General features: G+C 51.9%; 2 protein-coding genes across 2 annotated transcripts; one reads left to right on the top strand and one right to left on the bottom strand.

Moving 5' to 3' along the window:
• Positions 1-34,525: 34,525 nt before the first annotated feature.
• On the top strand, positions 34,526-35,458 carry LOC310918268 (olfactory receptor 14J1-like; the record flags this gene model as incomplete). The annotated part of the gene is made up of 1 exon (XM_083877123.1): positions 34,526-35,458. The coding sequence occupies one exon, from the start codon at positions 34,526-34,528 to the stop codon at positions 35,456-35,458; it is 933 nt and encodes a 310-aa protein (XP_083733249.1).
• A 14,395-nt stretch (positions 35,459-49,853) lies between these two features.
• On the bottom strand, positions 49,854-50,786 carry LOC310918460 (olfactory receptor 14J1-like; the record flags this gene model as incomplete). The annotated part of the gene is made up of 1 exon (XM_083877321.1): positions 49,854-50,786. One exon carries the CDS (start codon positions 50,784-50,786, stop codon positions 49,854-49,856), a length of 933 nt encoding a protein of 310 aa, XP_083733447.1.
• Positions 50,787-70,649: the final 19,863 nt, after the last annotated feature.

Genomic DNA, 70,649 nt, shown 5'->3' with positions numbered 1-70,649 from the left:
ATGCTGCACAAAGGAAAAAGAAACAACAATGAACCATTACTGTCCCAATATTTTTTAAATGAAAAGGGGATTGAGACAGAGTAGGTCTAAGGACCAACACTGGGGCAGCAGTGGCAGAGTTTGCTGCAAGAGCTGCTAAGTGCCCCAGCCCTGGAAAGATTTCAGGTCTGAGCATCCTGATCTCTTTCAAGATGCCCCTGCTCACTGCAGGGCACTTGGACCAGATGAGCTTTCCAGGTCCCTGCCAGCCCAGCCCAGTCTAGGACTCCTGGCTGTTTCCATTTGAACAGCACTAAGAGTGGAGGTGATGAGGAGGGGGCTCATCTGATGCCTTGCACTTGAGTGGAGGAGGAGCCCATCCCTGGGACACTGTTTCCCTGCAGCCCCTTGGCATTTTACCTGCAGCAGCTCCTGGGCAGACCAGCGCCGCGCCTCGTCTGTCTGCAGGCAGCAGCTCAGGAAGTCCCGCAGCAAAGGGGAGAGGAGCTTGGGCTGCTGCAGCTCTGGGGTCCCTTTGGTGGCTATTAGGATCTGAGCCTGGAGAAAAAGGAAACACCAGTCTCTCAGCTGCTTCTTTCACCTCTGGAACTGCTCTCCCAGATCCCATTGTTCAAGCTGCACTCTGCAGTGGCAGTTTCTGCCATGGCACAGAGGTAGAGAGGACTTTCCTGGACCAACAAAAACCCAAAGCCCGATGCAGCCACAGCTTTTCCAACATGCAGCAGATGTTGCCTTGGCAGCTGATTTCATTGACTGACCTTGTTAGTGGAAACTACATCAGCAAAAGCCCCTTTGCTTCTCTGAGGATTCACCTGACCAGCTTGACAGACTGTTTGGAAGAGGGACTTTGCTGTATTAACTCACTCTACTATTTCCAAGGATTATTACGTGCAAAGCATCTCTGCGGTGCTTGTTGGTCCCCAAAGCACAGCTGCCATCAAACAAAAGTCATCGAGCTTTTTGCTTGCTTCTTGAAAACAATGGTAATTGCAAGTAAAGAAAGGAAATCCCTCAGTTATTCCTCCGATCAGGAAACAAACATTTGGAATCTCATCTTCAACACAGACACATGAAGATGCATGCACAAATTTTGGGATGAAAATGCCTGTTTGGGCACACAGGAAACACCTGCAGCTCTGTCTCTCAGCAGACTGCAAATTTCAGCTTCCCTTTTATGGCAAAAGGAAAATTTTGGTGGTCAAATCAGAAGAGGGAGAAATGCCATCCCTACAGTAGTCCTCTGCTGATTTGGATCCTCAAGTCAATGCATTAATAATATGGCCATCCTAGGAAGTGCCAGGGAGCAAAGCGGTGGTTTTGGCAGGCTCTCCACATGGCCAGGCTTCAGCTGGGTGCCATGGAGAAAGTGGTTTGGGTTAGGAAAGAAGGATGATCACTAAGTGTTTCAGCACCACTGCACAAGAAGCATACAAGATTGTGTGGCCTTCACAGCCTCTTGTCCAGGTTTCAGACAAGTTTTCCTGTGAGAAGAATGAGGGTGCACTTCTTCTCTCCAAACCACTCTTTTAGAAACTTGGTTGGGTTTGGGTTTCTTGCCTTCATTTCAGGAAAGAGAACAGCAGCTCTAAGATGATTGTTTCCTGTTAGTAGGGCCATCTATGTGACCAAAAGAGCTGGAATGACTTCTAAGCCCAAGCAAACTGTTGCCTGAGAAGGGAGATTGTTTGTATGGGGTAAGGCTTGAGTTGCCCCAGTGATGCAACCAAAACTCCAGCAGATGCTGATGTGCTGCAGGGACATTTTCAGAAAGGGGCCGTGGTGGAAGTAGTTCCAGCAGATGGCAATGGGATTTTGTCCAATGGCACACAGAAGGTGGGCTGGGGGAGAAAGACAGCGGGATCAGAGAGTATTTACACCTTACCGAGCGAGGAGTTTCATTATAATAAGGAGGTTCTCCTTCCACCATTTCAATGGCCACAATCCCAAAGGCCCAGATGTCAATTTTGGGGCCATATGGGTGACCTTTCACCAGCTCAGGTGCTCTCCACCAGTAAGTGCCGACCTCTGAGCTGCGTCTACTCTGCTCAGGGGTGAGTAGAGCAGACAAGCCAAAATCAGCTGGGGAGAAAGCAAAAGACTGTTTTGATTTGAATCCTGTGCAATTAGGAAAGCAAGCAAAAGAATTGCCCAGTAGAAGTTGGAGAATGTGCTGTTGAATCTCCTGCAACAGTCCCTGCTTTGTTTCCTCAGGACTTTAGCCAAGGAAATACGGCATTGGCTACTTCAAAAATCCCCACAGTTTTTTACACTGCCTCCAGCAGTGGCTTTTGTTGCCCTGAAGCTTTAGACTTGTAGCTCCCTCTCTCTGGAAGGGACACACACAGAGCAATGCCACTCTGGACTGCTTGTTCCCTGCCATAGCTCTGTGCACGTTGCAACCGTGTGGTCAGCTCACAGCAGGGCTCCCTGCACTGCCACCAGCACCATTTTTGGGGAGCTGGCAGTCACTCCAAAGCAGCCCCACACCCCCCCTATCCCTGGAATGCTGCACCTGACCAAGAATATACTGACCCAGCTTGACAGAGCCATCGGTTCTGAGGAGGATGTTGGGGCTCTTCAAGTCTCGGTGCATCACGTGGTGGGAGTGGAGGTAATTCAGTCCTTGGAGGCACTGAGAGAGGAACCAGAAACAGGAGGGCAAAAATCAGTGATGGGATTTCATCACACAAGAAAGGAAACAGCTCTCCAAGATTCCCTCTCCAGGGGAATGGGGAGGAATGGCAGAACACAGCGGCATTGAGAGGAAGAGCTTGCTGCTCCAACACTGGCAGAGCAGCACCCTTCTAAAGAAAGGCATGTCAGCTTCCCAAAGAGCCACAGCAACTGCTGGTGTAGACTCTGCCCTGCAAACCAGCCAGGATGATGCTGCTGCAGTGGAGGTGCTCACAAGTCAAGAGCATTTTGGCTGCACTGCCAACCTTTTCAGCTGAGCACTGAGAGAAATGAGTCTCTCTTTTTTATTTGCTGTTCCTTTCAAATGCTGCCACCACCACCTTTGCTTTTACAGGCAAGGAATGCAGTGCAGGCCAAAGTTTAAAGAGGTAAGATGGAGAAGAGCAACTACAAGACCAGAGTGAGAATGCAAGAGCAGGAGAGAAGAGGACAAGAACAGAGTGCAGTGAGTGCAGGCACACTGGCAGGCAGTTCACGTGGGATGCTCTTGCTTGCCCAGAGCATTCCAGCGACACAGAAACAAAGCCTGGCCCATGGAATGGCTCCTGTTCTGAGCCCCTTTCCCAGACAGTCCTGCCCCAGCCCTGGGAAGCACAGCTGGGATCCCTGACTGACCTCCCGACAGACGACAGCGATTTCGTCTTCTGTCATCTCGAACTCGACAACATTGTACAGAGTGCCTCCATCCATGAACTCCATCACCAGCCAGAGTTCTTCATGCACAAGGTAGCTGAAAGAAGGGAACAAGGCCATGCAGATGAACATGCATACATTGGTTTCTTTGCTTGATTCTTGTTTCTGGATCCCTTTGTGACAAGGACAGAATGAAAGGAATAGACATTCCCTCCAGGCTGTGCATTGTTTGCAGTCTGTGCAGTCTCAAGGAGAACAGCACATCTGTGAAAAAGGAGATGTTTTAGATGGCCAGCAGGCAAAAAGTGCAGTTTTGTAACAGCCAAGATGAAAAACCTGTCACACGGCGTCATTTTGGAAATAAGCACCTAATGTTCCTATTACCCAATAATTACCAGCTTTCTTTTCCGCCCATGTCCAAAGTGGGTTTTTAACCTTGCATGCTTTTAGTATGTAAACAAACTTTCATGGGATGAGACCATGATCACTCACCTGTCTAAATAATTGACGATTTGGGGACTTGTATTCATTTTCAGGACCCTGATTTCAGTAACAATATCTTCTATCATGAGTCCTTGAAAATCAATTTTCTTGATGGCCACCTAGAATGACATTGAAAATCAACAACTTTAGAAGTTGTTGGCACAAGACCACAACACACATGGGATGAGTGATTTTGCAATGACACAGGTGAGCCTTGCCAAAGTGCCTTGGGATTAGACAAAGGAGTCATTAGGAACTGACATTCCAACAGCTCATTTCTGTGCTCCTTTGGGGGCCACTTACAGGACACGTGGCCACTGACATTTTGCCTTGTCCACTTGTTAGCAATCATGTCTCAACTATCACCCCCAAAGCTCTGAGCACACTCTCTGTTTCTCTGTCTGCACTTCAGAAGAAGTAAAGCGTGCCTTGGTACTCTGTGGATACATCTTGGGCTACAGGCAGGGCTTGGGGCTTTTAGGGAGGCCTTGCAGATCTCTCCCTACGTGCAGTTCCCACGTGCAGCACTGCAGGTGGCTGAGGAACTGCCAGGAACATTCAGATGTATTTGCTGGCAGCCAGAAATGAGAATTCAGCACTCTGAAGCCGTCAGCCCAGAGAGCAGTGAGATGCTCTAAGGCACCACCTTTGTTGGAGCAATTGAGAGCCAGGGAGAGCGTCCTTCTCTGAAAGGAACCGCTGCCCTCCTTGCCTTCCTCCTGGCAGCTGAGCAGGACAAAGACTGTCCCAAATGCACTTGGCAGGCTGGCACCACTCTGTGCTTCTTGTGCCTTTGCAGCACAGCTCTAGCCACAGCTCCAGCCCCAGCTGACACAAGAGAGGAAAGCCCTGGAGAGCAGCAGGATCTGCAGAGGCTCTTGACATTTACCTCTCCTCCTGTGGCAGTGTCGACCGCTCTGCAAACATCTCCAAATCCCCTGGAAACAAAAGAGCAGCAAAGAAAGGAGAAGCCATTTAGATCTTGGAGTGAAAGCCAGCCCAGACAGGAGATGTCTGCTGGAAATGCCTCAAACCTGCAGCATGCAGGAGGGCTCTGCCAGAAGGCAGATGATGCATTTTCCTCTCCAGTGCATGGGCGCTGGGCCTGTTCCTGAAGCATTGGGCTTTAGTGCCTCAGCTCAACAGGCCAGGTGATTCTTTTATCTCGGGTTTCAGTTTCTAAACTGGGCAGTTTTTATCCTGAGCACAGAGTATTTCCTTCAGCAAACACTTGGGAAGAAATATTCCTGAGAACTGTTATCTCACTGCTGTGGTTCGGGGTAGGATGCTGTTTCTGGCAATGAAATACAAGTGTCTTTGACAATGCCTCCTGACCACACTTACAAATTCTGGCTGGTACTGAGACATGGGGCAGACTAACCCAGTGTCTGAATATGTTTGCAGCATGCCTGACTTCACACTTGGTAGATATTCCAGCAGCAAATCACCTGCCCCATGACTGTGGAGAACAAACTGTGGTTGGACTCACCCTCTGCCAACATTTTCCAGTTCAATGTATTTCCTCCGGGGATTTTCCATGTTCACCATTTTCCCTGAAGGAAACAAAATGCAAGATGCTCACTTGAAAGCAGAGATCCCACCATCCAAGAGATACAAAAGGCAGCCCCACTGGGGCTGTACACTCTGGGCTTCTGAGTCCTTTGTGCTCAGCTGGGTAACACCAACAAGCACAACAAGACAGGCAGCTCTGCAGTACAAGCAGGCCAGCACAGAGCCTGATTTTCCACAGGCCTTTGAAGAGATCTCTTGAGAGAAAACAAAGCAGAGGGAGATGCATTCCCAGGAGAGGAGGGCACCTTCTCCACCTTGCAGCAGTTGGCCAAGAGAATGCCTTTCCCTTTGTAAAGCAAAGCAGCTGATGCTCTAAGCAATGCCAAGGGGGCCTCCAGCAGCAGCAGGAGCCTGAGCCGTGATGAGCAGGCTGAGCTGGAAGACGCCCTTGGCCATGGCCCAGGTGGAGAAGCACAGTGCTCCTCCTCCCCCTGAGAGCAGGGATCAGTCCCTGCCATTGCACTGGCCCTCTCAGCCCCGCACACGTGCCCATCTTCCCGCAGCGGGCAAGGGCAGCAAGGACAGCAGTGCTCCCTCCTCAGGGGCCGGCGGGACACGGACAGCTGCCCAGAGGAGATGCTGCCCCTGGCTGAGCCCAGCCCAGGCCATGCAGGAGCCGGCCCAGAGCAGGGGCTGCTGCCTCGGGGCAGCTCCGCGCTGCAGCGGCCGGGCGGCAGCGGGACTCTCCCAGCTCAGCAAGGCTCCAGCCTCTGCACTCATACCGGCCCTCAGGGCCAGGGCAGCCACCACAACAAAGCTGCCAAAGCCCCAGCACCAGCCCTGACAAGCCATGGCAAGAAGGCACGGCCACACCCAGCCCCTTCCAAGCCGGGGACCCCATTCAGGACACAGCAGGATCGGCTCTGAGCTCAGACACACCCAGGTGCACATCAAGGCCCTTTTTGTGCCAACAGGGGATGGGAGACACAGAGTCACCTGGGCTCTGTTCTCAGCCCCCCCAGGTCTTATCTGAGAGCACAGCACTGGCAGCTCTTCTGGGCAAGCAGCAGATTCAATGACTTGTGCTGCAGAATCACAGAGGACTTGATGTGTGTTCCTCGAGACTGATCTGAGCAGGGCTTGGGTCAATGGGCAGCATTCTAACAGTCATGGGAATGACTGGGAATCAGGGATGGAAAAGTGCCATGGATCTGAGGAATATACAGCAGAGGGGCTGGAGCCTTGCTCCTGAGAAATGCCTACAGTGCACTTTGATCTGATCAAGCCCCAGGGATGTATTACTTGGACACATCTTTCTAAGAACAAAACCAGGATTTTAAATACAGATTGTGATAAAATTATCTGTCCTTTCAATGGGGGCTCTAAAAGAACACATCTGGCTCTTGGTGTCACCTGATGTTCTTTCAAATGAGTTCTCACTGACAAATATAAAATATTATCAAAAAAAAACCCCTGTAAATGTAGTAGTGGTAAAAAGAACAGTCATAAAAATGACACCAGAAAGACACATGGGGCAGAAGAGCTCCTTCAGGATGGAGAAAAAAAGTCTTCCCAAAAAAATCCAGAAAAACCCCAAACTAAAACCAAAACCACAACCAAGAGACAAAACACCTAAACCGATCAATTTCTTTGAAGTTTTTTTCTCTGGTGATGGGTGAGAAGTCAGGAGTCTAAGGAGAATTTAGGAAGCTAACCATTCTATCCAGTTTGCCCATCAGCACACCGGACTTGCCCACATCATTTCCTAGGTCACAGCCTTCTGCTGATGCAAGAACAAGGCCTGCTTCTGCCTTCAGCAGACAGGGAAGCTCAGGCAAAGCCCAGCACGTCCAAGCTGCCCTCAGAGGCAGCAGCAACACCCAGAGCACTCTCTTGCTGCCTTGGAGCACAGCATTTCCTGTGGGGAGCCCTAAATGCCCCTGGGACACCACAGTGAGGAGGATCATTTGGTGCAGCTGTGCTGACACGTGCACACAGTGCACTGTCCCTCGGAGAAGAAAGACACCAGACGTACTCAGGAGCTCCAGGGAGTCATCCTCCACCTCCTGTTGCTGAGCAGCAGCTGTGTCACTGCTGGAGAGGAACCAACTGCCCGGGCTCCACTTCTGAGCTGGGCCAGCAAAGGCTCCTTTAGGTGACACTGCTGCTGCTGCTGCTGCTGCTGCTGCTGCTGCTGCAGGTTCAACAGAAGAGCCTGTGGAGATCTGAGACAACAAAAGAGTTTGTGTCAGAAAAGTGGCTGGCAGAGATTAGCCCCAGATCCCATTTCAAATGCAAGCCCTTAGGGAGGTGCTCTCAGCCACATGCAGGGCTCTGCCATGGGTTTTTTCTGATGTTCACTTCTCTAACTGGATGGGACAATCCCAAGGGCTGGTTTTACTCAAGTTCATGGCCAGATTCATTTTCCATTTTCTCCAAAATCCATTTGCATGGATTTTCTGAAGGATGACTTCCAAAAAGACCATTCCATTTCTCCGAAAGAACTCTTTTCCCCCTCCAAGGGCTGCAGACACACTTGCAGCTCCTTGTTCAGATGTTCTACCTCCTCCCATGGAGTCCTCTTTCGTTTCACCACATTCAGAACGTGCCCAACTGGCAGCGCTTCTGCCTGGGACAGTTTCTGGTCCTCGCAGGAATCTCGGGGCTCCTCGCTGCCAGTCCCTTGATGGAAATCTCTGCAGGCTGCCAGGCCAGATGTCAACACTCCCACCTGGAGTCAAAGAGAACAAAGCAGTCAGAGAGTGCAGCTTGTCCCTGTCAGCCAAGAGTCATGGACTGTGAGGAAAGGGAGAGACCAGATTCACAAGGGATACAGACAGCTTCTTTCAAGATCCACCTGGGTCACCGTGTTCACCTGCAAGAACCCCTCAAGAAGCAAGGAGAGCAGGAAGAGGCCAGCAGGAATGCCTTCCCATGACTGCTGGCCAAAAGGCCAAAGCACTAGTCCCCTGTCCAGGGCAGCAGCTGAGATTTAGCCCAGCAGGGAGTGTCCTTCAGAGTGGCTGTGACAGACACTGGAGCAGGAGGGCACTCAGAGGCATCACCCCACCCCCTGCTGCTCTGCTGGGGAAAGGCAAGAAGGGCAGAAAGCACCAGGTTGGTGACTGCAGTGGCTATGGCTCTTTCACTCACTGGTTCTTCTAGAACCTCTTGCTCCTCAGGGAGATGTATGCTCTCTTCTCTTTCTCCTGGAATCATCATTACTTCCTCCAGCCTCTCGTCCGTCGTCCTGATCCTAGCCTGGGTGTTCAGCATCTCTGCCTGCAGCTCTGCACCAAAGTTCTGTGAAGAACAAGGAAACACTTCTATGAGTGGAGTGGCTGCCACTCCTCCACTCACCTGGTTTTGGAGATTGTGCCTCAGTCTATGGATGTTCCAGTGGTATTCAAGTCTCCTGATGTCTTCTGTGCTCCTCCTCCTCACTGCCATGATGTCATTGGGAAATACAGTGAGCTCTACTTGTGCCTCTGCCTCCATGTTCTGTAGACACAAATGCAAAGCAAGTGACTGTGAGATGCTGCCCCTATCAGAATCCCAGCAAGCTGGGGCCTAAACAGGACAGCTCAAAGCCCATTTTCCAGGGGTCACTGGCTGAGGGGAATGGCTGGCTCCTGGCAGGACTCCAGCACTCAGCATCCTCAGCCACCAACAGCAAGAGCTGGCTGCTCAGAAACTTGCAGCTCTGCCCTGAACTAAAGACAGCACCCTCCAGAACTGGCACTTACTGTCTGGGAAAGCTGTGGCTGTGGTGTGACCACAGCTGGAGCCTGGTGGTCATTTGGCTCCATTTGTGGTGTGACCACAGCTGGAGCCTGGTGGTCATTGGGCTCCTCTCTGGCCTCTTCTCCAGGAGCACAGGGAGCCAGAGAAGAATCTTCTCTTGGTTCTGTGCTCTGTGGACAGACAGGAGTGTGAGACACCGGCCATTACCTCTCATTTATAACCTTCTTTCTGTTCAGCTCTAGAGCCAGCTCTACTAAGCACAAATCATCATCTTTGATAGCAATGGGATTCTAAGTCCCTCAGACTAAATTCAAATGGGCTGATTCAACTGGACAGAAAATTGCTCTGAATTTGATAATCCCCCCTGGCTACTCTGGGCAGGCAACATTCTCTCTGCAAAACTGGACTTTTAGTTCTTTTAAAGCTCTGCAATGGAAAATTAGGAAATAGCCAGTGATGCCTTTGCTCTTGCTGCTGCAGACATGGAAATGGATTTTCTTGCAGCCTACTCAGCTGGGCCTCTACTCTCTATTGCCCCAGGCCAAGCTCACAGCTTGCTGCACAATTCTTAAACACCAGGAACATCAAATGTTCCTTTCTCACTCACCTCCGGATCGGCCCCTCTGAATACCCGGCTCAGGTGACCTGCAGTGGGCAAGGGAAAATGAACCAGATTCTTTGAGGAAACTGCGAACAACCAGAGCATTTTCAGAAGGTCTCCCAGTCCACATTTTCAACATTGTGCTGCTTGGCCCAGCAAAGGGAGGAAATGACAGACTCTGCTGCCACAGACTGTCCCATGGAGGGAACACAACCCCTGCAGGTTCCCTTGCAAATGCTGCCCACACAGCCCTGGCCACAGACACCCCCTTTTGAGCTGAACGTGTTGGCAGGAGGAGCTTTACCCAAGTGGCATCCAAATGATAATTCTGTTTTGAAAGAGCAGGGAGACACAAAAGCCAGGCTAGGTGACACCCAGGGAAAACCTCTACTTACCTGCCAGGTTAGTCAGGAAATAGGTTGAATAACCTATTTTATAAGCAGTGAAAACTGCAGCAGCGAGTTGCCCAATCATTTTGGGAACTGCTGTGCAAGTTTTCAGACTGCTGAAAAAGAAGAAAAAACAAGTCTAATGTCAGTAGGCGGTTGCCTGCTGAAAAAATCGTCGAGTGCAGAAGGACACTTCTGCTCTGAGCAAACTCAAGAGCCGCTCTGACACCCCTGAGGCCTCCCGTGCTCCAAGGCAACCTTGTGATGTCACCACAAGCACGTGGCAACCATGCCCTGACATCACAAAGCAAAGGCTCTGTGCTGGTCTGTGAATTGGTGCAGGTGGATGGAGTGATGTTTGTGTAGGCCCAGGCTGCATTTTTCCCTGTGTCCCCCCTGGGCTGCCTTTTTCAGCTCTTGTTTTTCCCTCTGTGCCCCCTGTGTCCCCTGTGTCTGTGCTGGGTCCCAGCTGGCGGCCGGGCCGGGCGGAGCAGCAGTTCCAGCCCCGGGTGTCCCTGGAGCGCTGGGAGCTGCCGGTGGCCCCAGGCACTGTCCCCTGAGGAGCTGCTGAAGGACAGGGAGACACAGGGGGCTCAGGGGGCTGAGGAGGCGCTGACGCTGCAGGGACGGTGCCCTTGAGCTGCTGGGGGCACTGAGGGCTCTGGGGGAGCAGAGGGCCACGGGGGCACTCAGGGCACAGGGAAGTGGCACAGGCTGAGGGCGCTGGCGGCTCCAAGGCCCCGGGATGGCTCCGAAGGGATGGAGTGGGCTGAGAGGACTGTGAGGGGCTGAAGAAACTGAAGGGGGCCGGGGCTTTGCCCAGGGCACGCTGGGGCTCAGGGGATGGAGGGGCCAGCAGGGAGCACACAGGGCTCCACGCCTGCAGCTCTGCCAGCCCTTGGAACCAATTGCAGAGGCTCCACTTTGGCCACAGCTGCCCTGCAGACCTTGAGCACAGGCGGGCACTGACAGGAGGCAGCAGGGAGAAGCTGAAGGCCACCAGCTCCAGCAGTGCCCAGGGAGCTGCTGCTGCCAGCCCAGAGCCCGGCTGAGGCCGCAGGGCCGCTCAGGCAGCCTGGGGCTGAGGGTGGCCTGGCCTTTGGCCCTGGCCTTTGCACAAACTTGTTCTTTCTCCCCCTCCTGGGGAGGCGCTGCCATTTGCCCTGCCCTGACTGAAGGGCAGCTGCTGCCAAGGGAAACGGCCCCATCCTGACTCAGTGTTCCCTTTGCTCCCCACGGGTCCCATCTGCTGTCCCTGTCCAGGAGAGCTGCTCTGCACGGGAGGAAGAGACCCAGGGAGAGCCCGGGGACTTGGGCAGCTGCAATTCCTGCTGATGGACTTGGAGTTAGAGATGGTCACAGTGGGACTGAGATTTAGAAGTTGATGGTTACTTATATAGCCTGATGTGGACTGGTATTTGTACAGGTATATATGTATGTCTATTGTTCTCTTGATGCATGTATATTGATGTGCTGACATCTGTATTTATACTGACAGACTTGTTCAGATGTATGGCTGTAGAGTTTTGTTGATGGGGTTGTAAGGGTTCTTATATTGGTACATTGGTATTTGTATACTTCCAGATGGGTTTTTTTGTGTGTGTATTTCTATATGCTCTTCTTTATGTCATATGAAATATAAACTGCAGTTTTACATCTCTATATTGTATAGTTATGTGTGTACAAATATTGAAATATATCTTGAGTTGTCTGGTTATAGAATTCTGTTTCTTTAGTACTGGATCTAAGATCCTTCAGAGAGGGATACTGATATTTCTGTATTTCTATATAGGCTGTACAGTTGGAATAATATGTAATACATTACACAGTTAAATTTCAATGGACATTTCTGTATAGTGAGTGGTTGTAAAGGGGTGCATTTTTTTTTAACTGAAGGTTATATTTGTATTTATTTACATAGCACAATTGTAACAAAAAAATAGTTTTCTAAACTTTGATATTTGCGTGTTTCTATATCAGCAGTGTGGGTGTAGTAATTTAAAATAAATTTCATTTTTAAACCAAAGTTGATTTTTTTGTATTTGTACATTAGTACTGCAGATGTCATGATCTGCAAGCAATTCAATGTTTTCACTAAAAGAAGTGTAGATTTGTGCTGCCCAGAGCAATGAGCAGATGTAAAGGTGACGATGGGGGAGGATTTTGTCCATGGAATTCTCCAGCCATGCCCAGCACATGCCCCACTTGCACTCAGGCTGGGCAAGGCAGGCACAGATTTGGGATGGCAGCAGAGCCACACCTTGGCCAAGAACTGGCTGCAAAGGCTGCTGAGAAAACTCCGGGACTCCACGCAGCGTCCAACTCCATGCAGAGCCACCCAGGGAGGACAAATCCACCCCCCAGGCCACGGGCAGCTCTTCAGGAAGCGCTCCAAGTGTCCCTCTGAAGGTCATCCTGGAGCCCAGGAGCCAACAGGGATCCTGAGCCAGCTCCGCTGCCTTTGGCAGCACTTTGGCCAAGGAGCTGCAGCAAGGGGGAGGCAACAGGGACTGGGACTGCTGCAGGCTGGGCAGGGAGGAAGGGCCAGGGACACTTGTGCTGACATGCTCCACAATCCACAGGGATGGGGGACAACTGGGAAGCAACAAGTTCTCCCAGGCACGACACTCATGGAAGCCCTTGGTGTGGAGTTCCCTGCAGGAACTGCCAGGGGAGTTGCTGCTGGGATCAGCAGCAGCAGAAGGCAGCAGGATCTGCTCCTTTTCCTGGCTCTGTGTGCAGGGCACAGGCTGTGCTGGCCCTGCTCCCACAAAGTCCTTGCCCATGGAGGCTGCAGGCTCAAAGCAATCCCAGTGCAGAGAGAGGCTTTGCAGCTGAACTCCACTGCCCTTGTGTTTGGGGCTGGAATGGCTCTCATGCCAAAGCACAGCAGGGAACCAGGGCTTGGGGAGGCAGAGCCTGTGGAGGGAAAGAGAGATCAGGCACTCACATGCCTCCAACTCCTTCAGCTCTCTTCTTCTGGAGAATGAGAAATAAGCAAGCTGGGGAGAGGCACATGCAGTCCTTTGAAAAAACATGGTGTCTAACAAGTCCTGTGGGAGAAGAAAAAGAGGGAGCAACCTTGTCTTGTTTTCATAGCCTGTATCTTCTGCAGAGGAGACAATGGGATGTGCAGGAGGGGAGGGGAGGAATAACTGGGATAACCCAGTCTGCCTTGCTGTGCACTGATACACTTTGCAGCAGTGACCATTAGAGGTAATGCCAGATTCTTATTTAGCATCATGACACGCTGCTGCTTCATTGCAAAACTGCCTCAGTGTGGAGAAAATCAGCTCAATTTCTTCTCACTTTAAGTAGATGTGGTAAGAAACAGTGACACAGATTAAAACAGGTTTTCCTACCTCATCATCCAGACGGAATTTTGTGTTGTCTTTTCTTCATTGTATACACAACATTTTTGAGTTCTTCTGTAGCCTTCAGGGAGCTATCCACTAGTGACTGAAAAAAAAGGGATTATGGCATTCATTCTCTTTTACCACATACTTGCACTAAGCTGTAGCTTCAACTTAGTAAGGAAAAGGAGAGATTTCCTTTAGTCCTGCAGTGTGGAATAAATGGTGTAGGAACAGCCACAATCCCAGCTGTAAGAACAGCGTATTCTCGGTCTTAACAGGACATTGTGGACAAGAAAGCACCACAATCTTCATGATTCACCTCTTAGGTCAAACCAGAATGGTTCATGGTGTCAAAGCAGCAGGTGATGGGAATAACCAATGTCCCTGGGCTGGGGCAGAAGCCTGGGAGTCAAAGGCTTGGGAAAAGAGAGCTGGCCAAGGCAGGCCGAGGTGCAGGCAGGCATTGGGCTGAAGGCAAGAGGCAGCTGGTGCTGCCAGCACGGGAAGGGACTCCAGGCACAGGAGCTGCCGGCGGCAGGAGCAGCTCCTGCTGTCACTGCCAGGGAAGGACTGGCAGCAGGCAGGAGCAGCGGGCACATTGCTGATGGACAGCTGGCAACTTGGAGCGGCCAGCCCAGGAACAAGAGAGGTGCTGCTGCTTGGAAAAGAGTTTATGGCACGGCTGGATCAGCCTCACCAAGGTCAGGCTGTTACAGTCCGGGCCATCATGCAAAATGCCTTCCAGCACAGAGTCCCCATGGCCCAAGCAGAAGCAGCAGCAGCAGCCCCGATACAATGAATTCTATTCCTAAATCATCCAACCAGCCACAAACACGATGCTGTTCCTGTCTTTTTGCACCTCTCCTGGTCTAACCGAGTTGTGTGACAATGGGAATCATTTCTTACACAAGGCCTGTGCCTACAGCCTGTCTATTCTGTCAGGCAATGTCAGCAATGCTCTGTTATGTTTATATTATGCCTAGGACTTAGTTAACTTGTACAGGGTAATACTGCTGAACTTTAAACTGGTCTTTAGGGCCTTTCTATCAACTAATACAGTCTCTTATTTGCTTCAGGCACTTAAGGCATAGTTTTACACACTTAAAACTAAAACTCACATTCCCACTTCATGTCTGTGTGACTTTATGGATCTCAGTTTCCCCGAGGGTTTCAAAGCAGCCCCTGCATTCTTTTCTGCCTCTAAGCCTGTGTGCACAGGGTCCTGGGAGATTTCTATCTGCTTTCCAACAGGGCCAGGACACGACTCCATGGGTCTCGTCTCTCCTCGTTCCCAGGTCTCCACACGGTGCAGGTGGTTTCCAGCTGTGACCTCCTGTCCAACGGAGAATCCATGGATCCCACTTCCCCCAGTGTAGACCCAGTTACTCCCCCGTGTTCCCCTGTGCCGGGCTCGGCCCCATTTCTCTCCCCACAGCTCCTGAGCCGGCTCCTGCTCCCCCCTGGGAGGGGCTTTGGGGAGCCCCCCGGGAGCCCCTGGAATCCCCATTCCCGGGCACCAGGACCCCCCCGCAGCTCCTTCCCCGGCCCCGGGACCCCCCGCGCCCCCTTATCCTGCCCCGATCCCGCCCCGCAGCCCCTTGCCCGGGGATCCTCCTCTCCCAGCCCCGGCATCCCCTGTTCCCGTCAGCCCGGGGAGCCCCGGACCCCCATTCCCGGCCATGGGTTCCCCCTGCACCCCCTGACCCGGCACCGACAGCCCTGCGCCCCTTTCCCGGACATCCCGCCTCTCCCTGCCCCCAGAGCCCCCTTGGCCTTGGCCCACAGACCCCCTGGGCCCCTATTCCTGCCTTGCCCGGGACCCCCTGGGCCCCTCCTTTCCTCAGCACCGGGGACACCCGGGACCCCCATTCCCAACCATCCCGGGTTTTCCCACCTTTGGATGGGAGTGGGGACACCGGGCACCCTTGGAGCTCCCTTTCCTAAGCACAGGAACCGCTTTAACCCCACCCATCCCACCCCTACCCACCTCCAGCCTCCCCTTTTCCCACCCCTGGGTGTACAAGGGATTCCTGAATCTAAATTTGTCCAAGTTGCTGCACGTTTTTGACAGGAAAAATGTGATGCAATCCCTGCCCAAGTGGAAAATGTGGCCAATCCAATAGTGGGGGCCAGGGGTGTCCCAGGAACATCCAAGGCAGCAGAACCAGTGAGGATTGCACTCAAACCAGGAGCCACAGCAAAGGGAAGGCAAAAACAATTCCCTTGGAAATCAGAGAACTGGAAGGGATTGGCACCTGCAACTAAAACATTCCTGCAGCACCGTCTGTTAGTGCAATGGGAGCCCAAATCCAACAGCCCAATTTTGGCCATTTAGAAAGCAGATGGGGAGACTTATCCATTAGTACAAGATTGAAGAGCAATTAACAAAATACCGAGGACATAAACCCAATAGTGGCCAATCCCTACACCCTTCTGACCACACTGACAGACGAATTAGGGGGGTTTACTGTTGTAGGTGCCTTTTCCTGCATTCCTGGGCATGAAAACAGCCAGGAGCTCTTTGCTTTGGAGTGGGAAAATCCTGAGACAGGGAGGAAAACTCAGCTCACATGGACAGTTTTATCACAAGATTACAAGAACAGCCCCACAATATTTGGAAACCAGCTAATAAAGGAATTAAAAGACTGGAAAAAACAAGAACCAGAAGGAATTATTCTTCAATATGCAGATGACATCCTGAGTGCAGCCAAAACTAGAGATGGTTGCACACGACTTACCCTAAGTTTATTACACTTTTTGGGAGGGAGTGAGTCCAAAGTTTCCAAAGACAAAGCACAGATGGCCAAGGAAGCAGGAGTTTACTGGGGCCTGGAGATCTCCCCTGGACACGGGCAGCTGAGCAAAGAAGGGAAAGAAGCCACCTGTGGACTCCCAGAGCCCCACACTGGGAAAGAGAGGCAGCTTTCCTGGGAATGGGGGGGGTGGTGTCCTTTGTGGAGGGCTGATTATGGACTGCTGGAAAAACCCCAACATGGGGCAGGAAAAGCAGCCGAGAAAAGAATTATCCTGTGGACTGAGAACACCAGAGCAGCATTTCAACAGCTGAAACACTCTCTAGGGCCAGCCCCAGCCCTGGCACTGCCAGACTTAACTGAGCCTTTGGAACTTTTCACAGCCCACAGACGGAATCTGGCTCTGGGGGCACCAGCACAGCCTCGGGAATCCACGGAGGGCTGGGGCCACTTTTCCAGACAGACAGACAATGTTCCCCAGGGCTGCCCAGGATGCCTGAGGGCTGTGGCAGCCACACTCCTCCTGATGCAGGAAGCCCAAAAACTCCTCCCTGGGCGACACACTGCAGTGTCTGTACCCCATGCCCTGTTCCAGCTGTACCGGAACAAAAGGGGGGCACTGGCTACCTGGGAACCCGATGCTTAAACATCAAGCCCTGTTATTAGAGCAGGATGATGTTACCCTGAAAACAACTTCTGTTGTTGGCCCTGCCATGGTTTTGTCCTCCACCTTCATTGACAAGGAGCCTAAACAGAACTGTTTACAGACAATTGGAGAAGTCTGTTCCAGTCAATGGGACCTGAGAGATGTGCCCCTGGAAAATCCAGACTGGGAGCCTTTTACAGGTGAGAGCAGCTTTATGAAAAACAGCCAAAGGATGAGGGTTTATGCAGTAACCAGGCAGGATAAGGTGATGGAGGCAAAGGCCCTGCCAGCAGATGTGTCAGCACAGAAAGCTGAACTGATTGCACTAAGCAGAGCCCCTGACCTGAAGGAAGGGAAAAAGGTAAATAAAAATATCTGAACTGACTCTAAATATACATTTAGTGTTGTCCACGCCCATGGAGCCATCTGGAAAGAGAAAGGACTTCTGAACGCTCAAGGCAATCAAATCAAACCTGCTGAACAGGTACTTGCCCTCTTAGAGAATATTAAAAACCACAAAGAAGTAGCTTTGATGCCTTGTAGTGGTCACCAAAAAGGGAAAACCACTCCAGAACTGGGAAACTGCTTTGCTGAAAAAGCGGCAAGAGGGATTGCAGAAAAAGGTATTCTTGCAGTAATTCCACAGAAAGAGATTAATTTGTCAGGGGTCACCCCAAAATATGACCAGGCAGAGCACAAACTAATCAAGTTTCCTAAAGCTGAGATGACAGAAGGTGGGTGGGCTGTTACACCACAAATCAGGTTGTAGTCTCACCCCTGATCCTGCCAGAGCTGGCTCAAAGAGAACATGAAAACACACATTTGGGTGTTGAAAACCTCCTGAAACAGCTGAAAAAGGCAGTAATAGGAAAGGGAATGACTGACATGATACAATCAGTAGGGAGCACATGTGAAATCTGCTGGAAAAACAACCCTGACACGAGGAAAAGAGTTGTATTAGGAGTAACAAAAGCAGGGGATCTCCCTGGAGATCACTGGCAAATAGATTTTGTGGAGTTACCATGCAAAGAGGGATAACATCAGTCCCTGTGAAATACTATATGGCAGACCAGATCAGATCCCACATATTTCTGGTGAAATTCACTTGAAGGAGAAATTTGATTTCTAGAGATGTCTAATGGTTTTAGATTGCACTTTGCAGCAGCTCCAGACTTACCTGGTGCTGACCAGACCCCCAGGACTGGACACAGCTGTGCATCCATTCCAGCCTGGAGACTGGCCTGTGTCAGTGCTGGGACAATGATCCTCTACAAGCCAGTCCTGCTGACCGCTCTCACCACGGTCACCATTGCTGGCAAAGGACCTGGATTGGCTATTCCAGAGCTAAGAGAGCTCCTGCTCCTGTAAAAACACAGACTGAGACTGATGCAGACAAAAACATGCTTTAAATGATTTCTCCTCTGTACTTAAAGAACTGTGCACAATAATCATTATTCTTCTATGCATGACACCTAACTGTACAAGACAATGCTACTGTTAGATGTTTATTACTGGGGTTTAGTATTTTTTTATGGCTAGATATTTATCTCTGGTTAAATGTTAATTACTGCTGGCTGTTCACTATTGTTAGTTACTTATTTGTGATTGAATACCTATTATTAGTAAATATTTAGGATAGAGACTCAACAAGGAAAAGGCCTTGTCAAGCCTCTAAAGGGGGGAAATGGTGCCTGAAGCTTTAGTTTTCGTATTTGCAGATTCTGTGCTGCCCAGGGATGTAGTTCTGAGCCTCATATTCAGTGCCAGTCAGCTCTTCACAGAGCAGGGAGACAAAACAAATCCTTTTTCTGTAGAGAACCAAGGACACCTTTCAGGCCCAAAAGCACAAACAAGGGTGGACTGAAGGGAGGAACAAGAAGGATGAGACCTCACAACCTGACGCTGAAATTGGACAATTAAACCCCAATATGCAAATGGACCAAAACTTATAAAAGTGTCAGATCTGGTGACTGAGCAGCCATTTTTTTGTGACTGTTCTTGGTCCACCCGGGGTGCAGCCTTGGTGGGGCTCCTGTCCTCCCCAGGGTGGATCCTGGATTCAATAAATACCTACTTTATTCTCTGTCCCTGCCCAGTCTCTGTTTCAGGTCAGCCTCCCAAGGCATCAGCACAGCCTGGCCCAGGGACACTGAGCTCCAGCACTTTGGGCTGCTGTGCCCGGGCTGCTGCCCTTGGGCTCCCAGCACAGGCCAAGGGGGGACAATCCCCTCCAGAAACTGTTGTTGGCTTTAAGCTTTGCTCTGGAACATCCCCAAGGAGCCACCTGCAGGGGCTGGAGCCTGGCCGGGTGCCCGGGGCCACCAAAGCCACTCTGGCAGTGCCCTCCTGCCCCGGGCAGGGCAGAGAACACCCAAGGAAAGGCTCGTGCTGGGCTCAGGGCAGGGACAGGGCACTCCCCTGGCGCTGCCACGGGCACAGCAGAGCCGGCCTGGGGACAGCATTTGGCATTGATGGCCCCTGGAATCCCAGCAGGGATTGCTCCTCACCTCACTGCTCTCATTGCATTGGTCATCCATTCAAATCATTTCCCCATGGAATTCCCATGGCACTGGGCTGGGGGGGAGATCCAGCCATGGAATTCTCACCTGACTGGGATGACAGTGAGATCCAGCCATGGAAATTCCATGGGAATTCCTGCATTCCCTGGTCTCCCCATTTCTGAATCCCACATTCCCATGGGAATTCCCCTTCCCCTCCCACACCCACCTTTGTGCTCCAGAGCCTCCCGACCATATCTGATGTCTTTTGGGGGCCCTTCCACACAGGTGTGTCCCAGGTAATGCTTCATCTGCTCCACCAGGATCCCTTTGGAGTCCCAGCACCTCTGGGTGATCCAGTGGCACCGTGGGACACTGCAAAGCTCCTGGATCCCAGCTGGAAGGAGATGAAATCCCACCCGTCGTAGCCATACCGGTGGGATCCATGGATTCTCCATTGGACAGCAGGTCACAGCTGGAAACCACCTGCACTGTGTGGAGACGTGGGAACAAGGAGAGAAGGGACCCATGGAGTCGTGTCCCAGCCCCACAGAGCCCCTTGGAGCTCCCTGGATTCCCATTCCAGCCCCACAGATCCTCCCCATCCCCAGAGATCCCATTGCAGCCCCTCAGAGTCCTCCATTCCCACAGATCCCATGGCAGCCCCTCAGAGTCCCCCATACCCTCCATCCCCTGGTTATCCCAATGTCCTGGGTCTGGTTATTCCAATATCCTGTCTCTGGCTATCCCAATATGCCAGGTCTGATTATCCCACAAAATTTTATTGTTGACATTAAAAAATTTCATGTTAACATTAAAAAATTTAATACTTACTTATAGTAATTCCAGCAAATCCCTTCCTGGTTGATGCAGTAATCTGTGAATGCCCTACTGTTTCTCAAACTTGTATTTTAATGTTTTACAAAAATATGATTTTTCAGATGGGCCAGTTGCTTCTACTACTGTAAAATAATCACCTTCTATAGGTACTAAAGCCTTGTTCAAAGCAGAATATGTTGCTCCAGTGTCAACTAAAAATTTTACTTCTTTGCCTCCTCCCCCAGCTTCCCAGCTCTGGCTATCCCAATATCCAGCTCTGGCTATCCCAGTACCCAGCTCTGGCTATCCCAATATCCCAGCTCTGGCTATCCCAGTACCCAGCTCTGGCTATCCCAATATCCCAGCTCTGGCTATCCCAATATCCCAGCTCTGGCTGTCCCAGTATCCAGCTCTGGCTATCCCATATCCAGCTCTGGCTATCCCAATATCCCAGCCCAGCTCCCGCTGCCATCCCCGGTGTCTGCGGCTCCATCCGGCCCCGCTCGCTGTCCCAGCGCTCGCAGGGGGTCCCGTCCCCGTCCCCACAATCCAGGACTGGGGGACCCCCGGGCCGGGCTCCGACAGCGCCACTTCCAGGGACTGCAGGGAGTGGGGAACTGGGGGGACACGGAGATTTGGGGGAGCTGGGGGGTTGAAAGTGGGAGTTTGGGGATCCAGGGGGGTCAAGAGGCCAAGGAAAGGGGGGACTGGAAGAGCTGGGACAGCTGAAGGAGGTTCAGGGGCTCAGAGTCAAGGAAAGGGGGTGCAGGGACTGGGAGAGGTGGGATGGGGTGTCCAGGGAATCCTGTGCCCAGCAAAGGGGGTGCCAGGGCTCCTCAGTGTGAGGAAAGGAGGTGCTGGGAAATGCAGGAATGGGGGCCCAGGGGTCCCAGGGAGAAGGAAAAGGGGGCTCTGGGGGCTGGGAGAGGCGGGGTGGCCGGGAAAAGGTTGTGTTGGTGCCGGATCAGGGGGTGCAGGGGGGTCTCAGGGCAGGGCAAAGGGGTAAAAGGGCACCTGGGTTCTCAGGAATGGGGGTGCAGGGGGGCCTCAGGGTCAGGGAAATGGGGAGCAGGGACTTGGAGAGGTAGAAGGGAGTTCCAGGGGGTCCTTGAGCCCAAGAAAGGAAAGTCCAGGGTTTCCCAAAAAGGGGGTACCAGGGTGGGGACACTCAGAGTGTTCAGGATGGGGGAGTTCAGGGGGTCTCTGGTTTTGAAGAAAGGTGGGGCTGGGGGCTGGGAAAGGCAGGAATGGGGGTCCAAGGCATTCCACACCATCCCAAAGTCAAGCACAGGGGAAGTCTGGAGGCTGGGAGCCATGGGATGGCCGGGAAAAGGGGAGCAGGGGGTGCTGGTGTTCAGAAATGGGGGATTCAGGGGGTCCCTGTGCAGGATAAGGGGAGCAGGGGGGTCCCGGGGCCGGGAATGGCGGGTCAGGGTCCCGGGGCCGGGGGTCCCACTCCCCCTGGCCCCCCCAGGAGCGCCCCCAGCCCCAGCCCTGGAGCCATCCCGCTGCTCCTGCTCACTCCCAGCAGGATCCCAGTAGGATCCCAGCACAGCCCAGTCACTCCCACTCCTGGCATTCCCCCCGAGCCCCCGGGGATCCGGGGGATTCCTGGTGGCCACGGCGCTGCCCAGGTCACCAAGAGGCGCCGGGAACAGGAGGAGATCCAGGCTGAGGAATTGACAAATGCCCTGGGGCACACCTGCCTGGAATGGCTCCGGAAATGTGTCAGATATGGGCGGGAGGCACTGGAGCATAAAGGGGGGGAGGGCAGAATTCCCGTGGGAATGTGGGATTGGGAAATGTGGGATTTGGGAGGGCAGAATTTGGGAACATGGGAATTCCCGTGGGGCCTCCAAGGATGGACCCCACTGCTGTCCCATTCCAATGGAATTCCATGGGCAGATCCCATCCCCATCCCACTGCCAGGGAAGCTCCAGCCCAGATCCCCCCCAAACCCATCCTGGGGGTCGCCCTGTTCTTTGCCCTCCCCACCCCCCACAAGACTCCTGGGGGTCCCCCCATGACCCCCCCGGCCCCCCCAAACTCCTCCTGGGTCCCCCCTCATCCCCCCACGGGGATTCCTGGGAGTCCCCCCGTGTCCCCTCCCCCAGGACTTTGGGGGTCCCCCCGACCTGTCCGTGCCCCTCCCCCGTTTCTGCCCCCCTGTGATGGTGGGGGGTGGGGGCCGAGTGCTGGTGCCCCCCTGCCTGCAGCAGATCCAGCGCTGGGGGCACTGCAGGGGCTCCCTGGCCATTTGGGCTCCCCTGGGATTTGGGGTGACCCCCCGGGCCCCAGGATCTCCCTGAACACGCTGACACTGCCCGGGCACAGTGAGAAGGTTCAGACCCGGCTCGGGGTCCCAGCTCTGTCACCGGCCCCGCCCAGGGACCCCCAAACCCTCCCGGGACCCCCAAATCCCCCCCGGGACCCCCAGCCCCCCCCGGGGCTCCGCTGCCGGAATCACCGGGAGTGGTGTTGCCCTTTGAAGGGGAGTTTTCCTGGGAACCCAAAACAGGCGCCTCTTAAAGCGGCCATGGCAGAGAGAATCCCAAAAATCCACCCCGGGTGGGGGGAGGGGGGGGCAAAACATCCCCCAGAGGGGCTTGGAATGGGGGTCCCCTATAAAATGTCACCTGACGGGGGTGATGAGGTGCTCCCAGCACAGCCCAGTCACTGCCAGTCCTGGCATCCCCCTGGGCCCTCTCTGCCTTCCGACCTTTCCCGGCTCCATCCCCGCTCGTCCCGCGGGCTGCGAGGGGTTCGGGAACGGGGCAGGAGGAGGAGGGAGGGAGGAAGAGGCGGAGCGGCCGCGGGAAGCGGGAGGAAGAAGAGCAGAGGAGGGAGCGGGCGGCTCCAGCGCTCCCTGAAGCCGCAGCAGCCCCGGGACCATCGGCCCCATCCCGCAGGTGCCCGGGGAGGGGGAGCTCGCCCCAAATATCCCGGGTTTGGGCTCCCTGGGCTTGGGGTTTTTGGGGGGATGTTTGGAGCTGGCAGGGCTCCAAAGGCGAGGCGCAGATGGCCCTCGGGGGGACATGGGGGGGTCCCCGGGAGGTGGTTTTGGGGGGTCCCGGTGTGGGCAGAGCCCCGGCGGGGCCGGGGGGACCCCGGGTTTGGGGAGCCCGGGAGAGGGCCGGGCTTTGGGGAGCCCCTGAGCGGGAGCCCAGAGACAGGAGAGCCCCAGGAGCCCAAAGCGGGGAGCCCGAGAGTGGGGGGAGCCCTGGGATTGCCAGGACCCCGTTGGGGGGCGCTGGGGCTGGAGGGGCGGGATGGCCGGGAAAGGGGTTCGGGGGTCCCGGGGCCGGCAGTGGCGGCTCCCAGGATCAGCCCTGGGCCCCCCATGGCCATAACAAGGGCTGGGAGCTGTACAAATAGCATTAGCAGCAAATTAAAAAAGATGGATCCCTTAGGCTTAGCCTGAGAATGGTGCTTTTCAGAGTGGATGGGGTAAATTAAAAAACAAAATAATCCTTAATTGTGTCAGAATTAAAAATGACATTACTAGAGATTTGTTTTCATATTTCTCCCTCCTTTGCTATGTTTGAGAGAAAAAGAAGCCAATAAATCTTTAATCGCATTAACTGATCCTTAATACAGAATGTCCTACAGAGAAGGAGAGATTTCTGTTCCCACAGGTATTTCTTGGAAAAGAAAGGAATGATTTTGAGGAATGAGGTTAACATATAGTAGAAGTAAATGCTGTATAGCAGTACTTGTGTCAGTCTAAAGTGTTTTGGTTTGGTTTTTTGGTGGTTTTTGTTTGGTTTTTTGGGATTTTTGGTTCCCTGTGGTTGTTTGGTTTGTTGGGGGTTTTTTTGTGGTTGTTGTTTTTTGGAGGTTGTTTTGTTTTGTTTTGGTTTTGGTTTGTGGTGGATTTTTTTGTTTTGTTTTGGTTTGGTTTTTTTGTTTTTTGTTTTGTTTTTTCAGGTTGTTTTGGGGGGAAGGAGGTTTTGTAGTCTTCTTTTAGTCATTGCCCGGCACTCCCAGTTCCCTCAGCATGGTTCAGTTGCCCCCAGTTTTATCCCAGTCCCTGCCAGAACCTCCCAGTTGTCACCAGTATGCATCCTGTCATTCCCAGTTGCTCCCAGTGTATTCCCAGTTGATTCTCAGGATGGCTCTGGTAGCTCCCAGTAATCCCAGTCAGGGTCCCATCACACCCACTCTAATCCCAGTATGATGCCAGTTGCCCCCAGTGTGATCCCAGTCTCTCCCTGTCAATGCCAGCATGACCCCAGTAGCCTCCAGTAGGATCCCCATGACTTCCAGTCTCTCCCAGTATATTCCAGTCACCCCAGAATGTTCCCAGTCATTCCCAGTTCCTCCCTGTTTGTGTCAGTGTGATTTCAGTCATTCACAGCCACTCCCAGTCAATCCCAGTATGAGTCCAGTCCCCCTGAATGTGATCCCAGTCTCACCCAGAGTGGACCCAGCTGCTTCCACTGTGATCCCAGCATGACCCCATTTGCTGCCAGAATACTTCCAGTTGTTCCCAGTTCCTCCCAGTATGATTGAAATTGCCCCCATTTGCCCCTAGAATATTCCCAGTCTCTCTCAGCAGGGACCCAGTCATGCCCAGTAGCCCCAGCATGGATCCATTAACTCCCAGTTGCCCCCAGTGTGGTCCCATTTGTCCCGTGGATGATCCCAGCTGTTCCCAGTGTGGTTCCAGTCACTCCAGTACAGTTACAGACACTCCCAGTATATCCCAGTTTCCCTCAGCATGCTTGTAGTCCTTCCCAGTCACTCCCAGTTGCCCCAGTAAGATTCTGGCTGCCTCACAATGATCCCAGTCTTTCCCAGTTTCTCCCAGTTTCCTCCTGTATGTTCCCAATTTCTGTCAATTGCCCCAAGTGTGTTCCCAGTTGCTCCCAGTATGATTCCAGTTGCCCCAGATGTGGTCTCAGTCCCCTCAGCATGGTTCCAGTACATCTAGTTGATCCCAGCTGCTCCCAGTGTATCCACATTTTCCTCCCAGCATGGGCCCAGCAGCTCCCAGTAATCCCCAGTCAGGATCCATTCACACCTGCTATAATCCCAGTGGCTCCCAGGATGATCCCAGTCGGACCCGTAGTCACTCCTGGTGTGGTTCCAGTCACTTCCAGGATGATCCCAGTCACTCCTACTGCAATCCCAGTCACTCCCAGTATGAGCTGTTGCACCCAGTCACCCCCAGTATGACCCCAGTGTGGATCCAGTGACCCCCAGTATGACCACAGTCACTCCCAGATACTCCCATTATTATTGCAGCCATGCCCTGAGTGACTCCCTGTCCCTCCCACTGTGTGCCCAGTTGCTTCCAGTTGCCCCCAGTGCAGTCCCACTCACTCCCAGTCACCCCCAGCGTGGTTCCAGCTGTTCCCAGTGTGGTTTCAGTCCCCCCATTATGGTCACAGACACTCCCAGTATATCCCAGTTGCCCTCAGCATGCTTGTAGTCATTCCCAGTCACTCCCAGTTGCCCCTGTAATGTTCCAGTTACCCTAGTACAAACCAGACCCTCCCAGTGATGCCAGTCCTGGGATCCCCCACCCCTCTCTGCCTTCCCCCCATCCCAGATCTCCCGAGAGGAGCCCCAAGGGCTGGAAGTGCCCAGCCAGGGTCCCCAGCAAGGCCCAGTTTGGATGTGCAGCCCCCAGTTTTCCCAGTTTGGATGTGCAGCCCCCAGTTTTCCCAGTTTCCCTCTCCTTTTCCCCAGGCCGGGTTCCCCCTGGCCCCAGGGGGTGAGAGCAGCTGAGAGCCCCGCGCTGTCCATCCCGACCTGTCCTGGCTCCATCCCCGCTCCTCCCGCGGGCTGCCAGGGCTTGGGGAACGGGGCACCCGGGGTGTGCCTGCTCCTGGGAGAGGAGGAGGAGGGCTGGGACAGGAGGGATGGGGGAGAGAGAAGGGATGGAAGTAGGAGAAGGAGGTGGGGTTAGCCATGTGTAGGAGGAGGGATGGAAGAGGAGGGGCAGGCAGAAGAGGAAGAAGAAGAAGAGGGACAAAGGAGGATCAGGGAAAGGAGAAAGAACCATGAGGTTGAGCACTCCCTGAATTTGCAGCCCCCACCCATGGGATCATCACCCCCCATCCCACAGGTGACTAGGGAGGGGGAGCTGGGCCCAGATATCCTGGGGGTTCCCTGTGTTGGGTTTTTTTTGGGGGGATGTCCGGAGAATGGAGAACTCCAAATCTGAGTGGAAAATGCCCCTTGGGGGGACATTGGGGGGTCCCAGTGGCAGCTGCTGGCAGAGGCAGCCTGGAGGAGCAGAGCCCTGTGTCCCCCAGGAGCCCAAAGTGGGGAGCCCAGAGAAGGGGGAGTGCCGCGATTGGTGGGACCCTCAACAGCCTGGAGAGGGGCAGGGGGGACTCCTTGGACCCCCTGGACCCCAAAGCAGAGAATGAGGGGAGAAGGGGCCCTGGGACCCCAACAACACCCAGCATCTCTAAGTAGAGAGATGAAAAAGGTGGGAACTTTTCTGATTCCTGGGTGGGGCAGGGGCGCAGTCAACATAGGACCCCCAATACAAGCGTGACCCTCAGCACCTGGGACAGGGACGAATACCTGAACACCAAAGGGGAGAGAGCAGAGACAGGGAACTTCTGGGAGATATTTTCTGGGCTGAATCTTGGTGTTTGGAAGGTTTTTATGGACCCCAGATGCCCGATGACCTCTAGAGATGGACTTAAACAGAAAGACCTTTAAACTCAAAGTGCTCATCCCTTGTTTTCCGCCAAACCAGGATTTCCCATTCCCAATCCTTCGACAGATGGAAGAGAAGGCTGCAAGGAAGAGGAAGATGCCCCAGGACAGCCAGGCAGGTGAGGAGGAAGTCAGTGCCCCTTTCTCCCTCTCTCCTGCTCCATATCCCAGCCCATCACGGCCCCCGGGTGCAGGACAACCCCACTGCCAACAGTGTCCTGCTGGGGATGAACTGAGGGGATCTCCTTCCCCTTCCCTCTGGCACAGAGGCAAATCCCATCCTCTCCTTGTCCTTCCTCCCCCAGACAAGGAGCTGAGGATGGAGACCAGGGAGGACAAATCCCCACAGCAGAACCTCCTGGAAGAGGCCGTTTTGAGCAGCTCCACAGTGCAGGAATCCATTGGGGAGGAAAAGCCCCAGAGATCCTGCAGGAGGAGGGGCTCCAAACCCATCCCAGGGGGCTCTGAGGAGGAAAGAGCCCCCCTGAGCCGGGAAGGTGGACAGAGCTTCAGCCAGGGCTCTGAGCTGGTCCATGAGCAGCTTCATGATGGGGAGAAGCCCCACAAGTGCTTGGAGTGTGGGAAGAGCTTCAGCCGGAGGTCCCAACTGATCAGACATCAGCGAGTCCACACTGGGGTGAGGCCCTATGAGTGTCCCCAGTGTGGGAAGAGGTTTAAGACCAGCTCCAATCTCCTCATGCATGAGCGGATTCACACAGAGGAGAGGCCCTTCCGCTGCCCCGACTGCAGGAAGGGCTTCAAGCAAAATGCCACTCTCATCAGGCACCGGCGCATCCACACTGGGGAGAGGCCCCACGAGTGTGAGCAATGTGGGATGAGCTTCAGTGACAGAACCAGCCTGATCCACCACCAGAGGATCCACACCAGGGAACGGCCCTTCGAGTGTGAGCAGTGTGGGAAGAGCTTCAACCGTAGATCCAACTTGATCCACCATCAGAACATCCACGCTGAGGAAAGGCCATACAAGTGTGGGGAATGTGGGAAGGGCTTCAACCAGAGGTCCCAGCTGATCCTCCACCAAATGAGCCACACTGGGGAGAGGCCCTATGAGTGTTCAGAGTGTGGGAAGGGGTTTAAGACCAGCTCAGATCTCCTAAAGCACCAGCAGATTCACACTGATGAGAGGCCCTTCCGCTGCCCCGACTGCAGGAAGGGCTTCAAGCAAAACTCCACCCTCGTCACCCACCGGCACATCCACACTGGGGAGAGGCCCCACGAGTGTCCCCAGTGTGGGAAGAGCTTCACCCGGAGCTCTCACTTGACCCAACACCAACAGAGGCACCAGTAGGGGAAGCCCTGTGGGTGCCCCAACTGTGGGAAGAGCTTTTTGTGGATCTCCAACTCCATCAGAGGACCCACGTTTTGCAGAAAACTGGTGACCCAAATTCATTGTGATCCACACTGGGAAGAGACCTGTCCCCTTCCCTGCCCCTGGCAATGATGTTAGGTGGGATTGAAGAATGTCAGGGTCTGGCCATGGCCCTGTCATTGTATTCAGTCCTACCTTAGGTCATTTGCAGGGCAGGAAAGGGACTCTCTCTCTCTCCCAAGGTGAAGGGTGTCCTTTCCAAGCAGGAGGAAAGACGTGTCTGGGAAGAGCCAGTAGATCTTCTTGTAGTTTTTCCTATATATAGTTTGTCTTATCCCTTCTGTTAGCAATATTGTTTCTGTTCATATTTGTTGCTTATCCTGTTGCAGTTCACAGTGAATTGTTCTTATCCCAGCCTGGGCTCTTTGCCTTTTGTACTTTCAGTGGGAGGCTGGAGGGCAGCGAGGGGCGGCACGGTTTTAGCGGGAGCAGGAAATTGGGGAATCCCATTCCTAAAGCCCGTCCCGGGGAAACCGAGCATCACAGCTGGTGCCAGCCCTGGCTGCCCTGGCAACAGCCTTGGGAGCGGGTCCCTGGCTGGGGGCTGTGGGAACCTCTTCCCTCTGGGGCCCAGGGACAGGACTGCAGGCAACGGCTGGAGCTGACTCGGGGCAGCTTTGGCTTGGATCTCAGGAATAGGTTTTTCCCCCAGAGGCTGCTGGGGCACTGAACAGGCTCCCAGGGAAGGCTCACAGCTCCAGGGCTCTCTGAGCTCCAGCAGCCTTTGGACAGCGCTGCCAGGCCCAGGCTGGGATTGTTGGGCTGTCCTGTGCAGGGCCAGCACTTGCACTCCAGGATCCTGATGGCTCCCTCCCAACTCAGCCCATTCTGGGATCCCTTCTGGCATCCCCTGGCCCTGGCAATGGGACTGCAAATGGTTGCCATGGCAAGGGACTCTGGCCCCAGGCCTGAGCTGGGATGCTCAAGAGCCCTGTGGGCAGAGGCAGTCCCAGCCATGCCATGGGCACATCCCAGGGCACCTTGGGCTGCAAAGGCACCCATCTGTCGCAGGCACTCATGGGGGCTCCACGGTGACACCCCAGGAGTGCCCAGGCTGCCAAAGAGCCGGGATGTCTCAGACACTCCCAGGGCTTCCTGTCCTGGGCACAGTGGGAGCTTCAGGCAAAAGCTTCATTTCTTCATTGGAGAATCTCCTGCTGCATCCTGAGGTGGAGAAATGACCCACTATGGATCCTCAAACCCCTCCAAGATTCCTAGACTTTTAAAATTCCACCTAAGAAAAAAAACTTAAAGTGGCTGGATCCAATCCTAGCCCCAGACTTTGTCAAAAGTTTATGTGTTAAAGATAGGGCAGGTGGAATTCAACCAAAATGAATTTTGTCCTACGGGAGAAACAATGGAATACTAGATACATTTTATAAATATAGCTATGACTGATTCAGATCTGGATTTGACAGAAAGATTCATTTACACCACAGAGTCAATAAAAAAAGAGCGTAATTTACTCCACATATAGGAGCTATAACAATTATTAGAACATACAGACCTAGGAACCAATTTTGAAGAAAACAGGACCCTGTTGGGGCTTTTTGAGGCCATTGCAGGCAGAGCCTCCTGCTCCAGCAGGAACTGCCTTTCCTGTGCCAGGCCCAGGGCAGATCCCGCTGCAGGAAAAGCCCCAGGCCAGCCCCAAGACAGGGAAGGGCTCGGGCACAAGTGCAGAGTGCCGTGCTGGGAGCTGTGCCAGGGAGAGCCTGAGGCACCAAAGGCACCTTGGCAGCAGCAGCTGCTTCCAGGCCATGGCCAGAAGCCTCCCTTGGCAACCCGGCCTGGTGGCCACCACTGCAGAGCTGCTGCTTCAGGGCTCATTTCTGCCTGGCCTCTGCCCCAGCCCACAGAGTGTCACCTCAGCCCTGACTCTGGCACAGCCGCTGGGCCTGAGCCCTGCAGAGCCTAAAGGTCACCTGTGCCCCCCTGGCTCTGGCAGCCCCTGGGGCAGGGGGGAAAGGCCAGAGCAGGGGCTGCCTTTGGCTGCTGGATGTGGGCTCCAGCAGAGACAAGGAGGAGTCAGGGGAGTGGATGGAGGGCAGTGAGCAGCCCCTTGTCCCCGTGCAGTCCTGGAATGGTTTGGATGGGAAGAGCTCTGCAGTGCTCATCTCATCCAAACCCCGCCATGAGCAGGGACATCTTTCAGCAGATCAGGTTGTTCAGAGCCCTGTCCCAGCTGGACTGGAATGTTTCCAGGGATGGGACATTGTCCACCTCCCTGGGAACCTGTCCTGGTGGATCACCAACCTCACCATCAAAAAATTCCTCCTTATCTCTCCTTATCTGAACTTCCCTTCCTTTAGTTTAAAAACACCACACTTTGTCCTTTTGGGACAGGCCCTACTAAAACCTTTATCCCCTATTGCATTCCAAATGAGCTGAGTTTCCATGGCAATGGCCAGGCCAGGTGACCCAGGTGTGGTGTCCCAGGGAGGGCTGCCATGGAAACAGTGGCCAGCCCTGACCCTTTCTGTCTGCCTGAGCTGCCTTTGGCCCTGGCAGTGGCGTTTGCTGCTGGTCCCGCGGCGCCTGAGCAGCCAGCGCGGCACAGGGCAGGTGGCCATGGCACAGCTCCCAGCAAGGGATCCCCTCTGCCTCTGGGCACTGACACCAGCCCTGAGCAAGGGGCCCAGGCAGTGGGCTCAGGGCAGTGCCCGTGGCCACAGCCCCTTGCCATGGCCCAGGCCAGCTGGGCATGATGATCCACCCTCACTCCTGGCCCAGGCCAGCCCTGCACTGCCCTTCCCCACTGCCTGTCTGCACACAAGCACTTCCAGGCCTCTCTGCATTGCCCTTGCCCTCACTCTGGGCTCACTCACACACCTCCCAACAACCCACCTGCAGCTTGGAGCTGCAAGGAGTTCAAAGCTTGTCTGGCCTTCAGCAGTTGGTCTAATTCTGCCTTCAGCCAACTCTGGATTTGTGTTTCTTGCAGAACTTCCTGTGTGTCTAAATCATTCCTTGCATGGTTCTGCCTTGGGGAAGGGGAACCTCCTTGGTGACACCTTGGCCTTGGCACACACTTGAGGAGATTGTCTGTTTTCACTGGGGATACTCAGGAGTTTTAGATTGCTTAAAAAAATAAAAAAAGAAAAACCCTATGTTGGCTGAGTGCCGCCAGTTTTTCAAGCAAAGCAGGTCCCAGGTGAGTGAGGAGAGACAGGATGGGGCTGGGGAATGTGGAGTAAGGTTGTCCACACTGGGCCAGAGCTCAAGGCACAGCTTCTCTGGGCAGGGCAGACCTCCTTGGGAGAGACTGTGGATCAATATCAGTCACTGAATGCGTCAGTCACCGCTTCTCTAAAGAGAACAGTAATAAAATACCTCCTTTCAAATAGAAATATGTATTTCTTTGAAGCTCTTGGAAACTTTTCTCCATAACTGCAGGAGGAAAACTTCCTAATGAACTGCACCAGAACAGAGGGAAATCAAGGCACAGCCATGGTTTGTCAGGACTTGTTTGATCCTAATGAGTCCCGTGGTGCATTTGGAGTTGAGCCCTGGAACCTCAGGGCCTGAGAGGAGATTGCACAAACCTTTCCAGGAGTCAAAGTCAGGAGAAATACCCAAAGTGTCTGGAAGCATTAATGGGTCCCCCTGAAGTCCATCCCCAACACAGACTCCTTATGGAGTCCTTGGAGGTGAGACTTGGAGGCCAGGATTGCACAAAAGCTTCTCAGAGATTCAGTGTGGGAGGGAAAATCCAAAGTACCTTAAACACCTTGAGTATCTCAAAGCATTAATGAGCCCCACTGAGTGTCAATGCAAAGCTCCCAAGGGACTCATTAAAGCAGATAATTGGAGGCCAATTATCACACACAGCACTCAGACTCAGTGTCAAAAAGTAGTTCCTTAATAAACTTTGAGTTCTGTGAAGTGCTAATGAGCCCCACTGAGTGTTGTTGCTGACTCAGAATCCCAAGGGACTTGTTAAAGTAGATAATTGGGGCCATGATTGCACAAACCTCTCACAGAGTCAGTTTTAAAAGGGAAACTCCAAGCACCTTAAAACAACTAAAATATCTTGAAGCATTAATAAGCCCCACTGAGTGTTGTTACTGATAAAGCCTCTCAAGGGACTAATTACAGTAGATAATTGGATTGCACAGACCTCTCAGAGATTCCAAGGCAAGAGCAAAACCCAAAGTCCTTTGAAAAACCTGTCACCACTGCCTGCAGTTCTCTGCTCTGCCTGGGGCCTGGGGACACTTTTCCTGTCCTGTCCCTCTGTGAGACCCATTGAAACTTCAAGAAACTTTGGAGTTGGATTCTGACTTGGAGCTCTTAAGTGGTTTCTTCATCTCCCTCTGATGTTCAGGGCCTCCTCACCAAGCCCCAAGAGGGTCATTAAAGTCCTTGTGCTGTGTCTCTGCTGCTGAGCTGGACTGGGCTCCTGGCACAGAGGCACCTCCTGGCAACCAAGAAAAGCTTCAAATACAGATTTCTCTTGATGAGCAGCTCTTCTCCCAGCCCAGCAGGGCTGGGGCACTGCCTGCAGCCACCCCGGGCACAGCACACAGGCACAGAGAGCTTCAATCACTCAGGGCTGGGAAGGGGCTGACAAGTGCCTGGGGGAGAATCACTCCCAGCCCTTGGCACAGGAACCTCTGGCTGCAGGACAATGCAGCTGCAGCTCCTGCAGTCCTCTCCTAAAGCTGGACCATCCCAATGCCTACAGACTCTGTGAGTACATTCTCTGCTTGTCTCCTGTGTAGAGCAGCCAGGGGTGCCCAGGGCTGTCCTGCAGAGCAGGGTCCTGCAGCCCAGGGCGCTGTGCTGGGGCAGGGACTCTGCTGCCTGCCAGGGACAGCTCTCAGCCAGCCCTGGGAGCTGCTCCCAGCACTAGGGGACAAGATCTGGGTGGAAGGAGACATAGCTGGTAAGGCTTGGAAGTGTTCTCCTTGTGTGGTGAGGATACTGAATTGTTCAGGATGGCTCCCAACATGGCATTAAATTGCAGAACATTCCCAAGCAGGTAATCCAGGGAGCAAAGCGAGGTAGGGGCTCCATAAATGGGGAAATCCTGCTTTATTAATCTACTGCTCTGTGTTGCCTGGATGGGAAATTGCACATAGACATTCATCTCTATGTTCAGGTTGAAAAAAAAGAGCCAAAAATTTTGTCTCATATCTTACTAAACCCAGCAGTGACAGAAATCAGCACAGGACCCCTTGCAGGCAGCACCAGAATCACTTTTCCAGCCTCCTCAGGGTTGCTCTGAGGTTGCCATCAGAGCCTGCAGAGCCAGAGCTGCCCCTGGGCAGTGCCTGAGCTGGGAGGGCTCTGCAGGGCAGAGCTGAGCCCCCAGGGCTGGGCTGGGCTCTGGCAGCACTGGCAGGGCCCAGCCCTGGGCACAGGGAAGCAGCTGCAGGCAGGGACAGCTCCAGGCAGCAGAGCCCTGGGCAGGCACTGGGGGGAAAGTGCCACCAAGCTGTGCTGGGATATTCAAAGTCCTCTCCAAACGGAACTATTCCATGATTACACTTTTTACAGATCCTCATGCCAAGACACCATAAATGGGGTGTCCCAGCTCCCCTTGCCCTGGGGAGCAGCTCTGGGCAGGGCAGGCTGGAGGCTGGGAATGAGCTGACTGTCCTCAAGCAGTGCCATGGACAGGACCCTTGGTGTGTCCTCAGGATGCCATCCAGGCTGTGAGCTGCCTCCAGGGGACACTGGGGACAGGAGTGTCCTTGGCCAGAGGTGAGGCTGACATTCTGAGAAAGGCTGAGCCAGTTTGTTCTGCTGTGGCTCCCTCTGCTCTCAGCTGTGTCAGGCTGATTTTCAGGGGAACACAGTGACTGCCCTTGATCTCAGAAAGGGCAGCTGGGGACAGATGGAGTGACAGAGCAGCTCCCTTCACTCTTCACTGAGTTATAGCCAATGCTCTTGCACTGCACATTTCTTTCTGATCTCCCTGGGCACAGCAGGAAAGCCTCTCAAACTGCCTTTGGCCATCACCATTCCTTAGTCCTGGGGCAGGAGAGGCTGCCAAGCTCCTCTGCCTCAGGAGCACTTTGGGCTGATGAAGTTCAACCCCAGGACTGGCCCCTGTCCCTGTCCCCATGACCCCATTGCTGCAGAGCAGAGCTGGCCCTTCAGTGTCCATGGGCAGAGCCCCTGCTTGTCACAGCCACGGGGCCAGATCCCAGCAGAGCTCCAGGCAGGGGGCAGCAGGAAGGGCTCTGAGAAAATGAGAATTGGGTGGCACAGAGAAGCAGGGGCAGGGCTGGGAGAAAGGGCTCAGTACATTGCTCAGCAAAGTCTCCCCTGACTTGTCACTGTGTCCTCCTTCAACAGGACTCCATGAGCAGAGTGAAAAAATGTCCAACAGCAGCTCCATCAGCCACTTCCTCCTGCTGGCATTGGCAGACACGAGGCAGCTGCAGCTCCTGCACTTCTGCCTCTTCCTGGGCATCTCCCTGGCTGCCCTCCTGGCCAACAGCCTCGTCATCAGCGCCGCAGCCTGCGGCCACCACCTGCACAGCCCCATGTTCTTCTTCCTGCTCCACCTGGCCCTCAGTGACCTGGGCTGCATCTGCACCACTGTCCCCAAAGCCATGCACAATTCCCTCTGGGACACCAGGAACATCTCCTACGCAGGATGCGCTGCACAGGTCTTTTTCTTTCTCTTCTTTATTGTAGCAGAATATTTCCTGCTGACCATCATGTGCTACGATCGCTACGTGTCCATCTGCAAACCCCTGCACTACGGGACCCTCCTGGGCAGCAGAGCTTGTGCCCACATGGCAGCAGCTGCCTGGGCCAGTGCCTTTCTCTATTCACTGCTGCACACAGCCAATACATTTTCTCTGCCCTTGTGCAAGGGCAATGCCCTGGGCCAGTTCTTCTGTGAAATTCCACACATCCTCAAACTCTCCTGCTCAGAGTCCTACCTCAGGGAATTTGGGCTCACTTTGTTTTCCATCTTTTTAGTGTTTGGTTGTTTTGTGTTCATTGTTTTCTCCTATGTGCAGATCTTCAGGGCTGTGCTGAGGATCCCCTCTGAGCAGGGACGGCACAAAGCCTTTTCCACCTGCCTCCCTCACCTGGCTGTGGTCTCCCTGTTTGTGAGCACTGCCCTGTTTGCTCATCTGAAGTTGCCCTCCAACTCCTTCCCATCCCTGGATCTGGCCCTGTCAGTTCTGTACTCGGTGGTGTCTCCAGCCCTGAACCCCCTCATCTACAGCCTGAGGAACCAGGAGCTTAAGGCTGCAGTGTGGAAACTGATGACTGGATGGTTTCAGAAACATTAAACTGCTGGCCTATTTCTGCAATTAATTTGTAATAAAAGTATTCTTTGATAATTCTTGTTGATTTCATTTTGGAGTTCCTCTTTGTTTGTTTTACTTCATAATTCTTAACCAGAAAGAAATGTCACTGTTTGTGCCATTTCTCATTTTATTTCTCTCGACCATCCCTGTGGCCACAGACTGTGTCAATGAGGGGCTGTACTCTTGGTGGCTTTAAAGGGACTCAAGGATCTGCCAGCCAAGTTTTCAGCAGAGATGCCCCTTTTGTTCCCTTCTCTGCAGCTGCAGCAGCAATGTCTGTGTGCAGAGCTGGGGGCAGATCAGGGCTGGCACAGCAGCTGTGCCCAGGAGCAGCAGCCCTTGGTGCTGCCAGTGCTGCTGCCGTGGCCCTGCCCCGCTGCCCTCCTGGCCCTGGTGTTGCTGTAGGGCCTGAGGGCTCTCGGGGCCGGGCACAGGGCTGGGGGTGGCAGTGCCGGGGCTGCAGCAGGGACAGGCCATGGGCACTGCTGGGGCAGCGCTGACGCCTCAGGGCAGGGCCTGGGGGCTCCAGGCTCCCTGCCCAGGCTCTCTCCAGAACACGCCCAGGCCAATGCTCAGCACAGAAAAGCCCCGGGAGCAGCCCCAGGCTGGCCCTGGGCAGGCTGGGGGCAAACAGCAGGGCTGGGGCTCTGCAAGGACCCTGGGGGAGACGGGAAGGAGCAGCAGAGCAGGGGCTGATCCATCCCCACTGCGCTGGACACCCCAGGGCAGCGTCCCAGAGCGTCCTCATGCACCTGCCAACAACATCCCCCCTGGGCAGCCCTGGCCTCTCCCCCAGCTCACACAGGGGCCACATCCTTGCAGACACAGACACGGCAGCACTGCCTCAGGAGCCCCTGTTTGCACTGCCCAGAGCAGGCCTCAGCACCCCCATGCTGTTGGTGTGGGGAGATGAACCTGAGGGAGCACAAATGCCATCAGCCCCTGGGGCCAGGAAGGGCTGGGCCACAGCAGGGAAACCACTCAGCTTTGGCGTGGCCTCTCAAGTCACACAGAGAGTTTGTTCCCATCAGCTCTGAGTTTCCTGTGCCACTGCAGACGTTGTTGCTCAGAGCCAGGGCTGCCTGGCAGCCACCCCCAAACTGCCCTCAGCATTTCCTTTGCTTCACCTTGGCTTTATTTACTCTGCCTGCTACAAATTTCTTCCTGTTGCCAACCCCTGTTCCCTCCCCTGCAAACAGCCCATCCCTGGTAGCCCTTTCCTCTCTGGCCCCACTCCCCATTGCAGTTCCTGAGTTGGCACCATGGGAACATCCCTTGGGGAGCAGGATCATCCTCCAAGGGCTTCAGGAATTGTCTGCAGGCTCCTGCAGTGCCTGGGGCTGCTCCCTTGCCAGAGGCACCCCAGGCCAGGGGGGCACATCTGGGCTGCTGTGTCTGGCTGTGGGGCTCCTGTTGTGGGCCATGAGGAGGAGCTGCAGAGGCTCTGCAGGACTGACAGGATGGGCTTTGGGGCTCTCAGGAGAAGCTGAGGGACCTGGGCTGCTGCACCTTCTGAAGAGGAGGCCCAGGCCTCATCCTGACACTGCTGCAAGGCTGCTTTCAGAGAATCACACAATCAGCAAGGCTGGAAATGACCTTGGACATTATCAAGTCCAGGCTGTGCCCTGACACTGCCTTGTCTCCCCTGAGCCTCCTCTTGTCCAGGAGAAACAAGCCCAGCTCCCTCAGCTGCTCCTCCCAGGACTTGTGTTCCAGAGCCCTCCCCAGCCTTGTTCCCTTCTCTGGACACGCTCCAGCCCCTCCATGTTGTTCCTAAATTGGGGGGCCCAGAACTGGACACAGCACTGGAGGTGCTGCCTCAAGCAGTGCCCAGCACAGGGGAAGAATCTCTGCCCTGCTCCTGCTGGCCACACTGTTCCTGATCCATAGGAGTGCCAGGGCTTGGATGAGGGACATGGTGGGCAGGGCCTGGGGACAAAGTCGAATTTCTGTCAGCCATGAAGGGTGTCTTGGGCTTTCTAACGAAACAAACAAACCAAACAAAGTTTATTCTATTCCATGTTTTGAAACCCATTTGGGGAAGTGTTTTTTCTTTATCTGTTGTATCTCCAGGAGGGAGGGTGCAAGTGCCTTTCTGATAACAAGCCAGCTGTTAAAATCGGGTGGGGCATTGATTCTTATCTCTGCTCACCCTCCCATCACCTCCATGGGGATCTCTTCTGTTAATGGGCCATTACAGCTCAGCAATGACATTGAAAAAATATTTGGGGGATATTTTTCTGATATTTTGGTACCAGTGTAGGGATATTTGGGAATAGTTTGGGAATGTTCTTGAGGACATTTTTAGGTCATTTTGAGAAGATTGTGGAAATACTTTAGGAACATTTCAGAAACATTTTAGAAACAGACTTTGAATATTTTGGGGGGAATTAGGAATATATCGGGGATATTTTGATGAAGTTGTTGGCATATTACAGGGACATTTCAGGAAAGTTTTGGGAACATCCCAGAAATATTTTGGTAACACTTTGGAGATATTCCAGGGATATTTTGTTGATATTTTGGGGATGTCTTCAGAGGATTCTGGGAATATTTTGGGAATATTTCAGGGACATTTCAGAAGCAGTCCACGCACATTATTGGGGAGTTTTGGGGAACATTTCGCAGACATTTTAGAAACACTCCATGAACAATTGTGGGAACTTTGTCAGAACATTTCAATCAAGTTGAAAAACACTCCATGCACATATTTTGGAATATTTTTGGGGAATGTTTCAGGGGATTTTAAAAACATGCCATGCACATTTTTGGGAATATTCTGGGGACATCTTGGGGGATTAGAGAAACATTACCCACTCATTTTTTGTAATTTTTTGGGAATATTTCAGGGACATTTTGGGCACCTTCTCCGCAGATTTTTTGGGAATTTTTTGGGAACATTCCCGGGGAATTTTCTCTCACCTGTCTCCAAATTACCCCAAAATATCCACAAAATTACACAAAAATTACCACAAAATATCCCCAAGATATATACTCACAAAAAGCCAAAATTATTCCAAATTTACCACAAAACATCCCCCAAAATTACACCAGAATTAGTTCAAAATATCCCCACAATTACCTGAAAACATCCCCAAAATTAGCCCAAATTATCCTCAAAATATCAGCAAAATTGCCTCAGAATTAGACCAAAATTAGCTCAAAATAGTCCCAAAATATGGCCAAAAATACCCCAAAATATTCCTCAAATTTGCTCCAAACTATCTCCAAAAAAACGCCCAAATATCCCCTAAGTTACCCAGGGGGGTCTGGGAGGAGGGTGAAAGGGAGAGGGAGAGGCAGAAATGGGCCTGGAGTGGCCCAAGGGGATTTTGGGGGGATCTGAAGATTCCCAAATGGGTCTGGGGGTGTCCCAAGGGGGTCTCTGAGGAGTTTAAGGGTGTCCCAAAGGGCTCCCCAAATGGGTGTGGGAGAGTCCCAGATGCCCCCAAAGGGTCTGGGGTGTCAGGGATGTCCCAAATGGGTCTGGGGGGATCCCAGGAGAGTCTTGGGGGTCCCTAAGTGTCCCCATAAAGGTCTGGGCCCCCCAGGAGGTTCCCCAAATAGGTCTGGGGTTGTCACAAATGGGGCCTAGAGGAGTTTGGGGGGGTACGAAGAGGGTTTTGGGGGGATCCCAGGGGAGTCTTGGGGCTCCCCAAATGGGTCCGGGGGTTCCCAAGTGTCTCCAAAAGAGTCTGGGCTCTCCCAAAGGGATTCCAGGGGGTCCCAGGTGTGTCCCAGGTGTCCCCAAAAGGCTCTGGGGTCTCCGTCCCCTTCACCTTGGGTCACCTGGGCAGGGGTTGGGCAGGATCTTTCAATCACTTGCTACACTTGGGACTTGGCCCCTGCTTGACAAAAAGGCTGATGGAGCTCACAGGCTCCTTCTGGAGAGCAGCTGGCCCTGCAGGATTCCCTGTGCAGGAGAGTTCCTGCAGTCACAGGCTTGCTTTTGATAAATATCATGGCCTGAGCATGGAGTTGGCTTTTTCCCTGCAGTGAATTTAATATTCTGGGTTCGTTTTCCAAAACTCTCTGTCAGAGATGGCTCACTGAAATGATTTCTCTGCTCCCAAGACATGCAAATTACTTTCTTTTGACATTTTTTTTTCCATTTCCCTCTTTGTTCTTTATACAAGACTTCGGTTTTCACTGTTGAGGTGCAGGCTATCCCAAAATATGCCAGGACTTTGGAGGAGTGGTTTTATGGAGATGATGGCTCTGGGCTGGGAGCCACACTTCCCAGCTCTGGCCCCAACTTTAGTACCTGCTCTACAGAAATCAACGTTTTCCCAAACAGACACCTTGGGTTTGGAGTTCCCCAACTTGAGGCCATCAAATGCTGCTCTTCAGAGCCTGCACATCTTCCCCCTCAAATCAGATGGAGATAAATGGATCAAATATTTCCATGAATCTCTTTCAACACATCGCCTCAAAATAGAAAATCTTACTTTCCCTAAGAGAATCTATTACCAATTAAGACCTCTTTCCCAAATTGAAAATAATCTGATAATCTATAAAAAGGGGTTTTTTTCCAAAGCAGAGCCCTTTAAATTTTGTCAGCACTACCACTGATAAGAAAAAGATAAGAGATAAGAGATGAGAGATAAGAGATGAGAGATGAGAGATAAGAGATAAGAGATAAGAGATAAGAGATAAGAGATAAGAGATAAGAGATAAGAGATAAGAGATAAGAGATAAGAGATAAGAGATAAGGAAAAGTTCAAGAGAAATGACTGCAAATTTTCTGAATCATCATGGATTCAAATGAACTGGAACAAGATTTGGTGTGAATGAATGGCCCACTAAACTTCCAAATAATTTTTTGCTGAAAAACAGACTTTCTCTTTAAAATACAATTACTTTTAAAAAAATTAAAGGAAGGGAAAACTGACAAAACTAAGACCTGTAAAACTTTCAATGACTCTGTTGTCTGAGCTTTCCATTGGATTTATCCTTCAATATTATTTATCTTCTCCAAAAGATCAGCACAGAGCCTCCCAGCAGCAGTAACCTCCTGTGACACACAAAATTATGTTGCAATCAGGAATTCTTTCAAGGGCTGCAGCCCAAGCACGTACGTGGTTTCAAAGGAAACAGTGCAATTCAACTACCTACAGGTACTAAACAGAGCTGTGGGGTTTTAATTGTGGGACACTGTGATGGCAGGAATAAGACCTTTCTTACATGAAAGGAGATGGAAAAGGATACTGTTTAAAAATGGTGATGAGTACTTTGAGAGATCAAGCTCTAAGTGACTGTGGTATTTGACACCTTGATCAGAGCTATATCCCCTTCAGATAATCTGGAAAATCTTTGAGGCTGATTATGGGCTGTGATAAATTCATCTGAAATACACTGTTCCGACATTTAATACTGATAAAATACTGATAAAAGTCATGTAATGAAAACAGTATTGAAGAAGAAAACTGCAAAATCATCAGAGACAAGCATATGCCCCTGCAGAAAACTGAGAAAGTTCTCAAAGGTAAAAAAACTTTACTGACATGGGAAGAAATAAAAACCAACTTAATTCAATTTTACACTCTTGAATGGTTCAAATTCAAAATTCAGAGTATAGGTTGGAAAATCAATCAAGAAAGTCTGTTCTGGTAAAACTCCTGGAGTTCAACAAGCATCTAGAGACTTTCAGCAATCCATCCACAGGTTTTGAAAACCAATCCACAGGGACTGAGAAATCCAGAGACAAGTCTGTTCCAGTGGCTTTGCAGCCTTTGCTGGGAAATCCATGGCCAGCCCCAAGACCCTGCAAGACCCAGTTATCAACCATCTAAAATTCACACCCTCAACTTGCAGCTGCTCATTTCCTCAGAAACTGAGTTCATTTCTCTTCAGTGCATGCACAGACAGTCATGGCAATGAAGCATTAAAGAGAAGAATATCTCCCAAGGACAATCAGACAAGTCAAAACCATTGCAGAACTCCAAAGTGAGGAAGTGCAGGCTGGTGCCCTGAGTCAGGCTGGCTGCTTGTTGGGGGTGAGGTTTGCTCCTTTTTTACTTTAAAGAATTTTTTCCTCATATGTTACCAAGGAGACTAAGTGTTGGATACATAAAGAGTACTTGACCAAAATCAAAGAGATGGCGCAAAGCTCGGTTGGGGAGGTTTTATCTTATCTGTTGTAACTCCAGAAGGGGGTGGGGGGGAGGGGGGGGGCTAACTCCCTTCTCTGATAACAAGCCAGCTGTTAAAAACCGGGTGGGGTATTATCTCTAATCTCTGCTCAGTCTTTCACTACCCCCATGGGAATATCTTCTGTTAACGCACCATTAAAGCTCAGCAATGGCATGACACATTTCATCACCCTATTATGAGATGCTCTACCACAGAGCAGAAGGCAAACCATTTCTGCCGAGATAAAAAAGAGCCGCAGGTGTCATCAGGCACTCTGGTGTTCCCATGAGACTCCCAAAGGAAGTCTGGACCCACTTCAGGACCCCTGGCTCCACAGGACCATCTCTGCTTCCAACAGGACACCTCTGCCACTCCAGGAGGGCTGACTTTGGACTGTTTCCAACGCCTTGACTAACAGGGTGTCAGGTTGTATTTCTGACTCTGTCAAGTTTTAAGTTGTTTTGTTTTGGTTTTGTTTGTTTGTTTTCTGAGATTCCTTGTTTGTTTGTTTGTTTGCTTATTCTTTTCTACTAAAAGATTTGTATTTTTAATATCCCTAGTAAAGAACTGCTATACCTATCCCCAAAATCTTTGCCTAGAGCCTTTTAATTGCAAATTTACAATAATTTGAAACGGAGGAGAGGGGGCTTACATTCCAAGGGAGACTCCAGTCTTCCTTGGCAGATCCCTGTCTATTCAAACCAAAACAGAGCCCAAGTTCCCTGAAGTATGAGTTGGAGCAGGAGAGTGTTGGAAGTTCGGTTTGATCCTTTTTTATTTACTGATTTTTTTTTCTCCATAAGTTGCTAGGAGACTAAGTACTGAGTCATTCTGGGTGCTTGACCAAAATACAGAGGTGGCCAAGAGTCAGGAGGGGGAGATAACGTGAGTTTTGAGGCAGGAAAAAGGACAGGGCTGGGGGCAGCTTCCCTCTCTTGCTCTTGGTGTTGGGGAGAGGACAGCCAGGCTGCTGCTTGCTGTGGGAGGAGTTTGCTGCGACCACCAAAGTGCAGTCCTGTGAAATCTGCCAACCCCTGCTCATGTGCCCAGGAATTCTGAGCTCGTCTCCCCCTGCCCTGCTGGCCCAGCCCCATCCCGCTGCCGCCGTTTCTTCGGCGCTGCCTTGAGGCTTTTTGCTGCTCTGTGACCCCACACTGCCCTGCCCTGCTGGGACATCCCTGCCATTCCAGCTGCCACTGCACAGCTTCTGGTCCCATCCACCAGCCCGGGATTTTTTCCACTCTTCCAGCTTGGTGCTCTCAGGGTCCCAAGAGATTGGACTGCCCCGGGCTTTGTGAAACAATGCCTCCCAAGGTTCCTGGTTGTGTTTGCTATTAATGCTGTAGTTGTTGTTGTTTGTTTGCCTTGTTATATATACTAGTAAAGAACTGTTCTTCTTAACCTCATCCCTCTGCCTGAAAGCCCCTTTCCTTTTCTAAATTAGAATAATTTGGAGGGAGGGGGTTTGAATTCTCCATTTCTAGGGAGGCCCTGCCCCTCCCCAGCAGATCCCTGTCCTTCAAACGAAGACAGCCTTCCATGTGTCCTCAGTACTCCTAGCATGCATCCTTGTAATTCCTTCAATCTGCTCATTTAGCACAGTCCTGGTGTTCTGTTAGACCAGGAGACCTGTTAGAAATATCTGTGTAGTTCTTGGCTTTCACACTTATATCTTGGCTTTTGCAAATTTTTTTGGCACATTGCAGTTTGTAATCTCTTTTAAACTGCTTTTGATATAGTCTAATTTGTCACCCTTTAGCAGTTAATACCCTAATCCCTGTGGAGATTGCATATTTCAGTGTGATAAATGTATTACAGTTTATGGTAGTGCAAAATATTGAAATAGAGTATATTACAAAACTATAAATATATAATATAAACGCAATAATCATAAAAATAAATATAAATATAAATACAAATACAAATACAAATACAAATATAAACAACAACATAGATATACTATTTAATAGACTATATTATTATTAAAAAATTAAAATGTGCTAATTATCTTTGCAGAAGTGACTATGGTTGGGAAATAATGACTGATGCCTGTATTTCTGTAACTGACTGACAATAGTGAAATGGCTAATGTTGATTCAAAGAAAAACGTCGACTAAAGTGTCTGGATGTTAAGATAACATTGAAAAAAAACCCAGGCAAGTAACACAGAAAGAGCCAGGAGGAATCCACAACCAACCCTTTGGCCATCAATAACTGCCAAATCACAGACCAGGTGGCCTTGAGAGGAAATAAAACACAAAAGTCTCAAAATCACATCTGAATTATGGCACATATTTTAGGAAGATGAGGTCAGGGGTCGAACTAAGCTAAAGAATTGCCAGAAAATGTGCACACAAAGGAATATTTAAAAGTGTATAGTCTTCATGAATATGCATTTGACCAATAGTCTTGGGTTGCAATGCAAGATGGAACCAAAATTTTGTATTCCATTCCCATCTGTTAAAACCAGGTGGGGCAGTGTTCTTTATCTCTTCCACAACCCATCCTCCCTCCAGGGATTATCTTCTGCTAATGGGCCATTGATGCTCACTGCATGACTGATAAAAGTAAATCATCCCATTGGGAGATGCTCCTCCCACAGGGAGGAGCCAAGCATTCCTACCTGGATATAATCTGACATTCACCACACAAGAAGCAGCCTGTTTCACTGGATTCCCAGTGGAGGACCAGACCCATCTGCACCACCACTGGACTTTCCGAGGAAAACTATACCCTTTTACAAGATCACTGCTTCAAGAAAAGCACATCTGTCACTCCAGGACGACTGCAGCCACCAACACCCTGACTAACTGAGTGTCAGGTTGTATTCTGACTCTGTCAGTGTTTTTTTCTTTTTGTTTTCGACTGCATTTTTAGTTTAACATTTTACTTTAGGCTGCGATGAAGAGGAAGATGGCCCAGGATATCCAGGCAGGTGAGGAGGAAGTCAGTGCCCCTTTCCCCCTCTCTCCTGCTCCATCTCCCAGCCCAGCACGGCCCCCTGCTTCAGGACAGCCCTGCTGCCAACACTGTCCTGCTGTGGATGGACTGAGGGGATCTCCTTCCCCTTCCCTCTGGCACAGAGGCAAATCCCATCCTCTCCTTGTCCTTTCTCCCCCAGACAAGAAGCTGAGGATGGAGACCAGGGAGGACAAATCCCTGTGGGAGAACTTCGTGGAAGAGGCCGTTTTGAGTGGCTCCACAGTGCAGGAATCCAACAGGGAGGAAAAGCCCCAGAGATCCCAAAGGGGGAGGGTCTGCAGACCCCTCTCAGGATGCTCTGAGGAGGAAAGATCTACCCTGTGCCAGGAAGGTGGTCAGAGCTTCAGCCGGGGCTCTGAGCTGGTCCATGAGCAGCTTCATGATGGGGAGAAGCCCCACAAGTGCTTGGAGTGTGGGAAGAGCTTCAGCCGGAGAGACCACCTGATCAGACACCAGAGGATCCACACTGGGGAGAGGCCCTATGAGTGTCCTGAGTGTGGAAAGAGGTTTCACACCAGCTCAGATCTCATCAAGCATCAGCGGATTCACAGAGAGGAGAGGCCCTTCCACTGCCCCAACTGCAGGAAGGGCTTCAAGCACAACTCCAACCTCATCAGGCACCGGCGCATCCACATTGGGGAGAGGCCCCACGAGTGTGGGGAATGTGGGATGAGCTTCATCCAGAGCTCCCACCTGATCCGCCACCAGAGGATCCACACCAGGGAACGGCCCTACAAGTGTGAGCAGTGTGGGAAGAGCTTCAGCCGCAGATCCCACTTGATCCGCCATCAGAACACCCACGCTGAGGAAAGGCCATACAAGTGTGGGGAATGTGGGAAGGGCTTCAACCAGAGGGGCCACCTGATCATCCACCAAATGAGCCACACCGGGGAGAGGCCCTATGAGTGTTCTGAGTGTGGGAAGAGGTTTCAGACCAGCTCCCTTCTCCTCCGGCACCAGCAGATTCACAGGGAGGAGAGGCCCTTCCGCTGCCCCGACTGCAGGAAGGGCTTCAATCGCAACTCCCACCTCATCAGGCACCGGCGCATCCACACTGGGGAGAGGCTCCATGAGTGTCCCCAGTGTGGGAAGAGCTTCACCAGGAGCTCTATCTTGACCCAACACCAACAGAGTCACCAGTAAGGAAATGGCTTTGAGAGTGCCCCAGCTGTGGGAAGATGTTCATGTCAGTCTCCAACTCCATCTTATATCAGACGATCCTCATTTGGCATAGCCCTGGTGACCCACATTCCCTATGATCTGCAGTGGGATGACATTAGTCTGTTTTTTTTCTTTGGTGGTCTCAAATATTCTTTGATTCATCTTTATTCATTTAAACCAGAGAAAATTTGGTAAAACTCAATAAATTCCTAAAGGTATCTAAAGCCTTATTTTTTACTAGAGAATTTGAGATTCTGGAGGGTATGTTGGAGGACTTGGGGGTTGTGGTGGTATTTCGTGTGATTGTCTCCATTTCTTCGCACTCAAAGAGACAAGAGAATTTGATCTGTTACCTCAAAACCACTCAATAGCACTGAATACTACTCAATCCCACCCCAAAATTACTTGATTCCACAGCCCCTCAGAGTGGGATGGACTTGGAAGGGGATTGGGCAAAGTGTGCTGCAAATCAGGAGGGGTGAGATGGGCATTGGGTGGGGCAGGATTGGTGGGAGGGGGTTTTGGAGGTGTGAAATGGGGGAAATAGGGCTTGGGAAGGGGGTCTTGATGTGCGGCGGGGGCGGGATGAGTTGGTGTTGAGACTGGGGAGGTGGGGTGGGGTCTGGATTGAGATAGGCCAAGTTTGGGACTGATGAAAGGAAGGGGAGCCAATTACTGAGTGAGTTTTTGGATATTTCACGTTCCTGAAGAGATTTTGGGGTATCCCATGTTTCTGAGGCACTTGTGGGGCACTCCTCAACTCTTTTGGGGGTTTCCTGAGAGCAGCTCCCTGCAGCCCCATTGCCAGGGGTGGTTGCCTTGGGCACCAGCTCAGAGCTGCAGCCACAGTCCGTTGCCTCGGTGCTGGAGAGCAGAGAAATGATGAATGGCCCCAGACATCTCCAGGGTGTGTTTGGGGGCCAGGGCAAGATCTGTGTAGGTGGGGCCATCACTGCCCCAGCCCCAGCCACTGCAGCCTCTGCTCCAGCCCCAAAGTGGCTGCCAAGCCCCTGGCACCCCAAAAACCCGACCTGTGAGAGGGGCCAGAGCAGGTGAGACTGCGACACAGGTGTGACACTGACACGTCCCATGTCCCCAGAGCTCCCAGCAGCTGAGATGGTGCTGGATCCAAGGGTGACTGTGGATCTCCTCTCTTGCTCTCTCTCTTTCTTCTCCTGACTAACCTCTTCTAAAAATCTGGAGAACTGTTAAGTTGGACAGGTCAGAGTTTGCTCACTCAATGCTTTGTGAAGTGATTTACTGGAATTCCATGGTGCTTTAAGATTTCTCATGTAGCTCATTCTCTGAAATTTGCAAGTTATAAGTTTGTTCTCCACCCTGGTGAGAAGTTTGTTGTTTTCTCCCATGTGCCCCCTGAGGGGATCGAGGTACCTCAAGTCCCTTTCCAACAGCGGCCGAGCCAGCTTGGGGCACAGCAGCAGGAACTGCAGTGCTGAGCAAGGCCTGGCTTGGCTGGAGGGAGCAGAAAGGCCAAGCCCTGAGCCCAGGCCTGGCACAGCAGGGCCTGTCCCTCCCGGGTGCCTCGGGGCTCTTTGTGGGGCACTGGGATGGCAGGGGCAGCAAGGACAAATGGCATCAAACTGCAAGCCCTGCCAGCCTCCTCAGGGAGGAGCCAGGGAGGAGCAAAGTGCAGGCCCTGAAAGGAAAGTTCCTCCTGTGGGGCCTCCAGAGGCGCTGCCAGAGCCCAGGGGACAAAGGCCTGGGTGCCTGTGGCCCTGCCAGCCCTGCCCAGCCCTTGGCCATGTGTCCTGCAGGCTGTGCCCCCTGTGCGTGCTGCTGCTGTGCCCTGGCCGGCTGCACACGCCCATCTCGCTGTCCCCCCCAGCATTTCCCAGCCCAGCATTTCTGTGCCCTCCCTGGGCTCCCTGCACCCAGCGCTGCCGGCTCCTGGCACACAGAGCCAGCCCAGGAGCCCACCCTGCCAAGGGCCTTTGGAGCAGCCTGGTGCCTGCCATGGCTCCTGACCTCAGCAGCTGCTCCTGGGATGCTTCCATGGAAGCCGAGCACAGCAACGCTGCTGGCCATTGGCCCTGCTCAGGCTCACACACTGTCAGGGCACATTCCCTGCCTGGAGGATTCATGCCTGTCCCAAGCCCTGCACTTGTGGCTCCAGCATTGCTTTCCAACAAGAACAGGGGAAGGCAAACTGTGTGTAGCTCATGGTATTTTACAGTGTCTAAAACTGGCTAAGTCATTGGTCTTAGAGGTGAGATCCATTTGGAATGAATGGGATGGAGAAGTAGGACAACATGGAAAAGGGGAGCATAGAAATCCATGGCAGAAAACATCTTGGATTGTTTCTTTCCATTTTCATTTCACTTCTGGAAATCTGTTTCAATTTTCCCACAATCTACTTCACAGTCATGTCTGCCCTTTTCAAGATCCTTCCCTGGAGAATGAGGTCAAATTTCTGTCACAAGATGTGGCACCAACTGCGGCTTCTCTTGGCTTTCCACACCACAAGTGCAGCACAACTCTTGCAGCAAAGCAGATCAAATATTTGGAGAACCTTAGAACTTGTCCTTTTTTTTCCTGATGGGCTGAGGAGTTGTGCCATTGGTGAGGTTTTCATTGTTACTGTTCTACCCTAAGAAAACATGACAGGGTATCTGGAGTTGTTAGGGAATGCAGGCCTGGCTGAATGCAGAGAATGAATCTCCAGAGGCTGCAGCCAGGAGTGGAGAATTGTGTGATAATCATTCCAACATGCCCCCAGAAGATGGATGCCAAGGGAGAAGAAGAAGAACTCAGGGCACCGCCCTAAAATCTCCACCTTGTCCCATTGCATCTACATCCTAAAAACGCTAAACTACAAAATCTTCTACATGGTGATAACTACACTACTGTCTGTCATACATTTGTGACTTGCAATTCTTCTCTGTGTTTGATGTTTTTCACATGGACCAAAATCAAAGACTGTGTCTTCCTGGGCTCTGTGCCAGGCAAAACCCCACTGCACAGACCCCAGACTCTCTTTCTCGAGTCCCAGGCCTCTCTACTGAGGTCTGTGACCATCCAGAGTGCCCAGAGGGATGCCCTGGACTCCAACAGCTGACTCCAACAGAGGCCACACCAAAGCTGAGTGGTTTCCCTGCTGTGGCCCAGCCCTTCCTGGCCCCAGGGGCTGATGGCATTTGTGCTCCCTCAGGTTCATCTCCCCACACCAACAGCATGGGGGTGCTGAGGCCTGCTCTGGGCAGTGCAAACAGGGGCTCCTGAGGCAGTGCTGCCGTGTCTGTGCCTGCAAGGATGCGGCCCCTGCGTGAGCTGGGGGAGAGGCCAGGGCTGCCCAGGGGGGATGTTGTTGGCAGGGGCATGAGGACGCTCTGGGACGCTGCCCTGGGGTGTCCAGCGCAGTGGGGATGGATCAGCCCCTGCTCTGCTGCTCCTGCCTGTCTCCCCCAGGGCCCTTGCAGAGCCCCAGCCCTGCTGTTTGCTCCCAGCCTGCCCAGGGCCAGCCTGGGGCTGCTCCCGGGGCTTTTCTGTGCTGAGCATTGGCCTGGGCGTCTTCTGGAGAGAGCCTGGGCAAGGAGCCTGGAGCCCCCAGGCCCTGCCCTGAGGCGTCAGCGCTGCCCCAGCAGTGCCCATGGCCTGTCCCTGCTGCAGCCCCGGCACTGCCACCCCCAGCCCTGTGCCCGGCCCCGAGAGCCCTCAGGCCCTACAGCAACACCAGGGCCAGGAGGGCAGCGGGGCAGGGCCACGGCAGCAGCACTGGCAGCACCAAGGGCTGCTGCTCCTGGGCACAGCTGCTGTGCCAGCCCTGATCTGCCCCCAGCTCTGCACACAGACATTGCTGCTGCAGCTGCAGAGAAGGGAACAAAAGGGGCATCTCTGCTGAAAACTTGGCTGGCAGATCCTTGAGTCCCTTTAAAGCCACCAAGAGTACAGCCCCTCATTGACACAGTCTGTGGCCACAGGGATGGTCGAGAGAAATAAAATGAGAAATGGCACAAACAGTGACATTTCTTTCTGGTTAAGAATTATGAAGTAAAACAAACAAAGAGGAACTCCAAAATGAAATCAACAAGAATTATCAAAGAATACTTTTATTACAAATTAATTGCAGAAATAGGCCAGCAGTTTAATGTTTCTGAAACCATCCAGTCATCAGTTTCCACACTGCAGCCTTAAGCTCCTGGTTCCTCAGGCTGTAGATGAGGGGGTTCAGGGCTGGAGACACCACCGAGTACAGAACTGACAGGGCCAGATCCAGGGATGGGAAGGAGTTGGAGGGCAACTTCAGATGAGCAAACAGGGCAGTGCTCACAAACAGGGAGACCACAGCCAGGTGAGGGAGGCAGGTGGAAAAGGCTTTGTGCCGTCCCTGCTCAGAGGGGATCCTCAGCACAGCCCTGAAGATCTGCACATAGGAGAAAACAATGAACACAAAACACCCAAGTGCTAAATAGGCACTAACTGCAATGAACCCAAGTTTCCTGAGGTTGGAGCGTGAACAGGAGAGCTTGAGGATCTGGGGGATTTCACAGAAGAACTGGCCCAGGGTATTGCCATGGCACAGGGGCAGGGAAAATGTATTGACTGTTTGCAAAAGAGCATTGAGAAAGGCACTGGCCCAGGCAGCTGCTGCCATGTGGGCACAAGCTCTGCTGCCCAGGAGGGTCCCGTAGTGCAGGGGTTTGCAGATGGACACGTAGCGGTTGTAGCACATGATGGTCAGGAGATAAAATTCTGCTGTGATAAAGAACAGAAAGAAAAAGAGCTGAGCAGCACATCCTGTGTAGGAGATGTCCCTGGTGTCCCAGAGGGAATTGTGCATGGCTTTGGGGACAGTGGTGCAGATGCAGCCCAGGTCACTGAGGGCCAGGTGGAGCAGGAAGAAGAACATGGGGCTGTGCAGGTGGTGGCCGCAGGCTGAGGCGCTGATGACGAGGCCGTTGGCCAGGAGGGCAGCCAGGGAGATGCCCAGGAAGAGGCAGAAGTGCAGGAGCTGCAGCTGCCTTGTGTCTGCCAATGGCAGCAGGAGGAAGTGGCTGATGGAGCTGCTGTTGGACATTTGTGGTGTCTTGGTATGGGGATCTGTAAAAAGAGTAATCATGGGATAGTTCAGTTTGGAGAGGACTTTCAATATCCCAGCACAGCTTGGTGGAACTTTCCCCCCACTGCCTGCCCAGGGCTCTGCTGCCTGGAGCTGTCCCTGCCTGCAGCTGCTTCCCTGTGCCCAGGGCTGGGCCCTGCCAGTGCTGCCAGAGCCCAGCCCAGCCCTGGGGGCTCAGCTCTGCCCTGCAGAGCCCTCCCAGCTCAGGCACTGCCCAGGGGCAGCTCTGGCTCTGCAGGCTCTGATGGCAACCTCAGAGCAACCCTGAGGAGGCTGGAAAAGTGATTCTGGTGCTGCCTGCAAGGGGCCCTGTGCTGATGTCTGTCACTGCCTGGTTTAGTAGGATCTGAGAGAAAATAGTTTTATTTTTCTAACCCTGAACTGAGTGATGAATATATATGTGCAATTTCCAATCAAGGCTATCCAAAGTAGTAGATTAAAATGCAGGATTTCCCTGTTTTAGCAGCCCCTGCCTTGCTGTGCTCCTTGAATAACGTACTTGGAAATTTTCTGGAGTTATATATAATTCTGAGTACAGTCCTGAACACTGCAACATCCTCACTACACAAGGAGAACACTTCCAAGCCTTACCAGCTGTCTCCTTCCACCCAGATCTTGTCCCCCAGTGCTGGGAGCAGCTCCCAGGGCTGGCTGAGAGCTGTCCCTGGCAGGCAGCAGAGTCCCTGCCCCAGCACAGCGCCCTGGGCTGCAGGACCCTGCTCTGCAGGACAGCCCTGGGCACCCCTGGCTGCTCTACACAGGAGACAAGCAGAGAATGTACTCACAGAGTCTGTAGGCATTGGCATGTTCCAGCTTTAGGAGAGGACTGCAGGAGCTGCAGCTGCATTGTCCTGCAGCCAGAGGTTCCTGTGCCAAGGGCTGGGAGTGATTCTCCCCCAGGCACTTGTCAGCCCCTTCCCAGCCCTGAGTGATTGAAGCTCTCTGTGCCTGTGTGCTGTGCCCAGGGTGGCTGCAGGCAGTGCCCCAGCCCTGCTGGGCTGGGAGAAGAGCTGCTCATCAAGAGAAATGTGGTTTTAAGCTCTTCTTGGTTGCCAGGAGCTGCCTCTGTGCCAGGAGCCCAGCCCAGCTCAACAGCACAGACACAGCACAAGGACTTTAATGACCCTCTCGGGGCTTGTGCTGAGGCCCTGAACATCAGTCCCTGAGAGGGAGATGAAGAAACCACTTAAGAGCTCCAAGTCAGAATCCAGCTCCAAAGTTTTCTGAAGTTTCAATGGGTCCCACTGAGGGACAGGAGAGAGAAAGTGTCCCCAGGCCCCAGGCAGAACAGAGAACTGCAGGCAGTGGTGACAGGTTTTTCAAAAGACTTTGGGTTTTGCTTTTGCCTTGGAATCTCTAAGAGGTTTGTGCTATCCAGTTATCTGCTGTAATTAGTCCCTTGAGAGGGTTTGTCAGTAATGACACTCAGTGGGGCTCGTTAATGCTTCAAGATACTTTAGTTATTTTAAGGTACTTGGAGTTTCCCTTTTAAAACTGACTCTGTGAGAGGTTTGTGCAATCATGGCCCCAATTATCTACTTTAACAAGTCCCTTGGGATTCTGAGTCAGTAACAACACTCAGTGAGGCTCATTAGCACTTCACACTACTCAAAGTTTATTAAGGAACTACTTTTTGACACTGAGTCTGAGTGCTGTGTGTGATAGTTGGCCTCCAATTATCTGCTTTAATGAGTCCCTTGGGAGCTTTGCATTGACACTCAGTGGGGCTCATTAATGCTTTGAGATACTCAAGGTGTTTAAGGTACTTTGGATTTTCCCTCCCACACTGAATCTCTGAGAAGCTTTTGTGCAATCCTGGCCTCCAAGTCTCACCTCCAAGGACTCCATAAGGAGTCTGTGTTGGGGATGGACTTCAAGGGGAACCATTAATGCTTCCAGACACTTTGGGTATTTCTCCTGACTTTGACTCCTGGAAAGGTTTGTGCAATCTCCTCTCAGGCCCTGAGGTTCCAGGGCTCAACTCCAAATGCACCACGGGACTCATTAGGATCAAACAAGTGCTGACAAACCATGGCTGTGCCTTGATTTCCCTCTGTTCTGGTGCAGTTCATTAGGAAGTTTTCCTCCTGCAGTTATGGAGAAAAGTTTCCAAGAGCTTCAAAGAAATACATATTTCTATTTGAAAGGAGGTATTTTATTACTGTTCTCTTTAGAGAAGCGGTGACTGACGCATTCAGTGACTGATATTGATCCACAGTCTCTCCCAAGGAGGTCTGCCCTGCTCAGAGAAGCTGTGCCTTGAGCTCTGGCCCAGTGTGGACAACCTTGCTGTACATTTCCAAACCCCATCCTGTCTCTCCTCACTCACCTGGGACCTGCTTTGCTTGAAAAACTGGCGGCACTCAGCCAACATAGGGTTTTTCTTTTTTTATTTTTTTAAGCAATCTAAAACTCCTGAGTATCCCCAGTGAAAACAGACAATCTCCTCAAGTGTGTGCCAAGGCCAAGGTGTCACCAAGGAGGTTCCCCTTCCCCAAGGCAGAACCATGCAAGGAATGATTTAGACACACAGGAAGTTCTGCAAGAAACACAAATCCAGAGTTGGCTGAAGGCAGAATTAGACCAACTGCTGAAGGCCAGACAAGCTTTGAACTCCTTGCAGCTCCAAGCTGCAGGTGGGTTGTTGGGAGGTGTGTGAGTGAGCCCAGAGTGAGGGAAGGGAAATGCAGAGAGGCCTGGAAGTGCTTGTGTGCAGACAGGCAGTGGGGAAGGGCAGTGCAAGGCTGGCCTGGGCCAGGAGTGAGGGTGGATCATCATGCCCAGCTGGCCTGGGCCATGGCAAGGGGCTGTGGCCACGGGCACTGCCCTGAGCCCACTGCCTGGGCCCCTTGCTCAGGGCTGGTGTCAGTGCCCAGAGGCAGAGGGGATCCCTTGCTGGGGGCTGTGCCATGGCCACCTGCCCTGTGCCGCGCTGGCTGCTCAGGCGCCGCGGGACCAGCAGCAAACGCCACTGCCAGGGCCAAAGGCAGCTCAGGCAGACAGAAAGGGTCAGGGCTGGCCACTGTTTCCATGGCAGCCCTCCCTGGGACACCACACCTGGGTCACCTGGCCTGGCCATTGCCATGGAAACTCAGCTCATTTGGAATGCAATAGGGGATAAAGGTTTTAGTAGGGCCTGTCCCAAAAGGACAAAGTGTGGTGTTTTTAAACTAAAGGAAGGGAAGTTCAGATAAGGAGAGATAAGGAGGAATTTTTTGATGGTGAGGTTGGTGATCCACCAGGACAGGTTCCCAGGGAGGTGGACAATGTCCCATCCCTGGAAACATTCCAGTCCAGCTGGGACAGGGCTCTAAACAACCTGATCTGCTGAAAGATGTCCCTGCTCATGGCAGGGGTTTGGATGAGATGAGCACTGCAGAGCTCTTCCCATCCAAACCATTCCAGGACTGCACGGGGACAAGGGGCTGCTCACTGCCCTCCATCCACTCCCCTGACTCCTCCTTGTCTCTGCTGGAGCCCACATCCAGCAGCCAAAGGCAGCCCCTGCTCTGGCCTTTCCCCCCTGCCCCAGGGGCTGCCAGAGCCAGGGGGGCACAGGTGACCTTTAGGCTCTGCAGGGCTCAGGCCCAGCAGCTGTGCCAGAGTCAGGGCTGAGGTGACACTCTGTGGGCTGGGGCAGAGGCCAGGCAGAAATGAGCCCTGAAGCAGCAGCTCTGCAGTGGTGGCCACCAGGCCGGGTTGCCAAGGGAGGCTTCTGGCCATGGCCTGGAAGCAGCTGCTGCTGCCAAGGTGCCTTTGGTGCCTCAGGCTCTCCCTGGCACAGCTCCCAGCACGGCACTCTGCACTTGTGCCCGAGCCCTTCCCTGTCTTGGGGCTGGCCTGGGGCTTTTCCTGCAGCGGGATCTGCCCTGGGCCTGGCACAGGAAAGGCAGTTCCTGCTGGAGCAGGAGGCTCTGCCTGCAATGGCCTCAAAAAGCCCCAACAGGGTCCTGTTTTCTTAAAAATTGCTTCCTAGGTCTGTATGTTCTAATAATTGTTATAGCTCCTATATGTGGAGTAAATTACGCTCTTTTTTTATTGACTCTGTGGTGTAAATGAATCTTTCTGTCAAATCCAGATCTGAATCAGTCATAGCTATATTTATAAAATGTATCTAGTATTCCATTGTTTCTCCCGTAGGACAAAATTCATTTTGGTTGAATTCCACCTGCCCTATCTTTAACACATAAACTTTTGACAAAGTCTGGGGCTAGGATTGGATCCAGCCACTTTAAGTTTTTTTTCTTAGGTGGAATTTTAAAAGTCTAGGAATCTTGGAGGGGTTTGAGGATCCATAGTGGGTCATTTCTCCACCTCAGGATGCAGCAGGAGATTCTCCAATGAAGAAATGAAGCTTTTGCCTGAAGCTCCCACTGTGCCCAGGACAGGAAGCCCTGGGAGTGTCTGGGACATCGCGGCTCTTTGGCAGCCTGGGCACTCCTGGGGTGTCACCGTGGAGCCCCCGTGAGTGCCTGTGACAGATGGGTGCCTTTGCAGCCCAAGGTGCCCTGGGATGTGCCCATGGCATGGCTGGGACTGCCTCTGCCCACAGGGCTCTTGAGCATCCCAGCTCAGGCCTGGGGCCAGACTCCCTTGCCATGGCAACCATTTGCAGTCCCATGGCCAGGGCCAGGGGATGCCAGAAGGGATCCCAGAATGGGCTGAGTTGGGAGGGAGCCATCAGGATCCTGGAGTGCAACTGCTGGCCCTGCACAGGACAGCCCAACAATCCCAGCCTGGGCCTGGCAGCGCTGTCCAAAGGCTGCTGGAGCTCAGAGAGCCCTGGAGCTGTGAGCCTTCCCTGGGAGCCTGTTGAGCGGCCCAGCAGCCTCTGGGGGAAAAATCTTTTCCTGAGATCCAAGCCAAAGCTGCCCCGAGTCAGCTCCAGCCGTTCCCTGCAGTCCTGTCCCTGGGCCCCAGAGGGAAGAGGTTCCCACAGCCCCAGCCAGGGACCCGCTCCCAAGGCTGTTGCCAGGGCAGCCAGGGCTGGCACCAGCTGTGATGCTCGGTTTCCCCGGGCCGGGCTTTAGGAATGGGATTCCCCAATTTCCTGCTCCTGCTAAAACCGTGCCGCCCCTGGCTGCCCTCCAGCCTCCCACTGAAAGTAGAAAAGGCAAAGACCTCAGGCTGGGAGAAGAGGAATTTACTGGCAACAACAACAAGATAAGGAACAAACAGGAATAGAAACAATAGTGATAACAGAAGGGATAAGACAAACTATACAGAGGGAAAACTACAAAAACACCTATTGGCTCTTCCCAGCTACGTGTTTTCTCCTGCCTTGAAAGGACACCCTTCTCCTTGGGGGAGAGAGAGGGAGTCCCTTTCCTGGCTGTGGCAATGACCTCATATGGGATCAAATAGAGTGAAGGGGCCATGGCCAGTCCCTGACATTCTTCAGTCTCACCTCTCAACATTGCCAGGGGCAGGGAAAGGGACAGGTGTCTTCCCAATGTGGCTCACAGTGAATGTGGGTCTCCAGGGTTCTGCCCAATGTGGGTCAATTATTGGAGGATGAGGTTGGAGACTCACTCCTCCTCTTCCCACAGTCGGGACACTCTCAGGGCTTCCCTTACCGGTGCTTCCGTTGGTGTCTTGTCAAGTTACAGCACTGGGTGAAGCTCTTCCCACACTGGGGACACTCGTAGGGCCTCTCCCCAGTGTGGATTCGCCGGTGGTTGACGAGGGTGGAGTTGTGCTTGAAGCCCTTTCTGCAGTCGGGGCAGTGGAAGGGCCTCTCATCAGTGTGAATGCGCTGGTGTGAGAGGAGATTGGAGCTCCTCTGAAACCTCTTCCCACACTGGGGACACTCGTAGGGCCTCTCCCCAGTGTGGATCCGCTGGTGTCTGATCAGGTGGGTCCTCCAGTTGAAGCTCTTCCCACACTCCAAGCACTTGTGGGGCTTCTCCCCATCATGAAGCTGCTCATGGACCAGCTCAGAGCCCCAGCTGAAGCTCTGTCCACCTTCTTGGAATTGGGTGGGTCTTTCCTCCTCAGAGCCCCCTGTGATGGGTTTGGAGCCCCTCCTCCTGCAGGATCTCTGGGGCTTTTCCTCCCCATTAGATTCCTGTGCTGTGGAGACACTCAAAACAGCCTCTTCCACAAGGTTTGGCTGTGGGGGTTTGTCCTTCCTGGTCTCCATCCTCAGCTTCTTGTCTGCGGGAGGAAGGACAAGTAAAAAATGGCATTTGCCTCCGTGCCACAGGGAAGGGGAAGGAAATCCCCTCAGTCCATCCCCAGCAGGACAGTGTTGGCAGTGGGGTTGTCCTGCAGCCGGGGGCCGTGCTGGGCTGGGAGATGGAGCAGGAGAGAGGGGGAAAGGGGCACTGACTTCCTCCTCACCTGCCTGGCTGTCCCGGGGCATCTTCCTCTTCATTGCAGCCTAAACTAAAAAACTAAAAATTAAACTAAAAATGCAGTAGTAAAAAAACCCAAAACAACAGACAGAGTCAGAATACAACCTGACACCCAGTTAGTCAGGGTGTTCGTGGCTGCAGTCCTCCTGGAATGACAGATGTGGTTGTCTTGAAGCAATGATCCTTCGCAAGGGTGTAGTTTTCCTCTGAAGGTCCAGTGGTGGTGTAGATGGGTCTGGTCCTTCTCTGGGAATCCAGTGGAAACAGGCTGTTTCTGATGGGGGGGAATGTCTATTTATATCCAGGTAGAAATGCTTGGCTCCTCCCTGTGGGAGGAGCATCTCCCAATGGGATGATTTACTTTTATCAGTCATGCAGTGAGCATCAATGGCCCATTAGCAGAAGATAAGGCCCTGGAGGGAGGATGGGTTGTGGAAGAGATAAAGAACACTGCCCCACCTGGTTTTAACAGCTGGGCCATTAACAGAAGATAATCCCTGGAGTTATGAGGGATGGGCCATGGAAGAGATAAAGAACACTGCCCCACCTGGTTTGAACAGATGGGAATGGAATACAAACTTTTGGTTCCATCTTGCATTGTAACCCAAGACTATTGGTCAAATGCATATTCATGAAGACTATACACATTTAAACATTCCTTTGTGTGCACATTTTCTGGCAATTCTCTAGCTTAGTTCGACCCCTGACCTCATCTTCCTAAATTATGTGCCATAATGCAGATGTGATTTTGAGACTTTTGTGTTTTATTTCCTCTCGAGGTCACCTGGTCTGTGGTTTGGCAGTTATTGATGGCCAAAGGGTCGGTGGTGGATTCCTCCTGGCTCTTTCTGTGTTACTTGCCTGGGTTTTTTTTCAATGTTATCTTATCATCCAGACATTTTAGCCAACGTTTTTCTTTCAATCAGCATTCGCCATTTCACTATTGTCAGTCAGTTACAGAAATACAGGCATCAGTCATTATTTCCCAACCATAGTCACTTCTGCAAAGATAGTTAGCAGATTTTAATTTTTTAATATTTAAATAATCTATTAAATTGTATATTTCTATTGTTGTTTATATTTGTATTTATATTTGTTTATGAATATTGTCTTTATACTATATATTTATAGTTTTATAATATACTCTATTTCAATATTTTGCAATACCATAAACTATAATACATTTATCACACTGGAATATGCAATCTCCACAGGGATTAGGGTATTAACTGCTAAAGGGTGACAAATTAGACTATATCAAAAGCTGTTTAAAAGAGATTACAAACTGCAGTCTGTCAAAATAATTTGCAAAAGCCAGGGTATAAGTGTGAAAGCCAAGAACTACACAGTTGTTTCTAACAGGTCTCCTGGCCTAACAGAACACCAGGACTGTGCTAAATGAACAGATGGAAGGAATTACAAGGATGCATGCTAGGAGTACTGGGGACACATGAAAGGCTATCTTCGTTTGAAAGACAGGGATCTGCTGGGGAGGGGCAGGGCCTCCCTAGAAATGGAGAATTCAAACCCCCTCCCTCCAAATTATTATAATTTAGAAGAGGAAAGGGGCTTTCAGGCAGAGGGATGAGGTTAGGAAGAACAGTTCTTTACTAGTATATATAACAAGGCAAACAAACAACAACAAGTGCAGCATTAATAGCAAACACAACCAGGAACCTTGGGAGGCATTGTTTCACAAAGCCCGGGGCAGTCCAATCTCTTGGGACCCTGAGAGCACCAAGCTGGAACAGTGGAAAAAATCCCAGGCTGGTGGATGGGATCAGAAGCTGTGCAGTGGCAGCTGGAATGGCAGGGATGTCCCAGCAGGGCAGGGCAGTGTGGGGTCACAGAGCAGCAAAAAGCCTCAAGGCAGCGCCGAAGAAACGGCGGCAGCGGGATGGGGCTGGGCCAGCAGGGCAGGGGGAGACGAGCTCAGAATTCCTGGGCACATGAGCAGGGGTTGGCAGATTTCACAGGACTGCACTTTGGTGGTGGCAGCAAACTCCTCCCACAGCAAGCAGCAGCCTGGCTGTCCTCTCCCCGACACCGAGAGCAAGAGAGAGAAGCTGCCCCCAGCCCTGTCCTTTTTCCTGCCCCAAAACTCACGTTATCTCCCCCTCCTGACTTTTGGCCACCTCTGTATTTTGGTCAAGCATCCATAATCACTCAGTGCTTAGTCTCCCACCAACTTACGGAGAAAAAATCAGTAAAAAAAAAGGATCAAACGGAACCTCCAATACTCTCCTTCTCCAACTCCTACTTCAGGGAACTTGGGCTCTGTTTTGGTTTGAATAGACAGGGATCTGCCAAGGAAGACCGGAGTCTCCCTTGGAATGTAACCCCCTCTCCCCTTTTACAAATTATTGTAAATTTGCAATTAAAGGGCTTTTAGGCAAAGATTTTGGGGATAGGTATAGCAGTTCTTTACTAGGGATATTAAAAATACAAATGTTGTAGTGTTGGAATTTTGTAGTGGTTTTTACTTGTCTGACGGTCCTTGGGAGATATTCTTCTCTTTTATGCTTCATTGCCATGGCTATCTGTGCATGCACTGAAGAGAAATGAACTCAGTTTCTGGGGAAATGAGCAGCTGCAAGTTGAGGGTGTGAAGTTTAGATGGTTGATAACTGGGTCTTGCAGGGCCTTGGGGCTGGCCATGGATTTCACAGCAAAGGCTGCAAAGACCCTGGAACAGACTTGTCTCTGGATTTCTCAGTCCCTGTGGATTGGTTTTCAAAACCTGTGGATGGATTGCTGAAAGTCTCTAGGTGCTTGTTGAACTCCAGGAGTTTTACCAGAGCAGACTTTCTTGGTGGATTTTCCAACCTATACTCTGAATTTTGAATTTGAACCATTCAAGAGTGTAAAATTGAATTAGGTTTTTTTTTTTCTTCCCATGTCAGTAAAGTTTTTCACCTTTGAGAACTTTGCCAGTCTTCTGCAGGGGCATATGCTTGTCTCTGATGATTTTGCAGTTTTCTTCTTCGATACTGTTTACATTACATGACTTTTATCAGTATTTTATAAATGCTTAATGTCTGAAAAGTGTAATTCAAATAAATTTATCACAGCCCATAATCAGCCTCAAAGATTTTCCAGATTATCTGAAAGGGGGTATAGGTAATTTAAAGGTGTCAAATACCACAGTCACTTAGCACTTGATCTCTCAAAGTACTCATCAGCATTTTTTAAACAGTATCCTCTTTTCCATCTCCTTTCATGTAAGAAAAGTCTTATTCCTGCCGTCAAGGTGTCCCACAATTAAAACCCCACAGCTCTGTTTAGTGCCTGTAGGTAGTTGAATTGCACTGTTTCCTTTGAAACCACGTACGTGCTTGGGCTGCAGCCCTTGAAAGAATTCCTGATTGCAACATAATTTTGTGTGTCACAGGAGGTTACTGCTGCTGGCAGGCTCTGTGCTGATCCTTTGGGAAAATAACTTAAAGGATAGATCAAATGGAGAGCTCAGTCAGCAGAGTCATTGATAGTTTTGCAGGTCTTAATTTTGTCAATTTTCCCTTCCTTTAGTTTTGTTGTTGTTGTTGTTGTTGTTGTTGTTGTTGTTTTGGGTTTGTTTTTTTTAAATAATTGTATTTTAAGGTGAAAGTCTGTTTTTCAGCAAAAATTTATTTGGAAGTTTAATGCCCCATTCGTTCACCCCAAATCTGGTTCCAGTTCTTTTGACTCCATGATGACTCAGCAAATTTACAGTCATTCCTTTTGAACTTTTTCTTATCTCTTATCTTATCTTTTTCTTATCAGTGGTAGTGCTGATAAAATTTAAAGGGCAATACTTTGGACAAAAAACTGCTTTTTATAGATCATCAGATTATTTTCATTGTGGGAAAGAGGTATTAGTTGGAAATAGATTCTCTTAGGGAAAGTAAGGCTTTCTATTTTGAGGTGCTGTGTTCAAAGAGATTCTTGGAAAGATTTGACCCATTTATCTCCATCTGATTTTAGGGGGAAGATGTGCAGGCTCTGAAGAGCAGCATTTGATGGCCTCAAGTTGGGCAACTCCAAACCCAAGGGGTCTGTTTGGGAAACGTTGATTTCTGTAGAGCAGGTACTAAAGTTGGGGCCAGAGCTGGGAAGTGTGGCTCCCAGCCCAGAGCCATCATCTCCATAAAACCACTCCTCCAAAGTCCTGGCGTATTTTGGGATAGCCTGCAGCTCAACAGTGAAAACCAAACTCTTGTATAAACAACAAAGAGGGAAAAGGGTAAAAAAATGTCAAAAGAAAGTAATTTGCATGTCTTGGGAGCAGAGAAATCATTTCAGTGAGCCCTCTCTGACAGAGAGTTTTGGAAAACGAACCCAGAATATTAAATTCACTGCAGGGAAAAAGCCAACTCCATGCTCAGGCCATGATATTTATCAAAAGCAAGTCTGTGACTGCAGGAACTCTCCTGCACAGAGGAATCCTGCAGGGCCAGCTGCTCTCCGGAAGGAGCCTGTGAGCTCCATCAGCCTTTTTGTCAAGCAGGGGCCAAGTCCCAAGTGTAGCAAGTGATTGAAAGATCCTGCCCAAGCCCCTGCCCAGGGGACCCAAGGTAAAGGGGGGGAGACCCCAGAGCCTTTTGGGGACACCTGGGACACACCTGGGAGCCCCTGAAATCTCTTTGGGAGACCCCAGACTCTTTTGGGGACACTTGGGAACCCCCAGACCCATTTGGGGAGTCCCAAAACCTCACTGGGATCCCCCCCAAAACCCTCTTGGGACCCCCCCAAACTTTTCTAGGCCCTCCTTGGGACACCTCCAGACCCATTTGGGGTACCTCGTGGGGACCCCAGATTCTTTTGGAGACACTTGAGACCCCCAAGACTCCCCTGGGATTCCCCCAGACGCATTTGGGGCACTCCTGACACCCCAGACCCTTTGGGGGTACCTGGGACCCCCCCACACCCATTTGGGGAGCCCTTTGGGACACCCCCAATTTCCTTAGAGACCCCCTTGGGACACCCCCACATCCATTTGAGGACCCTCTGAGACCCCTGGCCCATTTGGGGATTCCCAAAACCTCTCTGGAACCCCTTGGGACTCTGTCCCAGACCCATGTGAGGACACTTGGGTGGGACACACTTGGGAATCCCCAGACCCATTTGGGGACACCCAGAGACCCAAGGCCCATTTGGGGATGCTCCAGGACCCCCCTGGGACACCCCCAGACCCATTTTGGAACCTTCAGAACCCCCCAAAATCCCCCTGTGACACCCCAGACCTATTTTTGCCCCTCCTCCTCTCTTTCCCCCCACCTCCCAGACCCCCTTGGGTAACTTAGGAGATGTTTGGGGGTTATTTTCAAAAAACTTTGGAGTAAATTTGAGGAATATTTTGGGGTAATTTTGGCAATATTTTGGGACTATTTTGAGCTAATTTTGGTCTGAGATAATTTTGCTGAGATTTTTTGGGTTAATTTGGGGTAATTTTGGGGATGTTTTGAGGTAATTTGAGGTTCGTGGTGTAATTTTTTGGATATTTTGGGGTATTTTGTGGATGTTTGGGGTAATTCTAGGGATATTTTCAAGATATTTTGGGCTAATTTTGGTGTAATTTTGGGAGAAGTTTGGAGGATGTTTTGTGGTAAATTTGGCATTTTGTGAGTACATATTTTGGGGAATTTTGTGGTAATTTTTGTGTAATTTTGTGGATATTTTGGGGTAATTTGGAGACAGGTGAGAGAAAATTCCCCAGAAATGTTTCCCAAAAAATTCCCAAAGTTCTGCAGCGAGGGTGCCTAAAATGTCCCCGAAATATTCCAGAAAAATTCCAAAAAATGTGTGGGGAATGATACTCTAATTCCCCAAGCTGTCCCCAGAATATTCCCAAAAATGTGCATGGCATGTTTCTAAAATCCCTTGAAATATTCCCAAAAAATTCCCACAAGTGTTCATGGAGTGTATCTAAAATGTCCTTGAAATGTTTCCCAAAAAATCCCAATAATGTGCGTGAACTGGTTCATAAATGCCCCTGAAATATTCCCAAAATATTCCCAGAATCTTCTCAAAACATCCCCAAAATATCCTCAAAATATCCCTGGAATATGTCTCAAATGTTCCCGAAATATTGCTGGGGTGTTCCCAAAACATTCCCAAAATGTCCCTGAAATATGCCAACAACTTCATCAAAATATCCCCAAAATATTCCTAATTGCCCCCAAAATATTCACAGAATGTTTCTAAAATGTCTCCAAAATGTTCCTAAAATATTTCCAGAATCTTCTCAAAATGTCCCCAAAATACTCCCAAGAACATTCCCAAATAATTCCTAAATATCCCTACACTGTTACCAAAACAATTCAAAAATACCCCAAAAAAATTTTTTAACTGTCATTGCTGAGCTGTAATGGCCCATTAACAGAAGAGATCCCCATGGAGGGAATGGGAGGGTGAACAGGGATAAGAATCAATGCCCCACCCGGTTTTAACAGCTGGCTTGTTATCAGAAAGGCACTTGCACCCTCCCTCCTGGAGATACAACAGATAAAGAAAAAACACCTCCCCAACCAGGTTCCAAAAGATGGAATAGAATAAACTTTTTCATTTATTTTTATTAGAAATCCCAAGACACCCTTCATGGCTGACAGAAATTAGACTTTGTCCCCAGGCCCTGCCCACCATGTCCCTCATCCAAGCCCTGGCACTCCTATGGATCAGGAACAGTGTGGCCAGCAGGAGCAGGGCAGAGATTCTTCCCCTGTGCTGGGCACTGCTTGAGGCAGCACCTCGAGTGCTGTGTCCAGTTCTGGGCCCCCCAATTTAGGAACAACATGGAGGGGCTGGAGCGTGTCCAGAGAAGGGAACAAGGCTGGGGAGGGCTCTGGAACACAGGTCCTGTGAGGAGCAGCTGAGGGAGCTGGGCTTCTTTCTCCTGGACAAGAGGAGGCTCAGGGGAGACAAGGCAGTGTCAGGGCACAGCTTGGACTTGATGATGTCCAAGGTCATTTCCAGCCTTGCTGATTGTGTGATTCTCTGAAAGCAGCCTTGCAGCAGTGTCAGGATGAGGCCTGGGCCTCCTCTTCAGACGGTGCAGCAGCCCAGGTCCCTCAGCTTCTCCTGACAGCCCCAAAGCCCATCCTGTCAGTCCTGCAGAGCCTCTGCAGCTCCTCCTCATGGCCCACAACAGGAGCCCCACAGCCAGACACAGCAGCCCAGATGTGCCCCCCTGGCCTGGGGTGCCTCTGGCAAGGGAGCAGCCCCAGGCACTGCAGGAGCCTGCAGACAATTCCTGAAGCCCTTGGAGGATGATCCTGCTCCCCAAGGGACGTTCCCATGGTGCCAACTCAGGAACTGCAATGGGGAGTGGGGCCAGAGAGGAAAGGACAACCAGGGATGGGCTGTTTGCAGGGGAGGGAACAAGGGAAGGTCACAGGAAGAAATATTTTCCAGGGAAAGGTAAAGAAAGCCAAGGTGAAGCAAAGGAAATGTTGAGGGCAGTTTGGGGGTGGCTGCCAGGCAGCCCTGGCTCTGAGCGACAACGTCTGCAGAGGCACAGGAAACTCAGAGCTGATGGGAACAAACTCTCTGTGTGACTTGAGAGGCCACGACAAAGCTGAGTGGTTTCCCTGCTGTGGCCCAGCCCTTCCTGGCCCCAGGGGCTGATGGCATTTGTGCTCCCTCAGGTTCATCTCCCCACACCAACAGCATGGGGGTGCTGAGGCCTGCTCTGGGCAGTGCAAACAGGGGCTCCTGAGGCAGTGCTGCCGTGTCTGTGCCTGCAAGGATGCGGCCCCTGTGTGAGCTGGGGGAGAGGCCAGGGCTGCCCAGGGGGGATGTTGTTGGCAGGTGCATGAGGACGCTCTGGGACGCTGCCCTGGGGTGTCCAGCGCAGTGGGGATGGATCAGCCCCTGCTCTGCTGCTCCTTCCCGTCTCCCCCAGGGCCCTTGCAGAGCCCCAGCCCTGCTGTTTGCCCCCAGCCTGCCCAGGGCCAGCCTGGGGCTGCTCCCGGGGCTTTTCTGTGCTGAGCGTTGGCCTGGGCGTCTTCTGGAGAGAGCCTGGGCAAGGAGCCTGGAGCCCATTCTGAGAATGCAATCCAAGATGGAACCAAAACAATGTATTCTATTGCCATCTGTGAGAACCAGGTGGGGCAGTATTCTTTATCTCTTCCATGGCCCATACCTCATAACTCCAGGGATTATTTTCTGTTAATAGGCCAGTTGTTAAAACCAGGTGGGGCAGTGTTCTTTATCTCTTCCACAACCCATCCTCCCTCCAGGGGCTTATCTTCTGTTAATGGGCCATTGATGTTCACTGCATGACTGATAAAATAACATCATCCCATTGGGAGATGCTTCACCCACAGGGAGGAGCCAAGCATTCCTACCTGGATATAATCTGATATTTACCACACCAGAAGCAGCCTGTTTCCACTGGATTCCCAGAGGAGCACTGGACCCATCTGCACCATCACTGGATTTTCAGAGGAAAACTACACCCTTCTACAAGATCTTTGCTTCAAGAAAACCACAAGTGTAACTCCAGGAGGACTGCCGCACCAGTTTGATTGGACTGCTACCAACACCCCTAACTGGGTGTCAGGTTGTATTCTGACTCTGTCTGTTGTTTTGGGGTTTTTTTTTACTACTGCATTTTTAGTTTTAATTCTTAATTTTTAAGTTTAGGCTGCAAGGAACTGGAAGATGCCCCGGGAGAGCCAGGCAGGTGAGAAGGAAGTCAGTGCCCCTTTCCCCCTCTCTCCTGCTCCATCTCCCAGCCCATCATGGCCCCTGGCTGCAGGACAACCCTGCTGCCAACGCCTTCATGCCGGGGATAGACTGGGGGGAAACTCCTTCCCCTTCCCTCTGGCACGGAGGCAAATCTCATCCTCTCCTTGTCCTTCCTCCTCCAGACAAGAAGCTGAGGATGGAGACCAGGGAGGACAAATCCACACAGCAGAACCTCGTGGAAGAGGCTGTTTTGAGCGGATCCACAGCACAAGAATCCAACAGGGAGGAAAAGCCGCAGAGATCCCACAGGAGGAGGAGCTCTAAAGCCATCTCAGGGGGCTCTGAGGAGGAAAGACCCACCCAATTCCAGGAAGGTGGACAGAGCTTCAGCCAGGGCTCTGAGCTGGTCCATGAGCAGCTTCATGATGGGGAGAAGCCCCACAAGTGCTTGGAGTGTGGGAAGAGCTTCAGCTGCAGGTCCCAACTGATCAGACACCAGAGGATCCACACTGGGGAGAGGCCCTACGAGTGTCCCCAGTGTGGGAAGAGGTTTCACACCAGCTCCAATCTCCTGAGGCACCAGCAAATTCACACTGATGAGAGGCCCTTCCGCTGCCCCGACTGCAGGAAGGGCTTCAAGCACAACTCCAGCCTCGTCACCCACCGGCGCATCCACACTGGGGAGAGGCCCCACAAGTGTGGGGAATGTGGGATGAGCTTCAGCACAAGCTCCCACCTGATCAGCCACCAGAGGATCCACACCAGGGAACAGCCCTACAAGTGTGTGCAGTGTGGGAAGAGCTTCAGCCAGCGCTCCAATCTGATCTGCCACCAGAACACCCACGCTGAAGAAAGGCCACACAAGTGTGGGGAATGTGGGAAGGGCTTCAACCAGAGGTCCCAGCTGATCATCCACCAAATGAGCCACACTGGGGAGAGGCCCTATGAGTGTTCTGAGTGTGGGAAGAAGTTTAAGACCAGCTCAGATCTCCTCAAGCACCAGCGGATTCACACAGAGGAGAGGCCCTTCCGCTGCCCCGACTGTGGGAAGGGTTTCAAGCAAAACTCCAACCTCGTCACCCACCGGCGCATCCACACTGGGGAGAGGCCCCACGAGTGTCCTCAGTGTGAGAAGAGCTTCACTCAGAGCTCTCACTTGACCAAGCATCAACGGAGTCACCTGTAAGGGAAGCCCTGTGAGTGTCCTGACTGTGGGAAGAGCATAATTTGAGTCTCCAACCTCATCCCCTATCAGAGGACTCACATTGGGAAGAACCCTGGTGACCCACATTCCCTGTGATCCATGCTGGGAGGAAACCTGTCCCTTTCCCTGCCCCTGGCAATGATGTGAGGTGGGATTGAAGAACGTCATGGTCTGGCCATGGCCCTGTCATTGTATTTGATCCCATATCAGGTCATTGCTGGGGTCAGGGAAGGGACTCTCTCTCTCCCCCAAGGAGAAGGGTGTCCTTCCCATGCAGGATAAAGTACGTTGCTGGGTGAGCCAGTTGGTAATTGGTTGTAATTTCCCTGTATATAGTTTGTGTTATCCCCTTCTCTTATCACTGTTGTTTCTGTTCCTGTTTGTTCCTTTTCTTGTTGCGGTGCCCAGTAAATTGTTCTTATCCAAGCCTGGAGTCTTTGCCTTTTTTACTTTCAGTGGGAGGCTGGAGGGCAGTGAGGGGCGGCACGGTTTTAGCAGGAGCAGGAAATTGAGGAATCCCATTCCTAAAGCCCGGCCCGGGGAAACCGAGCATCACAGCTGGTGCCAGCCCTGGCTGCCCTGGCAACAGCCTTGGCAGCGGGTCCCTGGCTGGGGGCTGTGGGAACCTCTTCCCTCTGGGGCCCAGGGACAGGACTGCAGGGAACGGCTGGAGCTGACTCGGGGCAGCTTTGGGTTGGATCTCAGGAAAAGGTTTTTCCCCCAGAGGCTGCTGGGCCACTGAGCAGGCTGCACTGTTGCCCCTCAGTGTGAAATCCTCTTCACTGATCAACAGAACCATTATCAGGGAGCTCAGTAAAAGACAGCACAATAATCTAGTACAGGAGCCTCGTAGAGCTCCTTGAAAAATCCCTTAAATTCACAATAGATATTTCATGCAGACTGGCTCCAGGAGCCCCAAACTCTGTATTAAACACACAAAATCTGCAAAAAACCACCCAGATATGGTAGCAAACCTAAGGAGATTATTGGAATTTCTGGGGGAAAACTTGGGAAAAATGGCTGGGAATGACTAGTAATAAAAAAATCTGTGGAAAATCTGGCTGTAAAATGGCCAAAATCTGCTCTAAAATTGCATGGGAAGTGGCCCAAGAGCCCCAAAATCTGCACCTAAACATACAAAATCTGCACTAAAATACCCAAAATCTGCACTTCAACACCCAAAAATGTCCCCAAGCTCTGGGAGATTCCTGGGATTTCTGGGGAAAAGCTAGAAAAAGGGTTGGGATACACAGAGAAAGAAATCCGAGGAAAATTGGAGGTACAATGGCCAAAATCTGCTCTAATCCATGTCACAGAGCCACAGAGCAGCTGTGATGTCACAAAGGGGCTCTGTGACAGCAGAGAGTGGGTTGTGTGAGGTCACAGATTGGGCTATGACATCACAGAGTTTGTTGTGTGAGGTCATTGAGCAGCTACAGCATCACAGGGGAGTGTGTGACATTGCAGAGCAGGATGTGACATTTTGCTGTGGCTATATGACATCATAGGGCTGTGAAGTCATAGATTGGGCTGTGACATTCCAGGGTGGCTGCATGACATCACTGAGTGAGTAGTGTGACATCATTGAATGGGTTGTGACATCACAGAGCTAGCTGTGACTTCATAGAAGGTGAGTCTGTGACATCAGAAAATGGGATGTGATATCACAAAGTAGTAACACGAGAAAAAGAAACAGGAAAGGTCCCAATGAAAAAATATACAAATAGGAAAAAATGTCTGAGACTGTGAAGAGTTGTATTCTGAAGCCTCTGGAGCAGGAAAGAGGGAGTTTATTGCTTCTGAAAAGATCCAGGCATCATTTTCCTCAGGGCATCCTTGAGCTCCTGGTTCCTCAGGCTGTAGATGAGGGGGTTCAGGGCTGGAGGCATCACTGAGTACAGAACTGACAGGGCCAGATTGAGGGATGGGGAGGAGATGGAGAGGGGCTTCAGATGGGCAAATAGGGCAGTGCTCACAAACAGGGAGACCACGGCCAGGTGAGGGAGGCAGGTGGAAAAGGCTTTGTGCCATCCCTGCTCAGAGGGGATCCTCAGCACAACCCTGAAGATCTGCACATAGGAGAAAACAATGAACAGAAAACAGCCAAAAAATGGACAGGCACTAACAGCAATGAGCCCAAGTTCCCTGAGGTCGGAGTGTGAGCAGGAGAGCTTGAGGATCTGGGGGATTTCACAGAAGAACTGGCCCAGGGCATTGCCATGGCACAGGGGCAGGGAAAATGTATTGGCTGTGTGCAGCAGTGAATAGAGAAAGGCACTGGCCCAGGCAGCTGCTGCCATGTGGGCACAAGCTCTGCTGCCCAGGAGGGTCCCGTAGTGCAGGGGTTTGCAGATGGACACGTAGCGATCGTAGCACATGATGGTCAAGAGGGAAAATTCTGCTGTGATGAAGAACAGAAAGAAAAAGAGCTGAGCAGCACATGCTGTGTAGGAGATGTTCCTGGTGTCCCAGAGGGAATTGTGCATGGCTTTGGGGACAGTGGTGCAGATGCAGCCCAGGTCACTGAGGGCCAGGTGGAGCAGGAAGAAGAACATGGGGCTGTGCGGGTGGTGGCCGCAGGCTGCGGCACTGATGACGAGGCTGTTGGCCAGGAGGGCAGCCAGGGAGATGCCCAGGAAGAGGCAAAAGTGCAGGAGCTGCAGCTGCCTCGTGTCTGCCAATGCCAGCAGGAGGAAGTGGCTGATGGAGCTGCTGTTGGACATTTGCTGTGTGTGGCCCTGGGGACTTGTTCATGGGTAAAGGACAGTGACAAGTTAGGACAGGCTGCTTTAAGCCAAACCTGTGCCATTCCCTGTAGACTGTCCTGCTGGTGTTGGTGTTTTTGGTGCTGACCTTGACTGCTGACAAAACAGCAACACATTCACTTCAGAGCTGGACTGGGTTGAGGCGCAAGATGGCAGATGGGGCTGAGGCAGCCACACACAAGATGGCGGATGGGGCTGAGGCAGACACACACACACAAGATGGCGGATGGGGCTGAGGCAGACACACACAAGATGGCGGATGGGGCTGAGGCAGACACACACACGATGGCGGATGGGGCTGAGGTGGGGCCTCCCAGCATGGTCTGTGGCCCCTGCCAGCCCAGCTCCAGCCCCGGAGCCGCGCGGGGCAGCAAGAGTCCTTCCCTTCAGCCCTTTGTTGAACAGGACATTAACAGACACCCGGGAAATGGGCACGATGTGGCACATTTGTTCTGTGCACACAAACATAGACCAGCCAGTTTGGAATGTCAGCTGGCAGTATTTTGATGTCAAGGCAATTCGAATTGGTGAAAATAGGAAAAAATCTCTGGAGACTGAACATTTTAAAATAAAGGCTTTTATTGTTTCTTCAAAAGAGGGCCAAAAGCATTTCCTGTGCAGATGGACTTTGTTTAGCATCAAGAAGCATCACAAGTGGTTTGGTCCAGGCAGGAGTCACAGTGACTGTGAGGGGATGAAAACGGAGATGGATCTGCTTGAGGCGGATGGTGCAGTGGCTGCTCACCTGCAATGTGTATCCCTCTGGGTACCTATTTCTTTAGAACACCATGAAGACTACAGAGAACTGAAATACAAACCAAAACTGCAG

Source organism: Zosterops lateralis (genome assembly GCF_965231275.1).
Source record: "Zosterops lateralis genome assembly, chromosome: 23".
NCBI lineage: Eukaryota > Metazoa > Chordata > Aves > Passeriformes > Zosteropidae > Zosterops > Zosterops lateralis.
The sequence above is the reverse complement of the archived record's forward strand: the minus strand, read 5'-3'. Positions and strand labels throughout refer to the sequence as shown.